At 35.3% G+C, this 60,948-nt stretch overlaps 1 protein-coding gene and 1 long non-coding RNA gene across 5 annotated transcripts; both read left to right on the top strand.

The window, feature by feature from the left end:
* Window positions 1-210: 210 nt before the first annotated feature.
* Window positions 211-30,354, top strand: EDA7 (embryo sac development arrest 7). 4 transcript variants are annotated; one of them, XM_086454284.1, is made up of 20 exons: window positions 211-482; window positions 1,763-2,080; window positions 3,534-3,660; window positions 3,742-3,845; window positions 7,056-7,224; window positions 7,316-7,414; window positions 7,512-7,603; window positions 7,975-8,075; window positions 20,757-20,847; window positions 22,194-22,252; window positions 22,385-22,505; window positions 23,311-23,379; window positions 24,320-24,372; window positions 24,497-24,605; window positions 25,523-25,693; window positions 25,823-25,981; window positions 26,179-26,271; window positions 26,381-26,575; window positions 28,564-28,778; window positions 29,682-30,354. In XM_086454284.1, the coding sequence occupies exons 5-20, from the start codon at window positions 7,095-7,097 to the stop codon at window positions 30,058-30,060; spliced, it is 2,136 nt and encodes a 711-aa protein (XP_086310410.1). In that variant the 5' UTR covers window positions 211-482; window positions 1,763-2,080; window positions 3,534-3,660; window positions 3,742-3,845; window positions 7,056-7,094; the 3' UTR covers window positions 30,061-30,354. The 4 variants fall into 4 exon arrangements, with proteins under 4 accessions (XP_086310410.1, XP_086310412.1, XP_086310409.1 ...); XM_086454286.1 differs by lacking the exons at window positions 3,534-3,660; window positions 3,742-3,845 and adding an exon at window positions 5,173-5,299; XM_086454283.1 differs by lacking the exon at window positions 3,742-3,845.
* Window positions 30,355-47,237: 16,883 nt separating this feature from the next.
* LOC147394416 (uncharacterized) lies at window positions 47,238-56,179 on the top strand. Its single transcript, XR_015181451.1, has 2 exons — window positions 47,238-47,798; window positions 55,869-56,179. It is a non-coding gene; the product is annotated as an uncharacterized LOC147394416 (long non-coding RNA).
* Window positions 56,180-60,948: the final 4,769 nt, after the last annotated feature.

Genomic DNA, 60,948 nt, shown 5'->3' with positions numbered 1-60,948 from the left:
AATATTAACCCTATTTTAAGAATTTTTCCCTAAAAACAAGTCGGTGACGATTTTTACATCTCTGACGTGGTGGTGTGCATATAATCGTAGATTCAATTTCCTCGAGATACGGTAAACACACGTACGTTTATGTGTGCACTGTAGTAAATCCGATGTCACCTTAGCATTGGTGTCAAAAAAAAAAAAAAACATAAAAGATTTGGGGTTCTCTTTCCTAAACCCTAGGGAAAGAAAAAACTCTAGCAGAAGGAAACGAATCCCTTTCCTCCCTCTCCGTCGCCGACGAGCGTCGATCAAGCTCCGAAGATCGGAAGGTTCTCTCTCACAATCACTGAATTTAGATTCTACTTTACAGGAAAAACAACACTCAGCCACCGAACAACTCTACTATTAGTTAGTTCTTCCCCCCGCTACCCCACCCAACCCACGTAGAAGACGAACTCGAGTAGGAGACGACCTCGAGTAGAAGACGACGACCTGAGGTATCATCTCTCTCTCTCTCTCATTCTTCTGGTTTTTTTTTCAACAAACCAATAGTATAAATTATCAAATAATACGGGTTCAATATTGTTGTTCTGGAGAAGAAGGAATTGCATGAGAATTCGATCAGAATTTTTCAAAAATCATTCATAGCTGTTAGAGCTTTGACCAAAAGAGATGTAGGTAAGGTTGCAGGATTTTGAGCCTTTGGGTTTTTCTCTTTTCCGATTTTGATGGTTTGGGTTTGCTGCATTTGCTCCTGAATGTTTTGGAATTTAGTAATTTTCTTTAGATTTGTGTTTCTGTACCAGTTGAGGTGGTCTAGGTTTTCCCCAAAATTGTGTTTGGTAATCTGGGTTGTGCTTAAAAACGTGTTTGTTGATTTGGGTTTGAATTTCTTTTCTGTAGATTTTGGAGGTTTATGAGTGTTTGGTGGTTGGGAATTGTAGTTGAGAGATTAGAGATTTGGGTTTTGCTTAATAAAATAGATTGCTGATTTGGTATCAGGCTCTCTACGACTGATGAGATAAAAAAAAGATCACTAATTTATTATTATTATTATTATTATTATTTTCAGGGGTTGGGGGGGGGGGGGATTTTTATAACTAATTTTGTAAGTTATATCAAATGAGATTTGCGTGGTTTGGTGAAGATGTCGTCTGCATCTCCTTCTCCAAATTCCTTTGCTGATGCAGTCCCACCAACTTCTAGTACTACTAGTCCACCACCTTCAACTTCATTCCCTCCTCCAAAACAGAACAACAAAACAAAAAAAAAATGTTTCATCATTTGTTCATAGTACATATATATGTATATTAAAAATATACATATAAATATATATTTTAAGAAAAATGATGATCATTTTTTTTTTCTTAATGAAAATATATTCAAAATATTTTATTCATAAAATACCTTTAAAAAAAATTTCCAAGATATTCCAAGAAAGTATTTTTTTTATTTATTTATGAAAAATATATATATTTCAACTTTTTTTTTTCAATTTTCTTTACGAAAACATCTTTAAAACACCATGAAATTTATGAAAATATTTTCATTACAATTTTTAGAAAATATTTTCAAAACTTCTCTTGTTATAAAAAATATTTTCAAAGCTTTTAGTTTCTTTTTTCTTTTTTTAATTTTTTTAATTTTTTTAGGAGTAGTAAGCGGTAGTTTTGTATACAAAACAATTGGAGTGCCGATATAAAAAGTTGGGGCGCCGATAGAACTTGTATCCAAACAAAAACCCCAATTCTCCTTCTCTTTTCTCTTTTCGTTCCAGATTTCAGCAATGGGAGATTTCTGCCATGGAACTTTGTAGATCGATCAAACCATCGACTTCGGCGAACCTTGGTCGTTTAACCCTCTCAACTTCCTTTTCTTCACTTCTTCTTCATGTATCTGCCCTAGCCGCCGTGTCTAAGAAGAACAGATCCAACGAGATTTGCTGAGATTCAAGAAGGATTCTCCTCTTATAGGTAGAGCATACGTCCGCTACCGGCATGGTTGAGTCTCGAAGAGATTTTCAGCGACTTGGATTATCGATTCTTGCAGGGACTCGCAGCAACAAATTCTTTTCTTGAGCGTTACATGCTTATAGGTAACCTCTCTTCCTTCTCCTTCTTCTTCTTTAAAATTTTTTGTTTCTTTAAAAATCAGCCCATTCAAAAACTTCTAACCCCATTAAAATAGTTTACAAAAAATGGATGGTCCACGATTTTTCAATTTGTAAACATCGGTTAGAAGTTTTGGAATGGGCTGATTTTTGGTGAGGATGATCTCCTCACCGTAGAAATCATCCTCACAAAAAATCAGCCCATTCCAAAACTTCTAACCCCATCAAAATAGTTTACAAAAAATGGATGGTCCACGATTTTTCAATTTGTAAACATGGGTTAGAAGTTTTGGAATGGGCTGATTTTTGGTGAGGATGATCTCCTCACCGTAGAGATCATCCTCACAAAAAATCAGCCCATTCCAAAACTTATAACTCATGTTTTGAAAAATGTTTTGCCAAAAAGTTACATATATATATCTCATATATTTCCTTCTCTTTATTTTTTCTCCACAAAGATATCAAGAGAAGCTCCCTCTTTACAATAATGGCTCTTTTATTTAATAAAGCAAAATCCTAAAATTCTAATCTTGGAAATACATGTACTCCATTAAAGCCCCTACTAGTTTACTAAACTCATTCATCAATTCAAACTTGATTCTTTCTCTATATCCACTAAACTCTAATTATTTCTTCCCAAAGAGATGAAACAATGGGAAGAAAAGGTTTTGTCATTCTCAATTTTTTATCTCCACCCCTAAACCTAAGGTATTCTTCCCCCTTTCCCGCTTCCTTTTCCCATCAAAAAGGAAAAAAAAACCTAGGTATTTCTCCCAAACCTAGATTTTCTTTCGAGTCCAATTTGTTTGTTTTTTGTTTTTTAAATGGAGCTAAGATCAAATCGGACTAGGTTGAATGAAATTGAAATTGGATCGGATTAGGTTCCAAGATTCATTGATTCGATCAGATATAGATCATGAGAAAATTTTTTGGATCACAGTGGCTTGGGGTAGATCCGGTACCGAACTGATTCGTTGCAACCTTAGCCCTCAACCCATTACCTGGTTTGGAAGATGTAAACCGCTAGTGTCCAACGATTAACCCTTTTTTTTATATTTAAAAATACTAATTTTTTTTAACAATTAATTAAAATATTAACTCTAGAATTTTTCCCTAAAAACAAGTCGGTGACGATTTTTACATCTCTGACATGGTGGTGTGCATATAATCGTAGATTCAATTTCCTCGAGATACGGCAAACACACGTACGATTATGTGTGCACTGTAGTAAATCCGATGTCACCTCAGCATTGGTGTTTAAAAAAAAAAAAACATAATAGATTTGGGGTTCTCTTTTCTAAACCCTAGGGAAAGAAAAAACTCTAATAGAAGGAAACGAATCCCTTTCCTCCCTCTCCGTCGCCGAAGAGCGTCGATCAAGCTCCGAAGACCGGAAGGTTCTCTCTCACCGTCACTGAATTTAGATTCTACTTTACAGGAAAAACAACACTCAGCCACCGAACAACTCTACTATTAGTTAGTTCTTCCCCCCGCTACCCCACCCAACCCACGTAGAAGACGAACTCGAGTAGGAGACGACCTCGAGTAGAAGACGACGACCTGAGGTATCATCTCTCTCTCTCTCTCATTCTTCTGTTTTTTTTTTTTTTCAACAAACCAGTAGTATACATTATCAAATAATACAGGTTCAATATTGTTGCTCTGGAGAAGAAGAAATTGCATGAGAATTCTATCAGAATTTTTCAAAAATCATTCATAGCTGTTAGAGCTTTGACCAAAAGAGATGTAGGTAAGGTTGCAAGATTTTGAGCCTTTGGGTTTTTTTCTTTTCCGATTTTGATGGTCTGGGTTTGCTGCATTTGCTCCTGAAAGTTTTGGAATTTAGTAATTTTCTTTAGATTTGTGTGTTTCTATACCAGTTGAGGTGATCTAGGTTTTCCCCAAAATTGTGTTTGGTAATCTGGGTTGTGCTTAAAAACGTGTTTGTTGATTTGAGTTTTAATTTCTTTTCTGTAGATTTTGGAGATTTATGAGTGTTTGATGGTTGGGGATTTGTAGTTGAGAGTTTAGAGATTTGGGTTTTGCTTAATAAAATAGATTGCTGATTTGGTATCAGGCTCTCTACGACTGATGAGATAAAAAAAAGATCACTAATTTTTTTTTTTTTTTTTTTTGGGGTGGAGATTTTTATAATTAATTTTGTAAGTTATATCAAATGAGATTTGGAGATTGTGTGGTTTGGTGAAGATGTCGTCTGCATCTCCTTCTCCAAATTCCTTTCCTGCTGCAGTCCCACCAACTTCTAGTACTACTAGTCCACCACCTTCAACTTCATTCCCTCTTCCAAACCCTTCTACTAATACCACTAGTCCACCCCTAAACCTAAGGTATTCTTCCCCCTTTCCCTCTTCCTTTTCTCATCAAAAAGGAAAAAAAAACCTAGGTATTTCTCCCAAACCTAGATTTTCTTTCGAGTCCAATTTGTTTGTTTTTTGTTTTTTAAATGGAGCTAAGATCAAATCGGACTAGGTTGAATGAAATTGAAATTGGATCGGATTAGGTTCCAAGATTCATTGATTCGATCAGATATAGATCATGAGAAATTTTTTTGGATCACAGTGGCTTGGGGTAGATCCGGTACCGAACTGATTCGTTGCAACCTTAGCCCTCAACCCATTACCTGGTTTGGAAGATGTAAACCGCTAGTGTCCAACGATTAACCCTTTTTTTATATTTAAAAATACTAATTTTTTTTAACAATTAATTAAAATATTAACCATAGAAATTTTCTCTAAAAACAAGTCGGTGACGATTTTTACATCTCTAACGTGGTGGTGTGCATATAATCGTAGATTCAATTTCCTCGAGATACGGCAAACACACGTACGATTATGTGTGCACTGTAGTAAATCCGATGTCACCTCAGCATTGGTGTTTAAAAAAAAAAAAACATAATAGATTTGGGGTTCTCTTTCCTAAACCCTAGGGAAAGAAAAAACTCTAGCAGAAGGAAACGAATCCCTTTCCTCCCTCTCCGTCGCCGACAAGCGTCGATCAAGCTCCGAAGACCAGAAGGTTCTCTCTCACCGTCACTGAATTTAGATTCTACTTTACAGGAAAAACAACACTCAGCCACCGAACAACTCTACTATTAGTTAGCTCTTCCCCCCGCTACCCCACCCAACCCACGTAGAAGACGAACTCGAGTAGGAGATGACCTCGAGTAGAAGATGACGACCTGAGGTATCATCTCTCTCTCTCTCTCTCTCATTCTTCTGTTTTTTTTTTTTTTTTTCAACAAACCAGTAGTATACATTATCAAATAATACGGGTTCAATATTGTTGCTCTGGAGAAGAAGAAATTGCATGAGAATTCTATCAGAATTTTTCAAAAATCATTCATAGCTGTTAGAGCTTTTTGACCAAAAGAGATGTAGGTAAGGTTGCAAGATTTTGAGCCTTTGGGTTTTTTTCTTTTCCGATTTTGATGGTCTGGATTTGCTGCATTTGCTCCTGAAAGTTTTGGAATTTAGTAATTTTCCTTAGATTTGTGTGTTTCTGTACCAGTTGAGGTGATCTAGGTTTTCCCCAAAATTGTGTTTGGTAATCTGGGTTGTGCTTAAAAACGTGTTTGTTGATTTGAGTTTTAATTTCTTTTCTGTAGATTTTGGAGGTTTATGAGTGTTTGGTGGTTGGGGATTTGTAGTTGAGAGTTTAGAGATTTGGGTTTTGCTTAATAAAATAGATTGCTGATTTGGTATCAGGCTCTCTACGACTGATGAGATAAAAAAAAGATCACTAATTTTTTTTTTTTTTTTTTTTTTTTGGCGGTGGGGATTTTTATAATTAATTTTGTAAGTTATATCAAATGAGATTTGGAGATTGTGTGGTTTGGTGAAGATGTCGTCTACATTTCCTTCTCCAAATTCCTTTCCTGCTGCAGTCCCACCAACTTCTAGTACTACTAGTCCACCACCTTCAACTTCATTCCCTCCTCCAAACCCTTCTACTAATACTACTAGTCCACCATTGTGAATGAGTCAAATTGCTGCATTATATATTTTTATGTGTCATTCTTGTATATTTTGTAGTGGAACTATGGAAGTGACCATTAAAATTAAAGCATTGCTTGCTGTCCTCATACTAAAAAAATAGAGGTTGCAAATTTAGGCTCTTACATCACTTTAGCCGCTTAAGATGATGAATATTTAGATTGTAATATTATAGTTATTGATTTATCTTGCTTAGTTTGCCAACCTGTATGATCTGTTTTCCTGATAATTTTTGTATACTACACAACGTGATCCCCGTCAATGCCCTTTGGAATGGATACTTATGTTTCAATTTTCTTTTTGGTGTTATGAATAAAGACATATTACTACTATAACTTGGAAGCAGCTGATTGAGATAATGGAACTTCTTATGAAAGAATTGAGTTTCCTTTTTCGTACAAAATTACATTGAACACTGCATTGTGCACGTTGGCTATTTTACTCTTCCCCCCTATTCAGTGTATTGTGACGTAAATCTAATTTTTTATATAAGTAAATCTCATTTTTTTAACAGATCAACTCATTTATCGACTCTTTAGTAGAGTGCAATGGCTATTTGTAGGCTATGAAGGGTATAATAGTCATTTGACAAAAAAAATTTCTCTTCTCTTCTCTTATGAATGCTAACCAAACAGGAGAAATTTGGTTCTTTCTCTTATCTTCTCTTTCAATCCAAACAGGGTGGAGAGAAACTAGGATTCTCTTTTCTCTTCTCTTCTCTACTCTTAATAAGTTTCTCTTCTCTTCTCTCAGTCCAAACATAGCCTAAGCTCTGTTTTGATGGTATCCTGTACTTCTTTAGAAAATAATTTTTTTTTTCTTAGAAGAAGAAAATAAATTTTTTTTTCTTAGAAGAAGAAAAAAATTATTTTCTTGTTTATAAATGTAAAACTACATGTTGCAAACCAAATGGAATTGCTTGCTTGCTTACTGTTTGTTTGTTACAGGCCCTTTCTTTGTTTGGCTTGGTTTGGTATTTGTTAAGTATGGCATACCAGGGAGGTAGCCTCAAGTCAACCTCTATAAATGGGGTTAAGATGTATTCCGTATCGGGCCAACGTTCATTGGCTACATGGCTTGCACCCAAGAAGCTGAAAGCTCTTCGTAAAGACAAAGGTGCGGTCCCTTTTACCAGAATTTTGATAAAAATGTCTCCTTTTTGGTATAAATTTTTAATTCTGCCCAAACCTATGTTTTTCGTAACTAGAATATATGCAAAGAGTGGACTTGGTTCAGGATTTGAGGTTTGAGACTGCAACAACCAGAATTAAGGCAACACCTGATGGAGAGTTTCTTATTGCATCAGGTATTTTGTGAGATTGGGTATTTGATTTTAATCTGAATTAGTTGATCTTATGTGAAGTAGATTGTGATAGATATGTTGTTTCGGCTGTAAAATCCAGGTATTTATCCTCCACAAGTTAAAGTATACGAGTTAAGGGAATTGGCACTTAAGTTTGAACGGCACTTGATTTCAGAGATAATTGATTTTCAGGTATTTTTAATTTAATTGAAGTATACTTTATGTTAATCAATTTGGTGATAATTAGATTGCAATGTTTGGGGAATAACATTGTAAAAAAAATGACTAGGTTGCAACATTCAGCGAATATCATTGAAAATGATTAGGTTTATTAAGAAACCTAATGTTCATCCTAGAATCTAAGTGGGTGGCCTATTATTCACTCGGTAGGGAAGATTTAGTTATTGGAAGTTCAGTAGGATGATTTCATCAATGTTGTTTTTTCTCCTTTTTTTCTTGAATAAATTCATAATATATTTTCAATTGTTTACTAGACATGTGTTTGCCGCTTTTTATTTATTTATTTATGAAATAATAGTAACACCATTTTTCTAATCATATAGGTTTTATCTGATGATTATTCCAAGATTGCATTTCTATGTGCTGATCGTTCTGTTTGTCTACATGCAAAATATGGAAGTCACTACAGCTTACGAATTCCTAGGTTTGTTATCATTTTCACTTTTCAGAGAATATACTGAAGTAATATTCCTCTCTGTGCACTGGAATAACCGTGGGTGTTTGAATGCAAATTACTGTTCTAATATTAACTTCATATGGCTTTTATCTTTTTTGACATTTTAGTCTAGAATCCCAAAATTTTCTTTTTGATGATTTGTAAGATGGGCATTGAAAACTTGAGGACTGATACTTTCATAGACTTCCTAATAGTTCATCAAAATTATAAAGCATGGGAAGATTCATTACAGAAGTTCAAGACAAAAACAAGTCACCTCCTACATTTTTGTGCTAGAAACAAACTCCCACTGACTTAAGAAATCCTCAAAAGGGATTCCCATAAACTCATTAAGATGACCTGCACCAAAAGAAAATGAGAACTAGATTTTATGACGACTTCTAGAGTGAAGGTTCCTTTCCTTAAAAAATATGATCATTCTCTTTTTTCCAAATGCCCAACAAACACACATGGTAGCTGGACATTCCCAACTTTGGGAAAGAGAAGATTTTGGATTAAAAAAAAAATCTAGACCATATCAGTAAGCTGAATAAGTGCGACCAAATCGCCCAAGTGTATCTACAGTGTGAAAAGATGATTAACTAACTTGCTACAATGCTACTAGCAATGAAAAGGGAAGAAACATTGGCGATAATGATTCCACGATTGATGAGAGGATCTATTGTAAGAATTTTATCCAAAGCATCTGGCTAAATAAGAAAACCCAACCTAGAAGGACTTCTGGGACCCCAAACAATGGAAGTAAGGAATTTGGAACTAATTGATGGAACTGAAGAATGATAAAAAGATTGAATGGGAACTTTTTGACATGGATTTCATGTCCATGAGGGATAATTTTGGAGATCCCTTTCCACGCTTAGCAACCATAAGATAATCTAACTTCTTCACTCTCCCAACCATTCCGACCTTCACCAAAGTTTGCCTTGCTTGCTTCTTTCTACATGCTTTGGTTCTCATCTCCAAAATACCATAGCTACTTGCCAATTGAAATTCTTGATCCCTAGGCTTCCATCCTTCTTTGGAGATTTCTGTTATTTTTATTTCACTAGGTGAAATTTTCGCTTCCTTTCCCTTGTCATTCCATATAAAATCTTGTATAAGTTTTTGTACTATGTTCCACATCATTGGACATGAAAATAAGGACATCGAGTATATTGGTTTTGAGATTGGGAGTACTCTTTATTAGAGTCAGTTTACCTTCTTTTGTGAGGTGTTTGGCTTTCCATTGAGTTAAATCTTTTTTCCAATCCTCTCTCCTAGAGCTTTTGTAAGGAGCTTTGAGCGGGAGACCGAAGAAGATATAGGGAACTCCTCTATGTAACGACCCATGCAACCCGTTAACGAATGGATGTTAGAGATCGAATTTACTCTAGAGATTTTACTCTTCCTAATATTAATACATAATTAATATTAATACCCTAGAGATTGTCTTAGTTGTCTATGGGTTGTTTTGTTTTTTCTAGTTATACTCTTTCTTGTTGGTTGTCTTGACCATACTTAATATAATTTGCGTTTACGTATAAAAAATAATTAATACACAAATCTGACATTGATTCAATGTAAACTAGTGGCCCGCTCAAGAATTAGAATTGATTTGTTGATACATCCAAAAAACGATGCGTCTTCTACAAATTGGAGGTAAGAAACCTGAGGCCTCATCGGACTGAAGTAGGACAACTTGGCTATGACCATTGCTAATCTTGAAAATACCAAGAACTTCAATTACCATGTTAAATAGGAGGGGTGATAGAGGGTTGTCCTGCCTAATCCATCTAGAACCTCTAAAGTACCCTTCCAGGCTTCAATTAATCATGATGGAAAAAAAAGTTAGGGAGGGCAAGCCTGATCAATTTTTTTTTATATATATAGTATATCTTTTAATTCTGTTTAAGGTAGAGCGGAAACAAACTGATGAGGGAGGTTAAGGTAGAGCGGAAGATATTCGAGATGAAAGAAGTGTGGATTCAACGTCGAAAAGGTCTGGAGATTAAGGAAAAGGGGAGAAGAATGGAATCTATGATTCAGCTACTGGAGGATGAAGTTATTTGGGTTTCTCAACAACTTGATGTGGGTCGAACATCGTCGAAATTTAAGATGGCGAAATATTCGAAGAATAGCAGAATCTTTATGATTCAGGGGGAACAAAATAGTTATGGAAGATTCTTGAAACTTCAACAGTTCTCGGACAAATTTCGATCACGAGGGATTGTGTTCCCAGCAGGGGTTGGGGGCAAGGGATGGGGAGAACTTAGCCTTGCGCTAAAATCATGTTTAATACCGGATGAAAAGATGAAGCTTCCGGCCGAAGAAGGGGGGTCAATCAATCCGTGGACGAAAGGTATTAATCGATCAGTTGATTCTAAGTACGAATCCATAGTCTCGTTAGGAAAGGAGAAGAGTCATGGATATGAGGCCAAGCAAGCTTACAACAATGGTTCACTGTTTGGTGAGTGGAGATGGGCCTTTATATGCAAGTCGAGTTCTCCGGAGGCGGATTGGGAGGAGTTTTTTTTCTGTCATGAAACATTCTCTTTCTAAGTTTATAAAATCGAAACTGTTAGATTGGGAACCATCCACTCGGATATTGCTGGTGAATAACAAATCAGATTTTCAGAAGGTAAACTTAAGGAGAAAAGTAGAAATCAATAGCCATTCGTTCGATTTACGACCCTGGTTCGCGGACTGCAATGCGTTGAAACCAGTCTGGAACGAGAAGGGGACTTGGGTGGGCATTGGTGGCTTGCCGTTCCACTTATGGAGGTCCGACTCCTTCCAAAAAATAAGAGAACAATTAGGCGGACTTCTAGAGGTGGCTCCAAACACCCTTCGATGCGCAAGCTTGGATAGAGCAAAGATTAAAGTTGGAGGTTGCCCATGGAAGTTGCCAAGAGGCTTAAGTTTATGGATGGATGGTTTCAAGTACAAGCTAGGTGTGGAGGTGGAGAAAGGCGAAGTCATTGAGGATACAATCGGAATGGATATTGGTAAGCAGGAAGACGGGGGAGGAAATTCAGTGTGGTTTACAGCAGTTAGAAGAGGTAGGCAGGGCGGAGAAGAAGATGTCTGGTTGTATCAATAGAGGGAGGGCAGTATCAAAATTTGCAAGAAGTTGCGTGCGAAAGAAGTGGGTTTTCAAAATCAGTCAGGGTAGAGGGACACGTGTCACTCGTCTTAGAGAGTTGCAGCCACGTCGCCGGATCTCGAAGAACGTGCGTATGAGGTTTTTATTGTGTAAGGCTGCTCAAAATATAGCCTAATCTAGGTGGCTACGTGAGTATGGGATAGTGGAGAGTAAAAAGCCCAACGATTTCGGTATGGGGCTGAAACAGGCAGGGGCCCAAGAAGACGATAATGGGCTTACCACGAAGAAGACTGATTTAGTGGTTTGTAGTGGGTTGGGCTATGAAGGCCCACCAGAAGATATTTTGGTTAAGAAATCAGGCCCAGGTGGGAAGAAGATGGGTAAGTCAAGAAGGGCTATTATTAGACGAGGCCCACTAAACAAGAGATTTGGATTTAAGATGGGCCAGGCCCGTGGACGTTATTATCGACTCATTGAGTCTTTAAAACAGATTGTAAGGAGAGCGTTAACTAACAAGCCGACAGACTCACAGAAACAAAAATCCATAGCTATTAGTTCTAACAAAGAGGGGGTTCAGGAGGTCTGGACGGGGTTCGATGTGGATGAAGATTCGTTCATGGATGGCGAGGTACAGGGAGAAGCAGGGTTAGAAATCAGAAAGAGAGATCAAGGTCTAGTTATCGAAGTGGATCGAGAGGCGGTGCACGGCAGCGGGAAGAATGAGGTTACTACAACAAGGAATCAGCTCAGATTTCAGTCCGCTGATAGAACAGTAGGGGAAAGAGGTCAGCTGCGGGGCAAAAGTTCAAGGGAAATAGGTACAGAAGGGTCGCTTATACCAGTATCCAAGATTTGGGATAGGCTTCATAAGGATCTTTGGGAATACCAGGGGTTGCCGTTTGATTCAAGGAACTCGAGCAATTGGAAGTCGTGGCGGAATAGTCGAGGAGATCTTTCTAGAAAAGGTATCTCGAACTCTTCTTCAGTTTCTAATGCTTTTGTGCTTATCCCTTCCTTGAATAATTCTCTTTGGTTTTATTGCTTGGATTCTGTTGGGGCCTCCATCTCTTTTTCCTTTTGCCTTTTCTCTTGCTTTCCTGTGTTCCTCTCGCATTTTGTTTTCAGGAACCAAATTTCAGTAGCCTTGAGTGATTCTCTCCAGATCAGTGAATTCTCTCTAGATGAGGTTCATCTGAGGGAGACCAGATCAGATGTCCTCCGAATTTCCACGTTTGAGGGTTCCTTTTCTCAGGGTCAGGTTGATGTGGCTGGTTTGAATCAGACAGAAGGGTATTTTGATGGAAATTGGGATGATAAAGGTTTAGAGGTGCTTTCCCCGGTTCAGGTGGAGGACTTGTTAGTGCAAACAGAGTTAGAAACAGTTGAGTGGCTAGCGAGTCAAGCCTTGAGTATGGCAGAGGAATTTGGAATCATACCCGAGACAGACATTAAGGAATGTTCGCTAATCTTAAGAGTAGCTATAGGAGATTTGAAGGACAGAGCTCTTCTTGAGGCAGAATTGAAGGAGTTAGGCAAGGAAAATGGAGTAGGTGACGACATTTTGGGCATAGTAGGTTCAGATAGCCAGGAAATTCAGACCTTTCGGGATGGTCAATCGAATGAGGTTGTCGTGGTGGCACCTATGGAATCAGTGAAGAGGTTTAATAGGTCAAAATTGGGCCATGAGATGGCATAAGGGTCGAGGGGTTGTGTGGTGGAGACCTGGGTTTTGTTATGTGTCTATGTTGATTAAGATTTTGTCTTGGAATGTGAGAGGGTTGGGGGAGAGATCGAAGAGGGCGGCAGTGAAAGCATTTATTAGATTGAAAAGGCCTATTTTAGTCACTCTTCAAGAGTCAAAGCTCTCGGTATGTGAGGAAAATGTGATAAAGGATCTCTGGAGGGGGAATATTGGTTGGGTTGCTTTGCCAGCTATCGGAAGTGCAGGTGGTATTATTTTGATGTGGAATAAGGACTTCATTGAAGTGATCGACAACTTAGTTGGGGTTTTTCCATTTCGATTCTCTGTAGGTGTGTGAATGAGGAGGTCCAATGGGTTTTTTCAGGGGTCTATGGCCCCACAATTAACAGGGAAAGACAACAATTCTGGGAAGAGCTGGAAGATCTTGCGGGTTATTGGGATAAGCCGTGGGTCCTGGGTGGGGATTTCAATGCCATTAGATTCACTAATGAGAGGAATAGGGGGCAGCGTATAACAAGGGGTATGAGGGACTTCAATGATTTTGTGAATAGATTTGCCTTGATGGATTTACCCTTGCTTGGTAGAAGGTTTACTTGGTCCAATAATCAAGTTGAAACCCGTAAGTCTAGATTGGATAGATTCTTGGTGAGCGGGGATTGGGAGGAGAGGTTTCCAAACGTGGTGCATACAGCAGCCCCCAGTTTAGTCTCGGATCACACTCCTATCTTTATTGAGGCGGGGCATTGTCGTACTAATCCTACCCCCTTTCGTTTTGAGAATATGTGGCTTACTCATCCACAATTTGTAGACCTAGTCAAAGTTTGGTGGAGTGAATGCCCAGTGGTGGGATATCCAGGTGTTGCCTTCAAAAATAAGCTCAAATATCTGAAAGAGAAATTGAAAGGTTGGAATAAGGAAGTAGTGGGGAGGGTAGAAGTAAGAAGGGCGGAACTTATCAAGGAGATCGATGTCCTAGAATCCAAGGAAGAAGCGGGGGAGATTGAAATAGATGAAAGAGTGAGAAAGCATGAGCTTAAGTTGGAATTCCAAAGGGTGGCTTTGATGGAGGAGATAAGTTGGCGACAGAAATCTAGGATCAAATGGCTTAAAGAGGGTGATAATAATACAAAATTTTTCCATAAGGTGGCCAATTATCATAGAAAAAATAACCACATTGCCAATTTGATGATTAATGGGATTATGGTGGAAGGGGAAGAAGAAATTAGAGAGGGGGTAGTGGGCTACTACAAAGAGTTATATAGGGAAAGAGAGGAGAAGAGACCTCGCCCTGACAATCTCGAGTTCAATGAGATAACGCAAGAAGAAAGAGTGTGGTTGGAAAGGAAGATTGGGGAGGAAGAAGTGAGGTTAGTCGTGGCTTCTATGGGAGGAAATAAAGCGCCGGGGCCAGATGGTTTTACTATGGAATTCTTTAAACATTGTTGGGAGATTATAGCCAAAGATTTCATGAAGGTGGTTTGGGAGTTACAGGACAAAGACTGCTTGGATTATGGCCTTAATAGTACATTTGTGGCATTGATTCCCTAAAAAGTGGGGGCGGTTGATTTGAGTGATTTTAGGCCTATAAGTCTAGTGGGATCGGTGTACAAGATTATTCCAAGGTTTTGGCAAACAGGTTGAAAGAAGTTGTGAAGAATTTAATTGGCTATGAGCAGGGTGCATTCATCAAGGGAAGACAGATTTTGGATGGAGTGTTAATGGTAAATGAGTGTTTAGATTCTAGGATTAAGGATAAGAAGGAGGGACTTTTAGGAAAAATTGACATGCAAAAGGCTCATGATCATGTGAGTTGGGATTTTTTGGAGTATATGTTGGGGAGGATGGGGTTTGGGTCTAAGTGGTTGGGTGGATTATGAAGTGTGTAACTTCGGTATCCTTTTCGATCCTTGTCAATGGTAGTCCGGCGGGGTATTTTAGGAGCTCCAGGGGTTTGAGACAGGGGGATCCGTTATCCCCATTTTTATTTCTTATTGTGACTTCGGCCTTGGGGAAACTGTTCAGAAGGGGGGTTGAGATAGGGAGGTTATCGGGTTTTAGAGTGAACATTGAGGGTCCTTTGATTTCGCATTTGCAATTTGCTGATGACACCATAGTGTTCCTAGATCCTTCTAGAGAACAAGTGAGAACTCTTAGGGTTTTATTATGTTGTTTTGAAGCTATTTCTGAATTACATGTCAACTTTCAGAAAAGCAAGGTGTTTGGGGTTGGAGAGGTGTCTAACCTTCAAGTTTTAGCGGCTACCCTAGGGTGCAGTAGTGATTCGCTCCCTTCATCCTATTTAGGCTTACCATTAGGAGCACCGTATCGGAGTAAGAACATTTGGGAGGGAGTGATAAAGAAAATGGAAAAGAAGTTGAGTTCGTGGAAGGCTAAATATCTCTCCAAAGGGGGTAAGGTGACTTTGATCAAAAGTACTTTAACAAGTATTCCAATTTACTTCTTATCCCTGTTTACGTTGCCCAAGGCGGTGGAAGTGAAGATTGAGAGACTTATGAAGAACTTTTTGTGGAATGATAAGAATGGTGGTAAAAATTATCATTTGGTGAAATGGAAGGTGGTTTGCACTCCAAAGAAGAATGGGGGTTTGGGGATTAGAGGGATCAGGGTAACGAATAAAGCTCTTCTAGGCAAGTGGCTTTGGAGATTTGGTGAAGAAAGAGACAACTTGTGGAGGAGAGTGGTTCAGGCTAAATATGGAGAAAAGACTTATGGTTGGTATAGTGACGAAGCCAGAGGAACGTATGGGTGTAGTGTGTGGAAAGGTATCATGAAGGGTGTTCATGAGTTTGATAGGGAGATTAGATTTAAGGTTGGCTCGGGGGACAATGTGAGATTTTGGGAGGATTGGTGGTGTGGTACTTCACCTTTGTCTACTCAATTTTCATCCTTGTACTCTTGCTCGTTGAAAAAAAATAATCCGGTTAGGCAGTGTTTGATTCGGGACGGGAACACAGATTCTTGGGACCTGGGATTTAGGAGAAACTTCAATGATTGGGAATTGACGGAGGTTACATTTCTTTTAGGTCTCCTTTATTTGATTCGACTCAGAGAGAATGAGCAGGACAGGAGAGAATGGTTCAAGGCTAAGGATAAGAAGTTTTCTGTCAAATCTTTCTATAAATGTTTGCTTCCGCCTAGCGAGATTTCTTTTTCTCCATCTATAATTTGGTCCGCTTTTATTCCTTCTAAGGTGTCTTTCTTTGTTTGGCTTGCTTGTTTGGGTAGAATTCTCACTTTGGATAGCTTGATTAGACGGGGGTGGGTCACTCCGAATTTTTGTTTTCTCTGTTCGAGAGATGGGAAGTCGGTTAATCATATTTTTATTCATTGTTCCTTCTCTAGGGTTATTTGGATGTTCTTTTTATCCCGTTTCCAGGTGGATTGGGTCGTTCCTTTATCTTTTTTTGATCTTTTGGAGGGGTGGAGTTTCAATATATTCTCTTCTAGAAAGAGGCATCTTTGGGCTATCCTTCCTTCAGCTATTGCTTGGGGTCTTTGGAAAGAGCGCAACAACAGGGTTTTCCATAATAAGGAGAGCTCGCCCCACACAGTGATTTTAGAGATTATTGGGCTTCTGTTTTTGTGGTCCAAGATGAGCAAAGATTTTGAGGATGTGTGCTACCGTGATTTCTTATTTAATTGGGAGAACATTTGTGATTAGCTTACACCTGTGTAGTTAATTTCTTTTGATTTTTTGTTGTTTCGCTTGTTGTGTTGTTGGGGGCTACCTCAGCCTCCTTCTCTTTGTTTCATTAATAAAAGTTTATAATTATAAATTTTATTTTTATATATATATATATATATATTTGATGAATAAAAAAGATGGAAAGTGAACGCGGGCTTCAACTTGATAAGTTAGTGAGTATCTCTTTGGCTCTTCTTAATTTAGTCTAATGGGTTGGTTATGACCTAGTGTGTGGGATTCGTCAACAAACATTCATTCTGAAGGTTCAAGCATAAAGAAAAAGGGGAAGGGGAATCTTGTATCCCCAATTTTGGTATTAGGATCTCACAATCAAGTCCACCCCTTTGATGCTAGTCTAAAGAAGAGGTGCAAGGACATTTAAGGTTTGGAAGAAAAGTTTCCTTCGTTAGCGATAAGGAGAAATATGAATGTTAGGCAAGTTTCAAGATGCATTGAAGTGAGCAAAAATCTCTTCTTTTAGGGTCTTGGGGCATTTAGAGTTCTCAAAAAAGTCAAAATTTATACCTGATTCAAACCATTCAAGGACCATTTTCCCTCAAAGGCAACGTACCATCCTCTTTATTGGTGGTTGTTAGTCGTTCATGCTTTCGTCAAGCTATCAACGAATACAACTATTGGATCAGAAGGATCCAAGAGCATTATATTATAAAGGTTCATCAATGTCTTTATTGGAGAATCTAGTGCTAACCCATCTTTTGAGAGCATCAATTGGTAGCATGGTGGCAGTGTTCAAATATGTATGCAGTTTAATTTCAATTTTCTTTTTTATTTCCATATTAAAATTTTCGTATCTGTTTTTCATCTCAAATATTCAATTTCTCCTCTTACAAATTATCCTTCTAGTTTCCTTGTGTGGGTGGAGACCTTCGTATTTGTCCAGTTCAATTTGTGAAGTTTAGTGCAGACAAATGGATAGATTGAGGGTTGAGGGCCAAACATTCAAATCATACCATTGCGTGATTTTAGTGGAGAAAGAGCACAACTTATTTACCATATCAAAATAATGACTTTCGTGAGAACAAATATATCAATGGAAATAGTCCTCATCACCTTTGAGTCCCATATTTGCATATGTAGGAGGATATTAATCTGGAAGGTAAATCACGTCATGTTCAACAAGTTTCAATTCTAAATTAGTCATGGAAAGGGTGGATTGGTTAGTGGGTCACATAGTGGATGTGGGGAACTCCTTTTCAGAGAAGACCGAACATATGAAGTCTTGTTCAAGGTGTCTCTGAATAAGAAAAGAGAATGAACTTTTACTTTTCGAAGAACTACTATACTCCATTGGAGGGTTGGGCGATATGATGCAGGACAACCTAGATTTGATCGCTTCTGAGGTGGTTCTACTTCGGGAGGGGTAGTGGAAATGTTAATTAGGTGGTGAAGAAAATAAATTATAAAAATGGTTTTTAAGAAAAAAGATTTCCCAAAACTCAAATGGCTATAACTTTGATTTGTGTCCCGCATTATGATAGAGGGAAATGTTCAACCGTCAAAGTGTTGATGAATCTTGGGAAACATCACATTATCAGAATGCAAGACACAAGAGTCAAATATAAGCCAATCAAGCAATTCTTCGATAGAGAGCTATTGGTGCTAGTGATAAAGGATGGCTGCACTTCCATCTATAGAGCCTTTTTAGAGAATAATAGTGATGCGGGTCAAGAATCTTATCCGATTAGAGGACCAATTATTTGGAGCTTTCAATGTTTCCATTCTGTTAGCTGTGTGGATGAGAATGAGAATGTTATTTTCTAGGGTTTATAGGCCCACCCTAACTATGGATCACTATCAATTTTAAGACAAACTGGATGATGTTTTGGGGCAATCCTTTCCTTTTTTTAGTGTGGACTTCAGTGCTATCGACTTTTTTTTTCCTCCTTTTAAGTAATGCCATCAATTGTTTTGTTTGTTTTTGTTTTTGATTAAAAGAGGTGGCTTGAGTTTTAGTGGGAGAATGAGATTCATTGGGGGTATTTGTTAATCAGAATTTCCTACTGGCCATTCCCATGGAGGGAATGTCCTTTAGGTGGTCAAATAATCAAGAGGCTCCTACCCATCCAAAAAAATAAAATAAAAAAATCAAAAGGTTCCTGCAATGTCCACTTTCTGGTCATTGGGAGGAATATTTTGGCATATGGTCTCATGTCTTTATCCTAGATCTAGCTTGGGACCATACACCCATTATTTTTTAAGTGGGGGCAAGTCGAAGCAGCCCAATCCCATTTCTATTAGCTTCTTATCTAGCAGTTGAAGAGCCTTGAGGCCATAATCTGTTACAAAAACCTCATGCGCCGTTTGGTGGGATTTTAAGACATTAGTTAAATTTAATTTGTGTAATTGATAGTGTTCACAAATAAAACTTGTTCCGAAGTGATGTAGGGGGTAGAACACACATGGAGTTTGTGTTAAAAATCAGGTTCTAGGGTGAAATCCCAAGAACTATGAGTAATGAAGAATCTCTATGTCAAGCAAAACAAAATAGAAACTTCAATCTAGGTTCGAGATTGATGAAAATAAATCTCAAACACTGAAGTTAAGAACCAATATCGGGTTCTTATGCTCAAAATAAAAAAAACAAAGAAAAGAAAGAAGTCGTTTCCTTTTCTTTTATTAATCAATCTTCAAAAAAACTAATTCATTGAATTTGTTTATTGGAGCTCCTTATATTGATAACTCCTTCATAACAACATAGAAACCTTCTAAAATACTAAAAAATAACTTCCTAACCTATCTGCAACATATTATTAACCTTCTAATCCTATTAGAACTCAGTTTGGACATCTAAAAAGACTTCTAATTATAACTTAAAGAATAAAAACGAATTTTAAACATAAAACAAATTAGGAAAAGAAATTTTCTAAAACTAAAATAGAAACTAATTAGGCCTACTTAAGCAACTTAACAAATAGAAACTCAATAAAAGGAGTCTTAAGATAAGTTGGACTAGGTCTTATGGACTGGTTAAAGATTGGACCTAGTTGACTTGGTTTTGATTAATTTGACTCAGTCAAAGTTTCTGATTTATTTCTTCGACGTATCTTAACTCGATCATGGGCATTGAGATAAGTGTTAGCAAGCCTATCTAAATCACGAAGTGTAATAAAGAAAATAGATATGCTACATCTGTTTCATTATGATACACTTCGTAAGGAGAATGGGGAGTCAACTGATCACATTTTTTATCTATTGCTCAATTGCCTAGAAGATAGAAGTATAAGTTACACTTTTCTCATTTGTTCGGAATTACTGGAAGTTTTCTTTATCTACGAGGGCTCTGTTTCATTCATGGCTGGATTGTGGGTCTTCGTTTGCAGTGTCCAAGAGGATTTTGTGGAGTCTTGCACCATTTGCAATTTGTTGGGGTTTTTAAGAAGGAGAGGAACAATTGTATTTTTTAGGACAAGGAGCTTTCCTTGCAAAATATCATAATTTCAATCATGGGTCTATTGTATTTCTAAGGTAAATAATTCAAAGAGGTTCTTTGAATACTTTTTGATTACACGGGAGTGGGTTTGTAATTTTTCCTTGGTGTAGTGGACCAATGTTGTATGGGTCCTTGTATTTGGTCTGGTTTTCTCAATCTCCCTTTCTTCCATTAATACAAAATGTTCTTATCAAATTTTTTTTTTAATTAGTCATAATTTTTTTTCTTTGGTTGAATATTTGATTCTGCTTCATTATACTCTGTTAGGATTAAATAACAGCCATGAAAGTATGCATTTGTCCTTGCCAACTTTGTAGAGTGAATTGCAATTGTTTTGGCAGTGCATTATTGAAAAGTCCTTGTTTAATTTTTATTTTTATTTTCTGGGTGAATCTATTTAAAGAATTAAGGTTACACTTCTCTGAGTACTTTGTATTTGGCTGGGATCAAAGTATTTTGGGTGTGCTAATTTTGGCTTTGATTTCGATCCTTCTCATACTTTGTTGTTCTTTTCTGTTTTGTTTTGTTTTTTTTGTAGATCAAGGTTGTCATCTTGACCTCCTTCTGTACTTGATTTTCTATTTTAATGCATGATGATTGCACCTAAAAATAAATACATAAATAAAATTTGATAGAATTAATTTTTGTTATTTGTTGTGCATACGTTTTTGACTGGGGATTTATCTGACTTATGATCTATTTAACAGGATGGGAAGGGATATGGCATATGATTGCTGGTCTTGTGACTTACTTTGTGCCGCCTCTTCTCCAGATCTGTACAGAATTAATTTGGATCAGGTTTGACTCATTATATATATATTTTCAATGAAACCTAAATATATTATTTTTTGATGGTTGAAGACCTCATGCATCAGTAGCCTGCTATATCGTGTGTATGTCCAATATACGAACATATAATGTTGGTAATCTGCAAAAACTCAATAATGAATGGATGATTGTGCCAAGAAACATTTGTTAACATGGCAATGCACCAACAATCCTTGATCTTCTAAACACTTATTGTTTTATCTACTATTGTAATTAGGCCATCAGAAATGCCCGTCTTTTCTTCATTTAGCAATCCATGTTTTCTCTTTGTATTGGTTGATTATTTGACTGTGGAGACTCAAAATACTTATTACATAGTGTCTGGTGGTGGAGAACATACTGCATATATGATGTTTAAACAGAGCTACTATTGGCACCCCAACTTATACTTATTACACCTCAATTTCTTAAATTATTTCACACCTCAATTAAAGATTAAACCACTCTCTTCAAACATTATAGAGGTTTGGCTCAAATTACAATCTCAACATTATAACACGTTCAAACAATTAGAATAGTTGTTTAAAAAAACGAGCACTTCTATTCGCACCCCAACTTTTCCTTATTCTCAACCATTCATTTATTTTTAATTGGGGTGTAATATGTAAAAGTTGGGGTGCCAATAACAGCTCTCTGTATAAAGTAGCGGCTTAGACAAAAGAGATAGCTCAGTATTAGTCAACTGCACACGTCCCTTGTACAATGTACATATTAACTTTGTTCTTGTGATAGTGGTACGTTGATATAATACAATCTCAATGTAAGGCCACATTGGATATGGAACTAGTGATACTGTTTTTGGACTTCATTATTCCCATGTCCAATAATATGCCTTGAACTGGTACTATATGGATGTTAGAATGCTAGCGTCAGGGGTTAGGGGTGAGAGAAGGTAAACTTAACCCACATAGTTAGAGATTGTAATGACACAATTATTTTCTTGACTTCCAACTGCCTCAATTTGTTCATGAATGTAGTAGATTCACCAAAATGGCTGGTTAATTTAGTCTTAGCTGGGATCTTATATTATAGATTTTTTATGAGCCCCCTCCCTATCAATAAACAGGGTTCTCTCTCTTTTAGATAATGACTTATAAAGAATTGTGTTTATTAACTTTATCTTGAAGAAAATCTTTGTACATTATTTGAAGCACCACTTCTTTACTAACTTTTTCACTATGTTGCAATTGGTATGTGGCCATTGTTTTGTCCTATTTTATTCTGTGTTACTACTTGTTGGATTTTAAATGTGGACACTTTTCAAAATCGATTTTATGTATTGGTTCAGTGAATTCTGACACCTTTCTAATTCACAGGGCTGTTTTCTCCCCTCTCTCAGTACTCAATCCCCAGCATTAAATGTAGTTTCTCGAAGGTGGTTGAGAATATTACTACTGTTCTATTTTCGACCTATTCTATTCTTTTTCTTCATTAATCTGTAATTTTGTACTAAAATGACAGTCATATGGTTATTTAGAGGTTGATGCAATTTTCCTTTTGAATTCAGTAAACTTCATGGACTAGTTGCTTGTGGGGGTGAAGATGGTGCTGTTGAATGCTTTGACTTGAGAATGAAATCTTCAGCTGGTAGGCTTAATGCTGTTGCACCTGCTGGTGACATTGATCAGGTGCTGCTCTTGCTTTCTTCTGAGTTATTTAGGGTTTTCTGGTGCAAGTACATGGAGATGGATTTGTGAGAACTAGAGTTTGCCTGTGCCTATGGCATGGGCATCCTCTTTAAGGTTAAGAGAGGTAAAAGTGGAAAAATAAGGTGGAGGGGTATTGTTAAAATATTTTTAAGTTTAAGGGGGTTAAGAGTGGAAAAATAATGAAGTTGGAGTGGTATCATTAATAAAGGGGGAGATGAGGAAAGACGACAAAGTTGGTTAAAAGGGAAATATAGTAAAGTTAGAAGGGTATTTTGAAAAGGGGGTAAAAAAGGAAAAATAATAAAATTGAAGGGATATTATTAAAAAAAAGGAGGGGGAGGAGAGTAAAGATAATAAAGTTGACGAGATGAAAAGAAAAGGCAATAGAGTGAGTGGCCCCACACAAAAGAAAATTCAATAGATGTAATTGGATGAGATGATTAACCCTACAAAACTGTAGCTGGATGGGGATGTTTATCTCCCACAAAACTGTAGCAAAGTGGTTCCTATAATTGTGTTTTATTATATAGATTGGCTTCTCAACCTAATTATAAGGCATCTAAAATGCTAGATATCATTGGCAGACTATCAAAGTCCAATATTCCTCAGCAAAACAAGAAAAACACAAATATATAGACATTGATTTTTCATCCCTTGGTTTAGGCAACAATGGCTTGCACTCGAAACTTCCCTTATGGTTGTTTTCACTATTTATTGCAAATTCTTCTATATTTGTTTCTTTGGTCTTAGAAAGCTCTCTTACTATGAATGTTGGATTTTCTAGGAGGTTACTGCATTAGAATTTGATGAAGATGGGGGTTTCCTCATGGCTGTTGGAAGTAGTGCTGGAAAGGTATGATGGCACATCATTCTCACAATCTTAAATCTTATGTGGTTTTGGACTCTTATCATTTTATCTCAACCTTAGTAATTTTTTTTTCATAAAATCCTTTTTGTTTAATTTGTTGTTGATTATAAATATTGTAATTTTTTGTATAATTGTTTATTTTGTCATCCTTATCTCAACATGTTTTTGGTTTTGGGGTAAGGCTTTGATGACGATGATGGTTTAAATGTGATTTAGTAGGTAAATTTCGGAAAAAAACCCATAAGGTGAAGCAGATTTTTGTTATAGAGCTGCTATTCACACCCCAAATTTTACTTATTACACCCCAATTTCTTAAATTAATTATCACACCTTAATTAAAGATTAAAACACACCATTCGAACATTATGAAACATTGGTTCAAGTTATTATTTCCTCAACGTTGCAAAGCATTATGTCACATTCAAACAACTTCAACGGTGGTTTACAATTAGGATTAAGCTCATATAAAATCCTAAAATTAGCAATTAGAAATCTAAACAAAAAATAGCTGAGAGTTTCTCTTGGTACCCTAACTTTGACTTATTCTCAACCATTGATTTATTTTTTTAATTTTAATTGGGGTGTAACAAGTAGAAGTTGGGGTGCCAATAGAAACTATCTTTTTAAGAACCCTTTAATTTTCCAGAATGATGGTTCTACCAGTGATTTGAAATTCACAGCCTTTGTTCACTGGTGCTTGAGGATTTATTGTCATTGAACAGTTGAATTAAATATGTCACACAGGTCACCCCTTTTAAAAAAAGTAAAATTAATTTAAGAAGAAAAAAAATGAAATGTTGGGCAGGACTATTTACACATGTAAATTGGGCATACTGCTTGCTACTATGTTTTGGTGTGGGTTCAACAATCAATACTATCACTTCTACTGTAACCTACGTTCTCATTCTTGCCATTAAATATGCAGGTATTGATCTATGACTTGCGCTCTTCTTATCCTATACGAGTGAAGGATCACATGTGAGTATCTTTTATGATTTGCTTAATGTTTCTAGAAATCTAGTAGTTGTGCATAAGATTAAGTCTCATTTTCTTTGGCTTAGTTCTGACTAGTTGCTTCTTCCAACCATTACCATTCTTATAGGTATGGAAGTCCAATATTGGACATCAAATGGCACCAAACTCTTAATTCTGAACGACCTAAGTTGATCACTACTGATAAACATATTGTTAGAGTTTGGGACCCTGATACGGTAAGGAATTCTTTCTCACCATCTTTGTAAACAAGTAGGATGCCATGTTTCAACAGTTTGTGAAAATCAGAAAATTTTCCTGCATAACTACTTTTATTAAGTTTTATGTGTTATTTATTATAGAGGGTGGCAAGATTATCTGTGGAATGTTTTCAAGCTTCAAAGATGATTTGGCAGTAAGGAAGCATGTTAGAACTGATTTTATGAGATTAAGTGGCTACTGGACATCCTCTCTGGAAAATAAGTCTAGGCTACTGGCCCTCATATATATATATATATATAGATAGGGATTTGGTGACAATCCTTATTTGATAATCCAGTCGACAGCCAATTGTCCTGTTGGGTTATAAGTTTTGAAATAGGCAGATTTTTTTACGAAGATGATCTCTATGGAGAGGTGATCATCCTCAGAAAAAATTAGCCCATTCTGAAACTTCTAACCCCATCAAAAGTGGTTTACAAAGTTGAAGAATCATTGACCGACAATAAATTGGTTAAAATAGCTTATCCAACAAAGACTAATTTATTCATACATGTTTTTACCGTCCTGTAATTGCTCCCTTAAGAACCACCTTATCAATATCTTCACCAATCCTCTTATTTGAAAGAGTTAAATCCATTGTGTCTGTTTAATGTATATATCTTGAAAATGTGTGCAGTTAAATGATCTGAAGAAAGAGATTGGTTGTTGGATACCAATTCTTACATTACTATTATTCCAATGCTTGCATTACTTTTGCTCTAGTAGCATTGATTTTGTGCATAACGTGGCATAGTCAAAATCACAGAGAGTTTTCTTGCTAGTGTTTGATACTTTTACTAGGCTTGGGCAAGTAAGAATGTCGGGGCTGCCGACTAATTGCTAATATAGCCGAGTATTTTCTTTCCTGAACATCTGATTTCTTTATGGCTTTCAGGGAGATGGTATGACCAGCATTGAACCAACAGGCGGAACTATCAATGATGTATGTGTGTTTCGTGAGAGTGGATTGATGTTGTTGGCTCTGGACTCTAGCCAGATACCATCTTACTTCATACCTGCTTTAGGACCTGCCCCAAAGTGGTGCTCGTACCTGGAAAACTTAACGGTATGAGTATTTAATGAGATTTTCTGTTCTTTTAATAAAATTATACACCTTAATATTCTTACTTTCTTTCCATTTGGTTCATAGTTTATTAATCACCCCTGTTAATTTAAAAAATATATATTATTACAGGAAGAAATGGAGGAGGGTGCACAAACAACTATATATGATGATTTCAAATTCTTGACTAAAGAAGACCTTGAGCGGTTGAACTTAACAAATTTGATTGGCACTAATCTTCTAAGAGCGTACATGCATGGCTTCTTTATAGATCATCGGTTGTATAAAAAGGTAATACTGTCTTCTTGTCTTAAACATATAATCTTCTACGAGGCATTATATATTTTGGAAATGGAACCCGATCAATTATATTTAGTGTTTCAAATTTTTCTTAAAGATAAAACGTGGAGTAATACTTTGAATCTTTCCGTACAACTCATGGCTTATTGATTCTGTTGGATATCATGATTCCTCGTCCGTTATTGCAGGCAAAATCGTTAGTAGATCCATTTGCGTATGATGCTTATATAGAGCAGCGGAAACAAGAGAAGCTGGAGGCAGAACGTGCTTCTCGAATTACGGTCAGATATATCTATCTTCTCTTCTTTTATTCTGCTAGCTTCTCTCCATCAACTAGTTAGCATTTTAACATTTTTGATCTCATCTCATCCTTCTTTTGAATCTCTGCAGATCAAGAGGAAATTACCTAAAGTTAATCGTGTTCTTGCCGCTCGTCTTCTTGAAAATGAAGAAGCTGCAGAAGGTGAAGCGAAAGAGGCTGATGATGCCGATGCTGATGCAAAGAAGAAATCATCTAAGAAAAAGAAAGGACTAAGCGGTGAGGTGATGAAAGATGAACGTTTTGCGGCGATGTTTGCAAACAAGGTACCCAATCAATCGATCAGTTGGAAATGTTTCTAATGTGTCAAATCTGGGTATTAATTTATTATGTCCACATGTTATGAAGTCTGTTTGATGAATTAATAATGCCACCAGTGACTATTTTAACTATAGTATTGGTAAAAAGAATCTTGAAACATCACATAAATGTAGAGAGCTTATATTCCACATCAACTTTTTTTTTTTTTTTTTGATAAATATAAACTTATATTAATAACGAAGCGAGCAGAGGAGGCTGAGATAGCCCCCCAATACAAGAATAAAAAACAGCAAAAAAAAAAAAAACAAAGAAAGGAAAAAAACCTCCCCAAGAAGAGAGGACCTAATCACAAATAGCTTCCCAATTACTAACAAAATCATGGAAGCTCACTCCCTCAAAGGCTCTACTCAACTTTGACCAAAGGAACAGAAACCCCAGAATTTCTAAAATCACAGAGTGAGTTGAGCTCTCTTTGCCATGGAATACTCTGTTGTTCCGCTCTCTCCAGAGACCCCAAGCAATGGCCGAGGGAAGGATAGCCCAAAGGTACTTTTTTCTCGAAGAGAAGATATTGGAAGTTTTAACTCTCTAACAACGCAAAAAAAGATAAAGGAAGAACCTAATCCACCTGAAAGCGAGAAAAGAAAAACATCCAAATAACACTGGAAAAAGAACAATGGATGAGGATATCATTGGCAGACTCCCCGTCCCTCGAACAAAGGAAACAAAAATTTGGGGTAATCCACCCCCGACAAATCAATTTATCCAAAGTAAGGATTCTACCCAAAGAGGCAAGCTAGACAAAGAAAGACACCTTTGAAGGAACAAGAATGTACCAAATGATAGTAGGAGAGAAAGAAACCTCACCCAGAGGGAGAAGGCAAGAATAGAAAGACTTGACAGAGAACTTCTTATCCTTAGCCTTAGCCTTAATCCATTCTCTTCTATTTTGCTCATTCTCTCAAAGTTGGATCGAGTTTAGGAGATCTAAGAAAGATGCAACCTCCATCAATTCCCAATCATTGAAATTCCTCCTAAATCCCAGATCCCAAGAATCAGTATTCCCATTCCGAATCAGACATTGCCTCACTGAATTATTCTTTTTCAACTTTTTTATATAAAACCATGACACCAATTGATGTATTTTTGTATACTCCCTCCCTCCCTCTCTAGTTGAAGAGATGGGAATGGCGTGCAATGATGAAAAAACAAAAATGGTTATACCCATTCCCCACCCCTTAGTTAATTTAAATATTTTGATTGGTGTGTTATAAAAATTTGAGGTAGTGATACGACTTCTCAGAAGTGCCATCTTAGCTAAGTTGGTGATGTGTGGAATGTTTTCCCAGGTCCTACGTTCAAACTTCAAGTCCCCCTTGAACCCACCTTCACACCTTCACATTGCCAACCACTAACCCTTTACCTATAAAAACGTGGTTTACAAAAAATTGGACGGCCCACGATTCTTCAACTTGTAAATTGGAGTAGAGATCATCCTCACAAAAAGACAGCCCATTCTTAAACTTCTAACCTATATGGGACAAAACATGTTGGCCTCTTGATCTTGATCGATATATATATATATATATATATATATATATATATATATATATATATATATATATATATATATATATATCGGGGACCAATCAAGAGCCAAATATTTTTGCCAACGTGTTTCGTCCTATATGGGTTAGAGACCATTCTCACAAAAAATCAGCCCATTCCAAAACTTCTAACTCCACTTAACAAGTTGAAGAATCCTGGACTGTCAATTATTTGTAAACCATTTTTGATGGGATTGGAAGTTTCAGAATGGGCTGATTTTTTGTGAAAATGGTAAGAGTGTGCATGACACATGAATGAGGTAGTGTTTTATTTGCATCATCCTAAAGGTGTAATCAGTTGTTGTCATGTACCCTATTTTTGTGTTAATTTTTTTGGTACTTACACCTTGTTCTAAATCATGTTTGTTGTTTGGTTTCTTGTTCAGGACTTTGAAGTTGATGAGTTCTCTCAAGAGTATCAGTCCTTACATCCTGCTTCTTTCAAGAAGCATGCCTCATTGATTAAGGAACATTTTGAGCGAGTCATGGATGATGATGAGGGTTTAAGTGATTCTGATGCCTCCACAGTACTCGAGTCTTCAGAAGATGAGCTCAACAAGGACAAAAGGGAAGTTAAAAAGAAGGCATCACGGGTTCCAAGGTTAGTTTTTTTTAAAATATAATAATGGAACGGTCTTTTGTGGGTGGATCATCCAATTTCAATTAGAAAAGTTGGATTTTGCATGGTATATTGTATTCTTCAGAACTTGTGATATATCTTGGCTTCGAAAAATGAAAATGAAAAACATGCTCAACATATTTTCTACATGACCCAGGCAGACCATAATCATTTCTAAGCTGGCTTGGTGGGCAGGATTAGGGGTGTTGATGAACCTAGTAAGACCCAAAATCCTATTTGTTATGATGCTACAACACTAGGTCTGAATCAAGGATTTGAATTCCGATGAGGACCTGATCCAAGAAGGATCTGATTTAAAAACTTATTGGATTGGTTATAGATCAACCATCTCCCAATCCAGTAGGAATCCTATACCATATGTTTTTGAAAATATATAAATGATGTATTTTTGTGTTCTATATTTTATTATGCATCTATTGTTCTGTATATACTTCTATGAATCTGAATCGGATAAGATTAGGATCAATCGGATCCAAAACAACATGGTATTTTGGATCAGGTCTGGAACTAATATTTTTTTTATCAGATCAGCCAGCTTAGTGCCAATGTGATGAGAAAGCTAATGCCTTGGTCAGGAGAAAAATCGATCATCTCATTTGAGACATTCCGAAATATTCTTAAGACATTCAAAGCATTCCCAAAACATTCAATCTTTCCATGTCAATATTTTGTTTTGGGCTTGGCAGAAATTGGAATGTTTTGTTCAAAGCATTCCGAGATAGTACAAAATGATTATTTACTACCTTTGAAACCATGCCTATTTTCATTAATATACATTATCCTTTCCTTTTGAACTTCATCACATGTAGAAAAACAAAAAATGAACGCATGTGTTTTTCTAATGATGATGTATAAAACCTGCAGGCTATATGAAGTGAAAGATGAACGCCATGCAGAAGCATTTTGGAACCGTGCATCACTTGCGGCAGAGGATGCTCTTCCTCTAGGAGAGAGGGTGGCCTCTCTTCAAGACCAACAGGTTTCTGGTATCCCCAACAATGTTAAGTTAGGACGGGGAGGATCTCGAGAGATCTCTTTTGTTTCTAGAAGCTCTGCCAGGTACAGAGAGGACAAGGAGGAGGAACGAGAAGCAAAGAGAAGGGGAATCCAATCCTTGGGCCTGAAACCTGATAGATTTGCTATCCGAGGTAGAGGAGCTGGTGGAAGAGGCCGTGGTGGTGGTGGTGGTGGTAGAGGGAGGGGAGGTAGTCGTGGTAGGAGCAGAGGAAGAGGTCGGAGGTGAAGTTAAGCTTAGCTTGAATTCACATATTTATCGTCTTATTGTTCCACTTGTTTCCAGGTAGAGGGGGAGATGGTACCAGAGAGGAACACCATTTTTGTCATATTGAGAATCTGCAAAGTTTTTTTTTTTCCTTCACATTTAAGTTTTCATGTAATCTAGTCAGATTTAATGTTACAGCAATATTTTTGTTTTAAGTTCGTTTTTGAGTGAAGAAACTAGCAACAATCACCAAGTGAATGTAATGTTAGTATTTTATAGTTAATTGCCCCTAGAAACAAAGCCATATTAAGGCCATGCTTGGTACAAATGCAATTGATAAGCACTGCAAATGGTTTGCAATGACTGATTTACTATTGCTTGGGAACCATTAGGAATCTCTTGCAATCTTTTATTTGTAATTGGTTGATCTTTGCAATAAAAAATTTCATTGTGATTTTGCAAATGATTTGCCTTAATTTTATGCTTCAAATAATTTATTGAAGCACATCAGATAAATTTGCATTGTAACCATGCACTCGGTAAAATTGATTTCAGAGAATTATTCGCATTTCCAGAAGATTTAAAGCATACCAAGCAGGGCCTTTATTGACATTATTTTCCAGGGATTTTGGATACTAAAAATAGTCAAAATTAAAATTACTAGCATAACTAAAACTGTTCTAGAGCTTCTATATTCCAGCTTCAATGTATTAATTCTCCTAACTTCTAATTACAACAAATCTACTAATTTAGAGGTATTTGATTATCCAAATACTTGAACAACTCATAAAATAGTCATTTAGGAAATAACAGAAAATAGTGAAAGCGTGCTATTTTGGGACTGTAATTTGAAGGTTTCCATGAAGAATCAGGATCAGGTTAGGTGTCCGTTCCTATAATAGGAAGGGTGTCCATGTGGCATGTTTTAGTTGAACTTTAAAACACATTGGGATACTAATCAAGCTGTTTTCTAAGTGGCACACAACCTGATGTGTTTAATCTCCAATTAAAACATGACATGTAGACCCCATTCTTCTTTTATTTTGAATTATTAGCTGGGGTCGGGGAGACCCCTCCCAAAAACTACTACTAACGAATGTAATTACTAGGGCTGCAACCCGGGCAGGACTAGGGCCCGCAACCTGGGTGGGCTGGCCCGAACTCAACATGATTGAGAGCTTGGGTCGAGTTATGCTGAAAATGAGTTGAGTTTGAGTTAAAATATCTCAACCCGATTTCAATTTGAGTTAAGCTTGGGTTGAGTATAAGAGCAGTCCGACTCAACCCGACCTGATATTATATTATGATTTATGGACAATTAATTAATATTAATGTGAACTTTGATTTAGTATGATTTGCCTAAATATTCTCTCAATGATGGATTTAAGGGTTATATGCGATTATATTTAGTAGTAGTTTCGATTTTTATTTTGTATATGTTTTTTCAAAATATTAAATTTATTTGTTAACTAAAATGCAATTACGGTTATTCAACAAATCTAACCCACCCAACCCAAGCAAACCATCCAAAATTATTTAAACTTAGGCTAACCCGAATTCAATCCAATTTTAGAATATCAAGCTTGGGTTAGTAGGCCTAGGCCTTATGGCCAGGTTGAGTTGAGCTTGGGTTGTGCCTGAGTTTACCCTCCAACCCTGCCCAAGTTGCAACCCTTACATGAAAGGTCATCCCGAAGAGCATCTAGCCACTCACTGAGGACTAACATTTCATTGTATATGCCAAGAAACTTTTGGGACATGACATATACTCTACTATTCGGCGGAGGAGTATGTATTTGCATGGAGATATATCTATAGTCACAAGGTCATAGTATGGGTTTAAAACGGTGAGAGAAACTTTAGAAAAAACATAAAAAATGGAAAAAAAAAAAAAACGATGATACATAAAAGATAAAAGAAATATATTAAAAATGATGAAAAAAATGCCTTTCTCTAATAATAGATAAGACATTTTGGTTATAAAACGGAAAATTGATAAGAGATGTATTTTAATTTATTCTATATTTCCCATGTAACATGAGCTCCAACATAATTATACATGTTATGATACCAAAAAAACGTTTACTCATAAATGTATCTTTCGATCAACATAATACATTTAAAAACTAAAATAATCTTAACATTAAGATATTATTATCAAATCCTATATTTCTACCATTTATGAATCACCAAATTCTATATCTATCAAATCACATATTACAAATAGGAAGTTTTTTTTTATTTTTTTATCATTATAATTATACATGATGTGTTTTAAACGGTTTTTTAAATATATGCACAATCAGGCTGTTATCTAAAGTCTCAACGTGAGATGTGTGAGGACTAAAGTTTGTTCTTGTAATGGTAAGTATGCCCACGTAATAAGTCGAATGATCCTAAAAGTAATATCCAATGCCTTCACAAGTTTGATTCCCCTCTTGGATTTTTCTCATGATTTAATTGAGAGACCATGGCAGTGGGTTGTTGTGGTAGTCCTCCCCGAGATTAGTCGTGGTATGCGCAAACTGGCCCGGACACTCGGTTAGTACAAAAAAATAAAAAAATAAAAAAATCCAATGCCTTCCTCTTGAAATGTTGATGACCATCACCAACCCCTATACCCTTAATAGTGGAGAGCAGAATCAGCCTTTGCTTTATTTTATTAAAGAACCAAAAAAAAACAGGGAACAAGAGATTGAACCTCTCTTTTTCGTCATCTTAACTGGGCCTTCAAACCAAGTCACTAGGCCGATGTTATTGGTTTTGCCTTTTCAACTTTAAAATTTAAAAAAAAAAAAAAAAAAAAAAATTATATACCATAAACCTATAACCATCCCTCATTATAATACTAGATTATCATTAGATGTGTTGCATCGATGGAATTCCACCTATTATATGTAACAACATATAATTTATTAGAAAATCTATTAAAACGATTTTTAGAAGAAATACATAGTGAGACAATTATAGAAGAAAATGATTGGGATAATGCATATAATATTTGAAATTATTTTCGAAGTTTCGCGAAATTACAAAATTTTCTTCGGGACAAAAATATGCTATATCTGCTGAATTGTGTGCAAACTCATATATATAAGAAAAATTAAATTTTAATTTTAATAATAACAATGACACATAAATGAATTACAAATTTAATAAATATTGAAAAACTAGTCCATATAATTTAACATTTGCTTCAAATATAAATCCTAGATTTAAAACTAAGGTTTTACAACTTATTTTTAGTTAAAATAGTGATCTTGATGTTGAAGTTGAATTATAAAAAAAATTATTTAAAATTTATAAATTTTATGAAATTAAGTATGATTTAATTAATACTAATAATTAATATGACTAATTCTAATGTAGCATCATCATCTTCTAGTTTCAAATATATTTTTCTTTGACTTTTATCAAAAGCACCTATAACTTTTAGCAATCATAATCAAACTTTTGAATTACTAAATTATTTGAATTCTGATATTATAAAAATTTACGATGAGAATCATCATAATATTCTAGATTAGTGGAAAAATTATAATATGTAATATCACGTGTTATTTATGATGGCATGCGGTCTACTAATAATTTCTGTGTTTATTATGACCTTAAAATCAACATTTAGTATGGGTAAAAGAATCTTATTTCAATATAAAAAATCGTTTAGTTCTGCATACATTAGAAGTTTTAATTTATATGAAGGATTAGTGGTTAGTCGAAAGAGGAGAACAACAAAATGAAAAAATACGATTAGAATAATCATTAGATGAATTATAAATTTGATTTTATTATTTATTATTTATTATTTATTTGGGTCCTAACTTGCCCCACAGCTTCCATTCTAAATCCGCCCCTGGATTTATCCGAATGTACATCACTACATTTAGAGCTTACAAACTTCTGCTTGTCAATAAAGACAACTTCATAGGTAAAGAGGGCCACTGATTAATAATTTTGTAGGCTTTCTCATTGCCATGGAATTATTAAGAAAAATTTACTAGAGAGACCAATCTTAAAAAAACTCCCTTACTTTATAAATTTAAACCTTTCATTCTGAAAACAAAGACTAGTCTTACTTAAATTGAAATCCTACTAAACGTCGTTGAGCCCACATAGAATATTAAATTGCCAATCCAAAACCACTTAAACAGGAGATGTGTATATTATCTTATAAAATGATGAAAAAAAGGATATTTTTGGTAACAAAATATTGTTCATTTCAAATTTTACCGTTTTATTAAAATAAGTTATTTTTGAAAATAATAAATTACCATTTTCGGAATTAAGATGAATAGTGCACAATTTTAGTAAATTTTTAATTTTTGTTGCATGTTTTGATAAATTACCCCATAACTTTTGTTCGGCTGCACGTGTAAGTTCAGGTTTAGCTGCCCAAGGCTATCGAATGCTCTGTGGTATACCAGATTCACCGTCTTTGAGCCATTGATTTTTGCTGATCAAATCCAGATTTGAGGGCTTAGGGCCATCAAATTCTGGATGGATCCCACAAAACTAGTCATAATTTACGATGGCTATTATGGCCGATTGAAAATTGTTTCGGTGGCTTACAACATTTGGCTACAATGGAATCATAGTGAATTTTTGACCAGCCAGATCCAGAGGGCTTTCTTTAAGTCACAATTGTTTTGACACTTTACTTTAGTGTTGTGTTTGACATCAAAAGTCAAAATTTTGTGGTCTTGGATCCTTGACTCTTCTTTATTACCTTTTTGGCAAATTCCAGGATCATCCCCATCAAAGAAATGGCTGAGATGAGAGCATACATGATTGTGATTTGTCACTCTTAGAGGCTTGTTTTTTTATTTTTTTTTTCTCATCAAAATTTATGTAAAAACGACTATTTATCTTCAAAAATCTGTAAAATACACACACACACACACATATAGCAATAAATTTAAATATAGAAAAAAATATATCAATTTTACAAATATATTTAGAAAGAAAAAATTAATTTTTTTAATTAACTCAAAATATTTATATATAAATATATAGTATCCGATTTAAAATTTGGGTTGAAATTTCCTACTTCAGGCTCAACTCTTTTTTTTATATAAATCAACCCATGCTCCCCATCAACCAGGTTGCCTTCGAGTTAGCTGCCCAAGTTAAAGCCCCAGCAATAACTTTATTCTCTCACCATGCATGGTTGCTTAGATGATGTCACATGTGAGTTAATAGAAAATGATGGATGTGACCGGTGGACCAGAATTATTAACTATATATATTATTTTTGGTATGGATGTCGAGTGGATGTGGTTGCTCATGAACTGATGGAGTACAAATATTATTGAACCCCCCCCCGCCCCAATGTCTTAAATTATTTATCACGCCCTAAGTAAAGATTAAAAATATACCATTCAATCATGATGTGAAAATGGGTAAATTCGATGTCAAGACATGTTGAATTTAGTGGAATTTGTTTAAATTCGACAAATCTTGAAATTGAATTTATCATTTTTCCACGTAGTAAGAGATATATAATACATTGAAATTAACAAGTTCAACAGTTGTTAACAATTAGGATTAGGCCATATAAAATCGTAAATCTAACAAATGGAAATCTTTAAATAGGTAGAAAGAGAGAGTTTTTATTTGCAACCTGACCTTTACTTATTGACTTAATTTTTTTATTTAAATTGGGGGTATAATAAGTAAACATTTGGGGTGCCAATAGTAGTTATCATATTTTGTAGTTATTTCACGTGTAGGTGCAGGAATTGCCCCCAAAGGCCATGAAGAGGATACTTATTGGGATTACTTTGATTCCTTATTGGGGAGACTACGTATCTCTAGGATGATCCTAGGACTTTGATTGGTTATGAAAGTATGCCCATACACTGTCTATTATTACAAAATTTATTTGTTTTCTTTTCATTGATTTAGAAGAACAAACCTCTCAATTAATTTATCAAAACTTATGGAGCAATTGGTGATTCTTATCACTTGCAGAGGTAAAATCTCGGATATTGTCGATTTCTTGAGATTTACTCCTAACAATCAATCTTCATTGTTATTGATGCATATGAAAGATTAAAAATCACACATAAAAATAATCAACAAAAAGTGAAAAAGGGAAAGAAGACAAAACACAAGATTTGTTCACAAGATTCATCCTAAAATTGAATTACGTCCTGAGATCAGAAAAATCATTCCACTATTTTTGAAGTCATTACAAGATCTACAAAATCAAGTCTTCTCTTCTTTTTTTCCTCTTCCCAAGAGCCCCCTCCCATTTACATAGTAGCTCTCCTTATATAGATACAAAAGATGAAACTAAATCCTAATGGAATGAGTCGATCTCTACCCAATCAAGGGATTCTCCATCAATTATTCAAATTTAATTCAAAATTTACCTTGAGATGCTCATTAAATCTGACATGTAACCAATATTCGCCTTATTTACGTCACATGTCTAATATCGATTTTATCCTTTATAGTTAGTCCCCTATTGTAGGTGGAGATTGGTGAGGCTGTGATCCACCTACGAGGATACTAGACTACTCTCGTGTCTCCACTTTATTTTACGAAAATATTGTCTCCTTATTTTCCTTTGATGAGGCGATGATCCCTTGGAACCTTGTGTTTACTCTAAGCCTCTTTAGCTACTCAGGGTAGAGCAGTCACTTGGAACATTAGTCATTCATGACCCTTATCTTCTAACTACAGAAGTGTCACTTGAGACATTAGTCATTCAAGATCTTTAAGCCACTCAGGACTGCTTTCTCACTCATGATATCTTGGCCACTCATGACCCCTATCCACTCGAGACTACTCTGCTACCCAAGACAAAAACTTTGCCAGTTTAAACCTATCGCCACTCAAGACAGGTTTGCTACTCGGGACAGAAACTTAATCATTTGGGATCTTAGAATGTGGATCAGACTTCTCAATGAGTCTAGTTTTCTAAGTGCTTTCTTTGCAACCTACAATTCTTAGACAATATCAACACCAACAATAACATATCCACGAAATATAATGTGGTCATTATTAACCCCCAAGTGGTAATTTAATAATTTTATTTCCTAAATTAGGTCAAAAGTGAGTCCTAGTATATACCATTTAATTTGCTAGATCGAATAAATGGAAACACTTAACTCAATGGAGTCCTTGGACTCGATCAAGTTGGGCATAAAGTTAGCCCCTATGTCATTTTTATGTTGAATTGACTCAAATAAAAAAAAAATCAAGTCTTTGAGCGCAAGTTCTCACTAACGGTGTCAGATCCTTGAATGTTAGAAAATTCTCCCTAACTAATGGAACAAATGTGTACTTGAAATATGAGAAAAATCTCAAAGGGTGTAAGCAAAATCTGAGTAAAATATGAGCATAACTGAGCAAAAACTGAGTATAACTGAACACAATTAAGCATAACTGAGCATAATTTGAGCATAATCTGAACAAAATCCAAGAAAAAACTCGACGGGGTCTGACCAAAATTCGAGAGAAATTTCGACGAGTCTGAGTAAAATCTGAGAGAAATCTTGACGGGTTTAAGCAAAATTCTTCGATGGGTTTGAGCAAAATCTGAAAGAAATCTTGATGGGTCTGAGCAAAATTTGAGAAAAATCTCGGCGGGGTTTGAGTAAAATTTGATAAGAATCTCGGTGGGTCTGAGCAAAATCCGATAAAAACCTCAGCAGGTTTGAGCAAAATCCGAGAAAAATCTCGACGGGGTTTAAGAGAAATCTCGGAGGGTCTGAGTAAAATCTGAGAGAAACCTCGACGGGTCTAAGTAAAATCTAAGAGAAATCTTGGTAGGTTTGAGCAAAATCTGAAAGAAACCAGGTGGGTCAAAGCAAAATTAGAGAGAAATCTTGGTGGGTCTGAGCAAAATTCGAGAAATCTCGACGGGTCTAAACAAAATTCGAGAGAAACCTCGACGGGTTTGAGCAAAATCTGAGAAAAATCTTGACGAGTCTGAGCAAAATTTGAGAAAAAATCTCAACGGGATGAATCTGAGGAAAAATGAATAAATTTGGGAATGAATGAATAAATCTGGGAAAAAATGTATGCCCTATCTATTAGTTTGGGTGAAAGGGTGACGAGCAATTCTCTGGGCAAAATCAAATGTGATATCAGAAGCACTTCTGTTTGAATTTCAAGGTTTTAAATTTTTTTATGAGTTTTAAACGCAAATTTTAATTTCCTTTGAACCTCAGGGGTTTTCCAAAAAATTGCTATCAAAAGGGTAACCTTAAATTCAGGATTCCCATTATCCTTTAGGATTAACATTGATCAAGCTTGAAAACAAAATGCCCATAGATTGACAGAGAACATTGCACTGGAGATAATTGAACATAGTTTGAAAAAACAAATGCCCCTTGTGTAAAGGGAAAAATGACATGTTATAAAAAAAGAAAGTACCACTTGTTATGAAGGTTTGAAATATTTGATTACCACAAGCGCAATAAAGATTCAACTTTCAATTTTTACTTTTTATATTGAAGATTTTGAATCAAGCTCAAGAGAACAAAATATTTTCTTTTGAGATTCATTATAGAATCTACTTTTCTCCTTTCTTGGTTCACATGAGGAAGCAGAAATTTTTAGATCAATTGTAGACGATACTCGTGACGTCTGAGTCTTTGCCTGTTTAAGTTGGCTATTGAAACTTGGTTATTCGGACTTCTGATGTTTCGGTTCAGACTACCTTTTTAGCTTTTCAACTCAACGAAGATTTTTTTTTGGATTTTGGTTGCTCTAACTTTTGCTAGATTGCTTTTTTAGGTTTTCAATCTAGCGAGCGCGTTATAGCTTTTGCCTAGAACACCTTTTCAGGTTTTCGATTTAGTGAGCTTACAATTGCTTTTTCTTTGCGATGATTGTTGCCAAGGCTGTAATTTCAAATTTTCGACCTTGCGAGCTTGCCTTAATTTTTACTTAAGTTGCCTTTTTAGGTTTTCAACCTAACAGGCTTTTTTTCTTTGCTTTAATTGTTGCCAACGCCGTCCTTTCGAATTTTCTACCTTGTGAGCTTGTCTTAATTTTTGCCTAAGTCGTTCTTTTAGGCTTTCAACCTAACAGGCTCCGTTTTTCTTTTTCTTCCCTTTTGAACTTCTAGAGTTATTGTCTGATCTGCTTTGTTATATTTTTTGACTTTTTCATACGGTACTTAGGAGGACTTTCATGGGTAAGCTTAGGATTGGGCATAAAAGGAAATGAAGTTTGAGGTTCAAAAACTCGAATGCCCCTTATGTGACATTTCTTTTAAATTTTTTCTTTTTCTTTGAATTTTTTCCCCATTTGACAATATCTTTTTTTGTATTTTTTTTTTGTGGGGGAATATATATTTTCTAAATTTTCTTCCCCATTTGACAATATCTCTTTTTGAAATTTTTTTCTTTGAGGGGGAATATATATTTTTTATTTTGACGTGGTCGGGCCTGAAGTAACTTCTCAGGTTGCCTACGTACCCCAGAATTTTGGGATTAAATAAAAAACATAGTTCAAATCATTCCTTCCCTTGGGTTAGGTTATGAGGCTAAGAAAGAAAAAACATTTCTTTTTATTTTTTATTATTTTTTGAAAAAGGCTGCAAAAGGTTGAGAAGGGAGACATTGAAGTGGGTAACATGGAAATTAGTTCGTCTGAAGATGGCCTCCTTAAATGTAGTACTGTTTGATCTGGTCAAGGTTGGTTGGTTCTAGTAGTTCAATTCTATCATGATTTTAAAGTTTGATGACTTTTCCAAGTAGTATTTCTTTGATGATGAAATGGCCCCCTAATTAGGTTTGAGCTTCCTTCTAGGGTCAAAGGCTAGTGCTCGATCTTCTTTAATTACCAAATCCTTGACTTGTACGTGGCGAGCTTTGACCTTCTTATCAAATGCACATGCAATTCTTTTCTAATAAGTTTGTGCATGGTACAGCGTTCTGAGTCATTTTTCTTCAATTAAGTTTAGTTTTTCATACTGCTGACGAACCCAGACTCCCTCTGACAACTGACTTTTTATAAAGACCCTGAGAGACGAGATTTCCATTTCAACTAGTAAGACTACTTCCATATCATACACTAGAGAGTAGGGAGTGGCTCTTGTGGAAAATCGTACTGAAGTGCGATATGCTCATAGCGCGAATGGTAGCTTCTTTGACCAATCCTAGTGCGATTGACACATTTTCTTGATGATGTTTTGAGATTCTTATTAGCTACTTCAACCGCTCTATTAGTTTGAGGACGTAAGGAGATGATTTGTGATGCCGAATCTTGAACTTTGAACATAAAGTAATAACCTCGACTTTGAAGTGTGATCCGTTATCAGAGATCAATTCTGAAGGTACCCGTATCAACTGATGATATTTGCTTGGATGAACTTTGCAACTTGAGATGCAGTGAGGATAACATTGATATATTTTGTAACATCTTTTATCGATATTTTCATTTCATCGGACGAGTATCTATTCCATATTGAACAACACCCAAGTTTGCACTTAACATATCTTCATAGGATTACACGAACAAGTCTTTTGAAATTTCTGAGTAAATTCATTATCCCCTCGTGTTCTTCTAGGGATAAGATGATTTCTATTTAAATTTCTTGAGAATTATTTTTTGCTCCGAGGTCAACGACCTTTACTTTTTCGATTAAAGGTTGAGTCCAACCTTAATATATCCTTGAAGTTAAATTATTAGTTAATTCATTAATGCACTCAAGGAGTTCAAAAATTTCTTTTATTCAGATGGGTCGACAGACGCCATTGTAGATTCGATAAATTAATTCAACTCATAGAAATAGAAGGAATAGACTTGATCTAAATAAAATATGACCTTACTGAATTGATAAAAAAAATTGGACTCGAGCTAACCTAAATGACTCATGAAAATTCAAGACAAGTACTAACAACGAATTTGATTACAGACTATGGACTTGGGACATTGCTTACAACCGACAGGACTGAGGCATTGTGATCTTCAGGGAACAACTGGGCAATGTTGAGATATTTTGAGGGCTTTTCTAATGATTGACTTGGTGCTGACATTTATTCTAACCGACCTAACTTACGACCCCAGTTAGGCGGTGGACGATTGAGCTTACGCGCAATGATAACTCTAAAACCTAATTGAATGTGAATTTAATCAATTTCAGTGTTAACTTCTTGATAATATTTTAATGAATCCTAAGATTTTATTGAATTCTATGCACCAATTCATTAATGCAATGATTATTTCAAAAGGAAAAATAATTTTATTGAATTATTGAAAATCGTTGGCAAATAATATTTTCATTGAATAAGAACTTTCGACAAATCTGATTTAAACTATTTTTTTCTTTACAAAAATATATTTCAGTAATTTTTCAAGGTCCATATAAAAAATAGATCTTTTGTAAAAATCTTTTTCTTCATTTTCTTTTCTTTTGAAAAAAATATTTTTCTTCTTTTGAAATGGGTTGGGACTCGAATTAGAAAATTGTTTGAATACCACTTTGATTTGAATGATTCGACTCATCGTAATTGTTGGATCGAGATGGACTAGGTCATTATGGATTATTGTCACAATTAGAATAGATTCTTTATTGGGTTGGTGCACCCAAAAGTTTGATAGCCTTGAGTTAAATTAAACAAAAATTTGACCATCTTGAAGACAAAATCGTAATTTCATGATCTCAACATTTGAAAAGTCCATTTTCAAAAAGGCAACTCGGGAACACCCACGATAAGTTTGAGTCATGACCTATAGGGAGATTCCTAGACTATAGGTTTACTACGTGCAATGCAATTTATCTGGCCACCCTTGCCCAGGTGCATCTATGTACCTCTTGAGTGTATTTAATCAAATGGTACGTGGTGATTTGGTTTGATATATTGTATAGGTACAAGTTTAGGGTTGTAGCTTTCATAAATGGTTTAACATCCTATAAGGAGACCGACCTCATACTAGTATTACGTTGGCAATCGGGACATATGACTTTACGGCTTACAATAGGACAAAGTCTCAGGTCACTTCAGCATGAGTGCATTAATATACCTTTCAGGGTCACCTAATCGAACAATATTGATGCCCCAGTTTATATATCATAAAGGTACGTGACTGGAGTTGTGATTTTTATGAATGATGTTGCGTCTCACGAGAAAATCGGATTATACACTATGGCTACGTTGGCTATAAGGAACATGCAAGCGTGCAATGCAAAGTAATTTAAACGTGCTAGTGGTGTGTGCAAAACATGGTGAGATGTGCCCGGGGCATTTTTTATATCAATGGGCTCATGGGCTAGATCAGATTATCACAATATGGATCTCATATTAATCAAAGAATACAAAACCCATCATATTGAAATAAAAATCAAGGCCACCACATCGAAAATATATTTGTAGAGATCATTGCATATTAGATAGGCAATCAATGAATATATCACAAAAGATAATTAATCAAATCCAACATTGAACAGGTACACCAAAAAAAAAAAAAAAAACGAAAAGATTTCTTTTTTTCCTCTATGGTCCAATCAATGATCGCTTTGGACAACCTAAAATGATTTGAAAATTCAAAGAATATTGAATTGAGGATAGCATGATAGTTGTCGAGATAAGGAGTGATGACTTCTTTTTTTTCAAAAAACAAATCGATTTTTGTTTTACCAAGTAACAAGCAAACAAAAAAAAAAACCTCATTTAAAAAAAATATATTATTAATTATTTAAAAAAAACTTAAAAACACAACCCATAAAAAAAATTATTACCATACCAACCTGTTTGTTAGCAAAGAAAGAAGTAACCAACATATCGATGGTGTGTTATTGATAAAAATTGGGGTGAAAAATAAATTTTATCCTCTCCTTAGCCATAGAGAGGACTGCAATATGAGTTTCTGGGATTCAAAATTAGAGAATTAAAATGCTTCACTTTCATTCATTTAATCAACACAGAAACCTTAGGGTCACACCACTGATGTATTCGTTAGAGTGTTGGATTATTTCTTAAATTTTGATAGATCAAGATCATCTCAGGAAGAAATCTTCCTTTCAAATTGGTTTCATCAATGATCTCTAAATAGAGAGGTAAAAAGCTTCTGCACCATGTGATCTTCAAAAGGCAAAACGCATGGAATAACTGTGATAAACAATTGGGGCCGAGTTTCACTGTTCAATAACAGCATGATTACTTTCTTCATGGCTTCGATCTTTACGATTAATACTATATCGAAAGCCAAGAAATCTTGATTCTTTGTAGCTGTTCTCATATGGGGTTTTAGTTGCAGCGAATATAGTGGAAAAATCACCATCGTTGATGCCTATTTTAATGCTCTCAGGTGGTGTTTCATCACGATTCTTCAATTCCTTTACAAGTTGCTTTATTATGCTTGGTGAAAAATTCTTATTAGTTGCCATATCCCAAATGACAGAAGGTATTTTTCACAAGAGGAGGCTGAAAATTCTTGGATTAGTTATGTAATTAGAAAGGACTTGCATGAAAATATTTTCTAATTTTAGTGATGCCGAGCTAAGCCCAAAAGACTACCAACCAAGCATCAAGCCTCGCTCAAAATCTACCAGACCTGAAGAACAAACAAAGAGAGAGAGAGAGAGAGACAGCTCTCTCCTCTTGCTTTTTCCCCTTTATTTGCACAAATATGAGAAGAAGATAAAAAAAAGGAAAAATGATTTTTGCTAACAGCACATCATGCACAATGGTGCCGTTTTTTTTTATTTTTGATTTTTTTTTACGATTTTTTTTAAAAGTCTTTTCTCATCACGCACAAAGTAAATTTTTTTTATCAGCACACTATGTACAACAACATCGATTAAAAATATTATTTTTTATTTAAAAAAATGGCTCCTCATCCCAACCATCATCATTCCATCCTTATTTCATTAACCTTTGAAATCTTGAATTATTTAGGGTCATCAAAATTGACCTTTGATTGAATCATAGAAAAAAAAAAACACTAAAATACTCAAAAATCAAACAAATGATCCATAGTTGAGAAAAAAAAATTGAAAAAATAAACAAATAAATAAAAAAATAAAATAAATAAAAAATAACTTGGTCGATTTTACAATGCACCAATATTTGAGATTTTTCAAGTTTGATCCTCAAACATCCCCAGTGGAGTCGCCATTGAAAGCTCCTTCGATCCGAGGGTGCGGATCCTTTTTTTAATGTTTGGGAGTCCCCACCTAGTTTTACGGTCTACTAATCAAAACATAACTCAAAATATATAAAGAAGTATTGATCTATAAAAAGAGCAGCTCTGGGGATCACGTTATGGGATTGGAAGGTATTAGGTACTAACCCCACCTGACGAACGTCGGTCTCTACTATTCTCCAAAAAAATTACATTGTAAAAATAACATAAAAAAATAAAAATTAAAATATACCTTTCTTACTTGGTTGATTGTGACGGTTGATTCTCTCAAAACTGGCGGAGAGCATTCATTATGTGAGTTTTTCTACTTTTGTCTTCGTCACTTGATCCTCTTTCGATCTTCGAGATGAGGTATTCTCATCCTAGATCTGAATATTTCTAGCTTTTTTAGGTGTTTTGAGAATTTCTTGGTGTTTTTTGAGGATTTTTGAGTAAAAAATGGGGTTTGCGTGTTATATAAGGACTTAGGGCTTCAGATTTTAGGGTTTTGAGAAAATTGGGGAAAGTTTTGGGCCTCTCTTTCTTATGATTTTTCTTGAAATGCGAATTTAGGTTGTAGAGACTCCTTTTTATAGAGTATTTTGGGAGTTTTTCAGTTTTACTAGGTCCCTTTAAGTTGTTTAATTAGGATTTTAATTCTTACGTACAATGAAGATTGTTAAATTTTTTGAGAACCCCTTAATTATATTTTTAATTCTTTGGGACCCCAGATGGAGGGGTCATTTATAAATATCATGTGGGCCTCAATTAAATAAATTCAATTTGATTAGGTCCCTTTAAGTTATTTAATTGGATTTTCATTCTTACGTACAATGAAGATTTTTAAATTTTTGGAGAACCCCCTAATTATATTTTTAATTCTTTGGGACCCTAGATGGAGGGATCATTTATAAATATCATATGAGCTTCACTTAAATAAATGGGTCACCATTTAAAATTTGACTCGTGGGCTTGATTGATTGATTTTATTTATTCAAAATTTTAATTCAATTTATTAAGATTTCACTTTACGTTAATTAATATTTTAATTATTAATTTCAAAATTTTAAAATTTTAGGATTGGAAAATTACCGTTTTCCCCTCAAAGAGGACTTTTGGGTTGAGAGGTTGTTTTCGATATTTTGAAATCATTTTTCGTAAGAAATTTAATGAGAATATCAATTTTTGTTACTTATGGGTTTTTAGTGTGAAATGATTGTGAACCCTATGAGGGCGTTTTCATAATTTTGTCGAATTTGATAAAAATTTACGAAATAATTTATTTGATTTTAATTTGTCATTTTATGTATTCGAAAGGATTTTCCTAAGGGTAATGCAGGTTTTATGGATGTTTTGATATCAGAGGTATTTTGGTAATTTGATCATTTTTTATGATTTTTTCTCGTAAAACTTATTTTTATCTCAAAATGATGATTTCTTTATTTTTGGTCATATTTTCCTAGCGTAGCATGGTTTCTAAAGTTTTGCTTGGTTGGAATACCTTATCAAAGTTTCTGAAACATATCTAGCAACAACAAAAAATATTGGAATATTCATCCATCATTGGGAACCGTTGCAATCGGGTTGAGGAGTTGATTAATCAGGCGAATGTAAAAATGGGGTGTCTACACTTTGACTAACTCGCCCACAAAAATAATGCGCATGACACCCCAACAATCATCTTCTAATGTTACCATGTGTAAATATAAACATAAAAAAAACTTGAGAATTTTTTTGATCACCAAATTTAATATGAGTTACAGAAAGGAGAATTTGAGCCATTGATTAAGTGGTATTTGTGAGATAATATTGGAGGTACCCCTTTGCCTTACTGTACCGAGATGTGATCTGCACACTGACTTTATGTGTTTTGGTTTTCACCTTAACATATCCTTAAGCTAATGTATTTATTTTCGCCATTAACATTACAGTCGTCATCAATGGAAGACCAACTTAGAATCTTATTTATCCCTAACAATAAAATGCATATGACCGTGAGATTCACCTCCTTGTCTCTGGTGATGTTTGCATCACGCAGTTGTTATCCATCTTAAAAGATGAGTTATTCACCATCGATACTTAATTTCCTTCACAAAAATTTCGATTATAAAACTTGACAACTTGAAATATATATTTATTCTTCTTGATCAATCCAAGCACGTGATCCTTGGTTCATTGAATCGATTTCGGCGATCTTTCCTTTTACAATCAAAGATTCCAATCGACAATCAATGATTCATCTTTTAACAAAGCCAAATAAAAAACCTAAAATTTGATTTGGGGGTAGCCCCCAACACTGGATTAAGCTTTTTTTATGGTTAAACATAGTTTTTTGATCGATATCCCACGGACGATACTAATTTGTAAAGATAAAATCTCAGATGTTGTAATAACAATCAATCTTCATTGTTATTGATGCACACGAATGATAAAAAATTACACATAAAAATAATTAAAGAAAAAAGAAAAAGGGAGGGTAGAGAAATCATAAGATCTGTTCATGAGGTTTATCTTAAAATTAGACTACGTTTTCCGACTTCGAAGAACTATTCCACTATTTTTGAAGTCATTACAAGATTTACAAAATCTAGTCTCCTTTTTATTTTGTCCTCCTCCCAAGAGCCCTTTCTCATTTACATAGTAACTCTCTCTTTATATAGATATAAAAGATGAAACTAAAACCTAATGAAATGAGTCAATCTCCCCCCAATCAAGAGATTCTCCATCAATTATTCAAATCTAATTCAAAATATATCAATCAAAGTCCCGAGACACGAATTAAATCTGTTATGTGACTAATATTCACCTTATTTACATCACGTGTCTAATATCAATTTTACTATCTACACCACGAAAAGCAGATGTTGAAGACAAAGATCTTTTTGGAAAAAAAAAAAGAAAAAAAGAAAAAATAATAAAGAATCTTAGAAAAAGATTGAAGAGGGAAGATGAAGGTAATACGGTTTAAGGGGTTATCTCAAATACCAACCAAACTCAAAGGGTTTTCTCGAATTCACAATTGTTTTCACACCGCACCGCACGCTAGATGTGTCCAAAGTCTAAACTTGGTGGTGTTCCATTCTTGACTCCACTTTATTATTGCCTGTTTTTTTGTGTGGAAAATATCAGGTTCATCTCCATCAAAGAACGGCTGAGATGAAAGGCGACACCATGGAGATTCCTAAGAGAAACGGATCCCTAGGAAATGATTGAAGTCTTGATATCTTTAGTTTCAACGCGTCAGGGTCCCATTCAATTATTGAAATAATAAGCCTACTTCTTCTTCCAATTTCCTTGTTAACTCATTCATTCACAGACATCTTCTCTTCTTCTTTGTTTCAAAATGAAGCTTCACCTCATCCAACTTATTAATCTCTTCTTTTTGTTATACATCATCAACTTCATCAATCTACCGAAATCTTTATGTCATAAATATGTAAGCTCTTGTGCACTGAACCGTACAGCCATATGTTACTTGAAATCACCCCCACCCCCCGCAAGTGCGCAGCCAGTAATATCTGATGCTCCTCTGGCATCACCACCTGTGCCAGCAGTAATAACAAGCCCTCCTCAAAATTCAACCCTGAATGTAACTGCCGACAAGAATCTAACAGCTGCCCCGACCCCGACTTCATCTACAGTTCCCGATGCAGCATCAACTTCTCACGCTCACGGTACGTAAATCGGCTAAGGACGTTGAGGCTCTCCCTCCATCCTAGAGATCAGCAAAACCTTCAAAGAAAATAATTTCTATTTATTTATTTATTTTTTTCTCTAGGATACATTTTTCTGTCTCAATCATGGGGTTGAGAATCTCGATCAAATAGACAGTCAGTCTAGATAAGAGGAAAAATGCAGATTTCTTAGAGATCAATATAAACTTCTTAGCGATTACTACTTTGTTTTCAAGGGATACATTTTTCTAGGAAATCTGTAGTGCATGTCTCAACCGTCTGTTTGACCAAGAGCCTCAACCGCAGGTTGAGAGTTGAGACTAGTGTTTTCCATACACTAATTTAGCCATCAAACAAACAGTTGTTGAGATGACCCCAGAGAAAAATGCATCAAAAAATAATTTATGTTATCCCTAGAAACCAAGAACTGATCTCTAAGCAAATTGGTTTTTTCCCGTATCTAAATTCTCAGCCGTCTTTTTTATAGGCACTTTCAGCTGAAATTTATATTAATCCCAAAATGAGGAATTTGATTGGAAAAATTACTTAAAGGACCCTAATGGAGGGATTTCTTTCTTAATAATTCATAAGTTTTGGATGATTTCTTAATAATTCATTTATTAATTTTTTCTCTTTCTAAACAGGCCATGGACCTCTTCTCACACATTCTCACGACTGGATGCTTTAACCATTCAAACTCATCATTTTAATAAAAAATTGGATTTTTGGCATCTCAATCGAGTTTTGAAGATTCAATACCATCATAAAGGATTTAAGAAGGAAGAAGAAGTCATTTTCAAACATGATGAAGATGTATGTAAAAAATTAGTGTTTTTTTTTTTTTTTTTTTCTTATTTTTTGGATGAAAATCGATCAAGAATGGTTCTTTTGGTTGAAATCATCTAAACAAGTCGTTATCTCAAATTTTTAGTCGATCTTTCCATATATTTTAATTGAAAAAATTTTAAATTTTAAATTTTAAAATGGGTGGATTTTACTAGTGTTGCTGAATAAAAAGTGGTGAACTCGACACTAATTAAAAAAGTGTCAAGTTCGACAATAAAAATTGTGAACTCACAACAACGAGGGACCATTGAGAAAGAAAAAGTTTACCTAATGTCCTATCAAGCAATTGCGCAAAACATAGGGACTATTTAGAAAGAAGGGGTGATGACATGTGTCATATTTGGTGATCAATATGGTGATTTGTTGATATGGGTAGTGGTTTGTGGTTTAGGGTTATGGGTTTAGATGTGGATTGAATATGAATAAGGGTTAGTGGGCTTTGGTATATTGGGCTTGGGTTATGGAAGGTTGTAGGTTATAGGTTATTTTGGATTGGGTAAGGACTGTTTTATGATGGGATTGGATGTGTTGGTGGCTTTTGTGGAATTAGGATTGTATTAGGTTGGATGAGGTTAGAGATTAATTTTGGAGAGTTGAGGGTTTATGGGCCTTTAAATGGGCTTGGGGCATTTTCAATTTGGGATCGGAGCGGTGAAGGGTAGGGAAGGTGGTGGGTATCCCTAGTTTCATTTTAAATTTATTCATTTTTTTTAGAGATTTTGAAAATCATTGGATTGATCAAAATGTCGTGTTTTGTCAAATTGGGCCATAGAGGCTTGTTGGTGAATTTTATTGAAAATCTGGTATTTTTTATTTCAGGAGCGGAGCGGTGAAGTGTAGGATAGGCCAACTCCTTTTGGTGGGCCCATTAGGCCCTTAGGGGGTCTTAGGAACCTCCAAATCATCAAAATGTCGCATTTTATTGATAGATTTTTGCCTTATTAATTCTTTGATTTCGATGGCATGGAGCTTATGTGAGATCTCGAATTTGACGAAAATTTGATGAGTTTTGCAATTCAGATATTTTTGGTCGTGTTTTAAAAAATTGGAGTTGAATGCAACTCGAAAGGGTTTTGAAATTCTTTTGATTAATATTTGATTTTTGATTTTTAATTTGATTTTTTGATTTTTGATTTGATTTTTTTTTTTAATTTTAATTTTGATTTTTTGATTTTTAATTTGATTTTTTGATTTTTAAAAATTATTATTGACTAATCCGTGCTTTCAGCATTGATGATTCTGAAGTAATGCTTATCTGTATTTGGAATACAGATGACATTTGGTTCCCTTTCATTCATTATCGATAAACAGATAGCATAGTGTTTTACTTCATCTGTGCTTGGAGCATGGATACAACGTTATCCGTACTGGCAACATGAACCAATATGAATTCAAACGTTTTAAAACCTGCGTGCCCTCTTATTTTTCGTTTCTTTTTCATTTTCCTTCGATTTTCTTTAAATTTCGACGATTTCTCTTCCTCTTCTTTACGATTTCCTTCCCTTTCTTGATCTTTCTCCCTCTCTTTTGAGTTCCTCTTTGTTTTTGCGTTCGTGGAGGTCGATTTTTATTGTTGGGGTGACTCGAATTCTTCTGGAACATTGAGGTGAGTTTCCTTACCACATTTCCCTTTGATTTTCTTTGCTTTTTTTTTTTCAAGGAGCCTTATCTTAGTTTTGATTCAGACTTGTTATCACTCCTTGGATTGGATTTTGAGTGTTTTGTTGGTGCATTTGGAAGTTTTCGACACTTTGATTGACTAAGGTAAATGCCCTACCCCCTTTTTTAATCTCGATTTTTGCTGCATATTCCCCTTTTCTAAATGATGTCATGAGAACAAACGAATTTTGACTTGCCTTTCGCTTTTACGATGCTGTCGTGTACATGTTCATTCCTTTTTTGCTTTTATTTTATTATTTTTTTCTATTTGCTTTGTATTGTCATTAGTTTTGATGGTGGTGGATGATTTTTTGGTGGAAGTAATGACTGGTTGGGGTGGCATGGCTGGGGTAGTGATGGGTTGGGATGATGGTTTGGTCTTTAGGATGGGATCCTGACATTTGGATTCGTTGGTATTTGGATCATTTAGGGATGAATGACATCAAATGGGGCCATGCTGGTAAGTCGGGTGGATTGAAAGGGTAGGGTTATTAGTGATGAAGGATGAATTGGGTTGTTGGGGTGGAGGTTGATGAATTATTTGGTAGACCATTGAGAGTCGGATCCTTATGTCTTGGAGCAAGAGTGGGAAGGTTGAGTAAATAGTGGTTTAAATTGGTTTGTAACTCGAGATTTGTTTGTGGTCTTGGAATCATTTTAATTGCCAGGTAGGATGGTCTTGGGCGAGTTGAAGAATGTTTTGGATGGCTTAGAGAAGTTGATAAGAGAGATGGTGGGGTATGCTTTGGGATTGATGCTTTTGGTGAGGTTTTAGGAATGGATAATAGGAAATAATGGTTTGGTTGGGTATATTTGAAAGGCGAGTGTTAGTCTTGAGGGTGTATGGATGGTTTGGATGAAGTAGTGTAGATTGTTGGTGGATTTGGGTATTGTAGGTATCTGGATCGTTTGGAGTGGGAATTTGGGGTAGTTTAGGATTGGTTTAGGGATAGATTTGGCCTGTTTTATGGATTGTTTTTAGGGATGGTTTTTGATTATTTTAGGGTGGTCGAGGGGTTGTTTGGGGAACTATTTTAGGCAAGGCAAAGGGGTAATTTAGAAACTATTTTTGGCAAGAAATGGGTGTAGTAATTGTTTGGGGCTGGTTTAGGGGTGATTTTGGGAAACTGTTTGGGATTGGTTTGAGTGAGAAATTGGGTGGTTAAGGAATGAAAGGTGGGACTGGATTTGGATTCTTTGGATAAGCCGATTTTCCCTCTTTTTCTTTCTCTCCTTTTTTATTTAGCATGCTTTTGATGTGAAAATATCGTTTGTCACGCTTGTTTTCTTTTCATGCTCCCTCTCTTTTTGTTTCACTTTGCTTGTTTGAGACATGAATATTTTGACTTACTTTGGACACCCATACATTTAAAAAAAAATGATATCGTAACATTATTGTGATGGTTGATTGGTCAAGCTGGCACATGTACAAGTTTAATTAGGTAAGGAGGATTTCTAAAAGGTTGAGTCGTGTGGGTGGGTGATGTTTGTCAGGTTTATTGGCAAGGTTGTTGCATATCTTGAGGGTTTAGGTGAAGCGATTTGTTTTGAGAGTCTTAGAATTGAATGGGGTTTGGGTCGGGTATGGACAGGTTTATGGTAGGATTTGGTCAAATTGATTGGGTTTTTTGATGGTTAGTAAGCGGAGATGACGTGAGTATAGGTGAGTCATGATTGTGGGTCACTGGTTATGGTACTTGAACGATCTGGGTGGTTTTTTTAGAGTTTGAGCTAGAATGTAGGGATAAGATGAGATTGCATTTGCGAGTTGAGTGATTTTCAAAGCAAAGTGGATGGATTTTTTGGCTTAGATTTTTTTTTACGAGTGGGGGAGTTGACGGGCCCGGATAGGTGAATTATGACGTTAGGATTGGAGGTCATAGGTTTAGGTAGGCGGATTGTCGTTGATTTGATATTTGGATTGATAGGTTGAGTGGTTAGATAATTGGGTTTTTAACTGGGTTTGAAATGTGGATTTGTTGGGTTTGCTTAAGTGTAACTTTGAATGGGTAGACATTGGTAGGTGGATAAGGTTGGATTTTGGCTAGGTTACATTGAGATAGGCAAATAGGAAGCCTTTTCTCTGTTGACTCAATGGCTCATTGACTTGTAGATTGGTAGAGAGAGGAGGACTAAGGTGGCGCATCTTTTATCTGACGAGGAGGAGGAGGCGAAACCTAGGACCCGGACTCGCTTCGCTCTAGGGTCTGGGGTGGAGACTGAGGCAGGTAGGCCAGGTCGACCTTTGTGGAGGCCTGTTCATCTTCAGCAGCCGATTCTTCTTCTAGGATTAGGGCAGATGAGGTGAGTACCTTTAGGAGTGACCCAACTAAGGACCTTACGGGCAGTAGTGGCGGCAGATGCAGACGAGGTGGTAGAGGCAGGGTAGATAGGGCCCCTGGTAGAAGCAGAGTGCGTCGGGAGGTTCCCAGGGTCGAGATCCCTGAGAAAGAGAGTAAGAGGGTTCTTGATACATCTCTCTGTAGACACCCCATTTTTGCATACGCCTGATTGATCAACTCGTCAACCTGATTACGACGATTCTCAATGATGGATGAATATTCCAATATTTTTTTTGCTATTATATATGTTTCAGAAATTCGGATGAGGTATTTCAAACAAACAAAATTTTAGAAACTGCGCTATGCTAGGAAACAATGATCCAAAAACGTAGAAATCATCATTGTGAGTTAAAAAAAGCTTTACGAGAAAAATCGCTAAAAAATGACCAATTACCTAAATACCCCTAACGTCAAAACATCCCTAGAGCCTACATTACGCTTAAGAAAATCTTTTCGAACACATAAAATAATAAATTAAAATTAAATAAACTGTTTCGTTAATTTTCACCAAATTTGACAAAATTATGAAAACGCCCCTCATAAGGTCTACTACCATTTTGTGCCAAAAACCAATAAGTAAAACAAATCAATACTCCTATTGAATTCCTTACGAAAAACTGATTTCAAAATGTCCTAAAACATCGAAAAACAACTTCTCAACACTAAAGTCCTTTTCGGGGGCAAAACGATAATTTTTCAATCCTAAAAATTCAAAATTTCAAAATTAATAATTAAAACATTAATTAACGTAAAGTGAAATCTTAATAAATTAAATTAAAATTTTTAAACAATTAAAACCAATTAATTAAGCCCACGGGCCAAAAGTGGTGACCCATTTATTTAAGTGGGAGCCCACTTGATATTTATTAAGAGACCTTTCAATTTAGAGGTCTAAAGAATTAAAGATATAATTAAGGGGGTTCTCCAAAAAATTAAAAAAATATTCTTTTATTGTACGTAAGAATTAAAACCCTAATTCTAAATCCTAATTAAACCATAATTCACCTTATCTTAAAGAAACCTTATCAAACTAAAAAGTTTCCAAAAAATCTATAAATAAGAGCCTCCACAATTCAATCTCGTAGGTCAAGAGAAATCTAGGAGAGAGAGGTCAGAAACATCCCCAACCTTCCCAAAACCCTAAATTCAAAATCCCAACTCCTAACCTAACATCCAAACCCCCATTTTTACTCAAAAAACACCTAGAAACCCTATAAAAATACTTAAAAAATCTCTAAAAAATATTCAAAAAATAAGAAAACACTCAAATTTAGGAAGAGAATACCTTATCTTGGAGATCAGAAGTGGATCTAGTGACGATTGTAATATAGGAAAACTCACACGAGGACGCTCTCCACCAACTCTGAGAGAATCAGTAGTCATAATCAACTAAGTAATTTTTTTATTGATTTTTAGAAAAGTAAATTTTTGAAAAAGTAGAGACCAATATTTACCGGGCGGGATTGGTGCCTAACACCTTCCAATCCCTTAACATGATCTCCGGACCTGTAGTTTCTTTTTCATAAATTAGTGATATTTATTTGTTTAGAGTTATGATTCAATTCCTAGACCGTAAACCCCAAAAAACTGATCCACAACCCGCGGATCGAGGGCGCTTTAAGTGACAACTCCGTCGAAAATATTTTTGAAGATCAAACTTGAAAATTTTCAAATATTGATGCATTGCTAAATAGACCTAGTTTTTATTTTATTTATTTTTAGATTTTATTATTTTTGTTATTTTGGTATTATTTGATTGGATTTTTATATGATATTATGGTTTAATTTAGGGTCACTTGGGATGATCCTAAATAATTCAAGAGGTTAGTTTCATTGAATGTGAAATGATGGTTGTTGAATCATGAAGATCTTAACAAAGTATACGTGAGTAGGATATTTCATTGGGTTGTTTCCGTTAGTTGGGTCTTGTGCATCGTTCGGACCCTATTTTGATATAAGTTTTGTACTTTTTCAATGTTGTTGATAAAAATGAATTTCATAGTTGAAAAAATGATTTAATATTCAATGAACTTATATTGAGTTGATGAATATCAGAAAGTGGATATTTTGTTTGAGAGATTGAAAACTGTAAAAATAAAAAAAAGAAAAAAAAAGGTATGAAATGGTAAAATGTCAGAGTCACACCTGAGGGGTAATGTCTGCATTTTACATTGTTGTATGGTGTGTAGATTAGTGAACGGATATCCAGGGATAATGTTATTGGTTATATATTTATTTACTTTCTATTAGAGCGAGGTGCTGTTTACTTTTCCTTTTCGTTATTTATTTTAGGCCGGGTAGCTACAGTTGTATGGTAGGAAATTGGATATTTATTCTGAACTTTGTATTGTTAATTTTTCTTTTATTTTCAAATGGAAATTATATATATATATATATATTTTGTGAGTTGTTAAAGAGTCTGTGAATGCTTGAAGATATAATGCGTCATATCATCCGGAGTTGTGCACTATCCTGGGATATACGGCAAGAACCACCAAGCTCATACGTGATATGGGACACGTATGAGAGTGGAGTCACAATTGGAATCCGAATTTATTCCTCTCTATCTTTATCAGTAAACTTGTAATGCAAAGGTGGTTGTATACGAATGGTTTGTATATTTGGGAATCACATGCACACCTGATAGGCATAGATGAAAATGATTAGTTAGTGATCACTAACAATTTATTGTAGTCAAACGTTCTAATACATCGAAAAGAGACCTATTGCTTTCGATCACATCAAAAGGCTAGTGTGAGTCGGATAAATGATCTCGCAAGTGTAGTAAATAACGACTAACCACAAAATCAAGAACTAATACTTTATTATGAAACATCATGTCCCGACTAGGAATGATCCAGTCGTGAATCTCAACTCTCTAATTCTACTACTCCACCATTGTGTATTATGTATCTGTTGCATTATTTTGATATATAAAATGAAATGCATGTTTAATGTTTTCATTTGATCAATTAGATTTGTATAAAAAAGAAAATGCTATAGTGGGTACAGTTGATTGATGTAATGTGAGTTTTAAAATGTTTAATTGCTCATCCCTAGCTATGTGTACCAGTTAATCACAGTTTTTTCTGTAAAACTTTGCATATTTTAAAATGATTCAGTATGTTTATTCGTTCATGTTAAGAGAGGTTATTGACAGAAATTGTTTGCTTCCCTACTGGATAATCATTGTTACTCACTTTTTTCTTCTCCATTTTTCTAGTTTCAGATTCAGAGTTTGGCGATACAGTTATAGAGCACGAGTGAAGATCATCTGGTGGGTCAGATAGACAACTAGAGTTTGTCACTTGGTGAGTAATTGGGTTACACCCCCTAATAGTGTCGATTTGTCCATGACTATTATAGATGTTGTATTAAGCGTTAGAACTTTTATTAGAGTGAGAGAATGTTTGTATAATCCTGTGTTTTAATTATCCTTCCATACTCTGATCTATCATACGTTATTAGATGTATATAAGCTTCCGCTTGTAAATTTTGTAGGTATATATACAGGATAATTTATGTTGTTTATTAGGTGCAGGTTGAATGCCTTGGAATGCTAACATAAACAGAGGAGACCATACCGAAATTTCGAGACGCCACCTAGTATCTCGAGATCTGACATGGGATTTTGTGTTAGCGTTTGGTGGGGTGCCACATCCAGTCACGTACCTTTATGGTATATAAAACTAGGGGATCAGTACCGTTCGATTATGTGACATTGAAAGGTGTATCGATGCACCCATGCTGGAGTGACTTGAGCCTTTGTCCTCTTGTAAATCGCAAAGTCACATGTCCCGATTGTCAACCCTAGACAAAACTAATCTAAGTTAAACCAATTGCACTTTTTGATCAAAATCAGTGCGTAAGCGAGATCTTGTCCCGATGTACTTCATATACTAGGGGGATAGACTACGTCTATTCTATACGAAATGTGACTTAAGAGTACCTTTGCTTAGCATTGTATGCCACCTTTCAACTGAGGATTAAACTGACTACTTTTGACTTTAGAGATTTGGGTTAGAGTCTTAAATTATCACCTATATGGTATATCAAACCAAGTCACCACGTACCATCTGATTGAGTATGCTCAAGAGGTATATAGGTGCACTTAGACAAGGTTTTACTAGATAAATTGCATTGCATGTCGTAAACCTAGAGTCTAGGAACCTTCCTATAGGTCTCGACCGGAATCGACTAAGGGTGTTCCCAGGTTGTTCTAATCAATCTAATCAATAGGTAAGTGGGCGGACTAGTCCTGACTGTTCAAACTATACCAGTAATATCGGTCCGACCCAATGTGTGAAATGTAGATCAATTAGCCCAATCAACAAATGGATCAAACTGATCAACACCAAATTGGTTGGACCAATTGGTTTTACTTTAAAAAATTCAGACTATTTTATACCAAAACAATTCAATCCTAGAGTCAAATTATTTTGTCTGATCAAAAGTTCTATCCCAATTAGGGGTAGACTCGTGACTAACCCTTTTCACCTTCTTTGTTACTATAGACTTATAGTGCATTTGATTTAATATTTTAATTATGCGATTAAGAGTCAAATCTTTAAAATCAATGATTAATCTTGGTGTACTTCCACTCAAGTAATAATTGCTCGTACACGTTCTAAAACCCCGTCTTTGCTACTTTGGGTTTGTCAAAAGAGTTATCAAGCCAAAGAACCAATGTCATATCCATCCACCTAGAAGGACCTCATCGCTTTGTAGATAAGTATCCCTGAGTTTCCTTTTAGTTTCAATTCAGTTTTTGTCAGTCTTAAAATTCAGTTGGTCATTTCAGTTATGTTAATCTTTCTTTAATTTCTGAGTTTTAGTCGAGTTTGTCAGTCTATATTTTTTAATTTCAATAAAATAAAGAAGCTTTTGATTATCATGAATGCAATAATGATGTGAACATAAAATTTGACATGAGGAATGTCTTAAAGTTCAATAATCAAATTTTATAAATATTGAAACTAAAGAATATACTCAAAAAGTGCAAATGAGTATTATATTATCCTCAGGAGAATATGAGAGAATAATAAACTTACTTAAGAAATTCAATAACGTTCTTGCATGATTTCATGAAGATATATTGATAGATTACACCAAAATAGATCAAGTCATAAGTTGAGGGTGAACTTTAAAATCAAAGATTATCAGTCAAGAATGATGTAGTTGAAACTATCGACAAAGGTGCCAATATCCGCAAGAAGGGATCCATCATGTTTTTCACTTGAGAGAGAGAGAGTTTTCATTCGCAAAAGAATAAGAGATTTTTTAAAGTTTTAAAAGTGTTGAATGGGTCAATGTCAAATACAAAGAATTCAATCATACTCAATTTCGTAAAGAAGGCTAAAGATTACTTTTTCTCAAAAGAAGACTTTACTCGACAGAGCAATCAAAATATCAAGTTCCTAGAACCTTGACTAAATCAAGTAGTATTTCAACAAAGGAGGCCTTCTTTGGTCGAACAATTTTCCTATCTTACCAAAAAAAGATAATTTTTTCTAACCCTTTGCAGCCTTTAAAAATCAATAGTCTTTTCTTTTTTAACCGCACCAACTAACCTCGAGAGAAAAAAAGTATGAACTACATTGTGACCTGATCCCAAAAGGGAAAAGAAATATTTGGGGTACGTAGGCAACCTGAGAAGTTACTTCAGGCCCTATCATGCAAAAAAAATGTATTTTCTTAAGAAAAGTGTTATCTAAAAGGAAAATCCCCTATTGAAAAGTTCAAAAGAAGTAAAGTCAAACGAGGGACATTAAAAGAAAGAGTCAAAATAATTGACAAAAAAAAAAGCCAAACTAGGGGCATTAAAAAAAAGAGAATCAAAAGAATTTACAAAAATGAAAGAATGCTAAACTAGGGGCATTAAAAAAAGAGAATATTAGACTAAGGGCATTTTGGGGAAGTCGAGCCTTATACCTTTTCTTTCTAAACCATGTCCTAAGTCCACCTATTAGGTCCTCTTGAATAGTAATTGACTCGGTTAAGGTGCAGGTAACCAAGAAGTTGTCGAGTTAAATATTCAAGATCATCAAGAGAAAAAGAGAAGCCTGCTAGGTTGAAAACCGAAAAAGGCGACCTAGGCAAAAATTAGGGTACACAAAAAAGGAAAAATCCCACTTAGAAGAAAAATTCAAAAGAAAGTTGTCGAGTTGTTTATTTAAGATCATCGAGAAAAAAAAGAAGTCCACTAAATCAAAAACTTGTAAAGCAACTTAGGCAAAAGTTAGGGCATAACCATAAAAAAAGAAGGCCTACTAGGTTGAAAACCTGAAAAAGGAGATCTAGGAAAAATCAAGACATCTTTAGAAAAAGAAAAGTAAAGCTTGCTAGGTTGAAAACCTGAAAAAGCAACTTAGGCAAAAATTAGGGTACATAAAAAAGGAAAAATCTTACTGAGAATAAAAATTTAAAAGGAAGTTATCGAGTTGGTTATTCAAGATCATCAAGAAAAAAGAGAAGTCCGCTAAGTCAAAAATTTGAAAGGTCGACTTAGGCAAAAGTTAGGGCATAACCATAAAAAAAAAGGCCTGCTAGGTTGAAAACCTAAAAAGGTGATCTAAGCAGAAATCAAGGCATCTTCTGAAAAAAAAAACTTGCTAGGTTAAAAACCTGAAAAGGCTACCTAGACAAAAATTAGGGTACCAAAAAAGGAAAAGGAAAAGGAAAAATCATATTGAGAAGAAAAATTAAGAAACAAGTCACAACATTCGAGGGCTCACATCCGATGAAGACAATACTGAATTCGATAAAACTCAAAAATCATCTTTAGCATATCAGATCTTTAAGAATGTTTACTTGCCAAGTATTCGCTAAAGTGTAGAACTATCGACTACTTTGAAGATAAGGATCTTCTATTTCAATAATTATCAAAATTTTAAGTCCAGCTCAAGCATTTTTTAAGCAAAATTCAAAAAAAAAAAAATCCTTATTGCATATATGATAATCTTAAGAGTTGAAAATTTAAAGGAATGTCGATTCTTTTGTCTGTCATATATCAGAGTCCATAGTTGCTTGTGCAATCCATTCCAACAGTTCTATAGTTAAGTTCCAGTTAGAGCCAATCTTGAAATTATGGGCATTTTTGAAAGTCATTATGATTTCAAAGTTTTGTTCTTAATCACATGATAAAAAGAAAAATCTCAAAAGCCTAAAAGTCTAACGAAGCCCAATGATAATTATGAATCCAGATGCATGACAAGCCAATAAAGGCCCGATCTTTCAAATTTTGAGTTTGATAATACCAAGTCTTTAACTAATTCAAGCCCAAGAACATGGCTCTGATAAGTTCATGTCTGAGAAATGAGACTCTAACTTTTTTGAATCATAGAATGAGTAGGATTTTTTAAGTTCCTATAAACCTTAGTCCTAGAAGCGTGACTCCAATAAGTTCAATTCTGAAAAATGAGACTCTGACTTTTTTGAATCATAGAATGAGTAGGATTATTTAAGTTCCTACAAACCTTATCCTGAGAAGCGTGGCTTCAATAAGTTTGAGTCCAAGAAACAAGACTCTAACTTTGGTAGGATTTTTAAGTTCCTACAAACCTTAGCCCGAGAAATGTGGCTCCAATAAGTTCGAGTTCGAGAAAAGAGACTCTGACTTTTTTTGAATCATAGAATGAGTAGGATTTTTTAAGTTCCTACAAATCTTAACCCGAGAAGCATGGCTCCAATGAGTTCGAGTTCGAAAAATGAGATTCTAACTTGAATAGGATTTTTAAGTTCCTACAAATCTTAGGCCGAGAAGCGTGGCTCTAATAAGTTCGAGTATGAGAAACAAGACTCTAACTTTGGTAAGATTTTTTAAGTTCTTTTCCGAGGATTTTTTAAGTTCCTACAAACCTTAGCCCGAGAAGTATGGCTCCAGTAAGTTCGAGTTCGAGAAAGGAGACTCCAACTTGAATAGGAATTTTTAAGTTCCTACAAATCTTAGCTTGAGAACCGTGGCCCCAATAAGCTCGAGTCCGATAAATGAGACTCAAGCTCTTTCGAACTCGAAAAAAAAAGAATTTCAAAAAAGATTTAACAAAGTTCCTACATCACTTGATTCTGATAATGTTATGACTCCAATTACCTTGTTGTTCAAACTTGCCATAATTCATATCATATGATTGTTTTCATTACATAAGTGTACTTCAATTAGATTCATTATTATCAGTGAGAGAAGATCTCTAGGATCTGATATTCTTTTTAATCGAGGAGAGTTTATTCTCAATGATCCGATAGAATACTTAATGAAGCATCACACTATTGCACACATGTACATTTTTACATTAGTCTGAGAGAAA

The sequence above is a fragment of the Akebia trifoliata genome, chromosome 9 (assembly GCF_017979445.1).
Source record: "Akebia trifoliata isolate Shusen 1 chromosome 9, ASM1797944v1, whole genome shotgun sequence".
NCBI classification, from domain to species: Eukaryota; Viridiplantae; Streptophyta; class Magnoliopsida; order Ranunculales; family Lardizabalaceae; genus Akebia; species Akebia trifoliata.
The sequence above is the reverse complement of the archived record's forward strand: the minus strand, read 5'-3'. Positions and strand labels throughout refer to the sequence as shown.

What these genes read in the sequence shown, in the direction of transcription:
- EDA7 (XM_086454285.1), top strand. Translation starts at nt 7,095, where the DNA reads ATGGCATACCAGGGAGGTAGCCTCAAGTCAACCTCTATAAATGGGGTT. An exon ending in TACAGCTTACGAATTCCTAG is followed by an intron (nt 8,076 to 20,756) that starts GTTTGTTATCAT and finishes TCTATTTAACAG; the next exon opens with GATGGGAAGGGATATGGCAT. An exon ending in TTGGAAGTAGTGCTGGAAAG is followed by an intron (nt 23,380 to 24,319) that starts GTATGATGGCAC and finishes TTAAATATGCAG; the next exon opens with GTATTGATCTATGACTTGCG.